The 72089-nt window shown below is 43.5% G+C and overlaps 1 non-coding gene across 1 annotated transcript; it reads right to left on the bottom strand.

Moving 5' to 3' along the window:
• Nucleotides 1-55110: 55110 nt before the first annotated feature.
• On the bottom strand, nt 55111-55242 carry Gm25564. The gene has a single exon (XR_003950354.1). It is a non-coding gene; the product is annotated as a small nucleolar RNA SNORA17 (small nucleolar RNA).
• Nucleotides 55243-72089: the final 16847 nt, after the last annotated feature.

The following is a 72089-nucleotide window of genomic DNA, read 5'->3' as shown; positions in this document are numbered from 1 at the left end:
AAGTAGACTTCTATCACACCTGTCACTGCCTTCAGTGGCAACTCTCTCTACCACACAAGGGCTGCCTCCTTCTTCCATCTTTTCCACCTCTCCATCACATATTCACTCATCAAAGTGGCACCACAAACTGAGTGTGTTGTGGTTCCATCTACTGTGTCTTCCCTTGTGCTGTCTGGGCCCTGCTGCACACCAAGCTGGGAAGAATGGAGCAGAGCCGGATTACATAATCTGTGTTCTCCCTTGGGGTGTCTGGACCCTGTGTATACCAGGCAGGAAAGTATGAAGCTAAGTCTGGAACAGGTGGGTCAGCAGGATCCTGGTCCAGAAGTGAATGCTGGTGGGGGTGGGGTGGCCAGGGGAGACCTTCTCTGAAGAGTTCAGTGTTACAGCTCTTTTAGAAAATAGTTCTCTTAGATGACAGTCAACAAAACAGCTTGTGTTCTTTATTGGGGATGAACACGGACTATATAAACCTTGGAAAGTGGGAAGGGGTTCTTCTTAGGGTGAAGTTTCTTTGGCTGAGGTTTAAGATACTGGGGATACATAATTTTCCTGGACAGGCATTCCAAGAAGCTGAACCTGTAATTTTGCCAAGGTTTACCTGACATTCTTCAGGTAGAGGGTATGGGTGTGGGTCTCCCCACATAAGGTAGAGAAGAGGAAGTCCTGCTGGGACAGGGAGCCCTCCATTTTAAAAGAGAGCTTAGTGGAGCTATCTGGGCATGGTAGACTTCAACCTACCATAGAAGTGGTTCCCAACAGTGTGTTCCACTTTACTTGTTGCTCCAGCAGCTTTACATTCAAATAGTCACTGCAATGAGACCTTTGTTTGGTTCAAGGTTTCTGGTGTCTGAAGCACCATAAATACTGGACGATCACCAAGAGTAGTCTCGGATATCCTGTTGTTTCCCAGAGTCAGGGTGGTCATGCAGCTAGGCAGAGAATCTGTGGGCAGGATCCTTGAGAACTCCAGGTAACTGCACACCTCCCTGTCCTCCATGCCAGCCACCCTCAGCTCACCAGGAATGACTGATGTGCTTGTTGCCTGCAGGCAGCGAGGCTACCTTCACTCTTCTCCCAGTAGGGCAAGCAGCAGGGCTGCAGCAACTGGGGTTCCATGCTGTAGGCCAGCCAGTGGGCAAATGATGGCCCTATTCTAGTAATTGATTTTTTATATTTATGACTGCCTCTCTTTGTATCCTTTCATTGCTTTGAACTGTGTGCTGTCTTATAAGTCCTGATCTGCAAACCTCTTGATACCTGGGGGAGCTCAACCTTGAACCCTTGAACCCGTGCAATGGCTGCAGAGCTCAGTGGTGAGTGCAGAGCGCAGGCAGATGAGAACTGAATTAATCTGGAGGAGCTGGGGACAAGCAGAGTGTTAACTTGAGAGGTAAGTTTCCGGGGGCAGAATCCAATGATGTGATGTCGAAATGAGATGCCAGAAGAGGAGCAGAAGAGTCAAGAGTGGAACTGGGCGTCTCACTTGAGATAGTGAGGCTATGTGAGATAGTCATTGTCTTTCTTTCTTTCTTTCTTTTTTTTTTTTTTTTTTTTAGGTATTTTCCTCGTTTACATTTCCAATGCTATCCCAAAAGTCCCCCATACCCACCCCCCCAATCCCCTACCCACCCACTCCCCCTTTTTGGCCCTGGCGTTCCCCTGTACTGGGGCATATAAAGTTTGCAAGTCCAATGTGCCTCTCTTTGCAGTGATGGCCAACTAGGCCATCTTTTGACACATATGCAGCTAAAGACAAGAGCTCCCGGTACTGGTTAGTTCATATTGTTGTTCCACCTATAGGGTTGCAGTTCCCTTTAGCTCCTTGGGTACTTTCTCCAGCTCCTCCATTGGGGGCCGTGTGACCCATCCAATAGCTGACTGTGATCCTCCACTTCTGTGTTTGCTAGGCCCCGGCATAGTCTCACAAGAGACAGCTATATCTGGGTCCTTTCAGCAAAATCTTGCTAGTGTATGCAATGGTGTCAGCATTTGGATGCTGATTATGGGATGGATCCCTGCATATGGCAATCACTAGGTGGTCTATCCTTTCGTCACAGCTCCAAATTTTGTCTCTGTAACTCCTTCCATGGGTGTTTTGTTCCCATTTCTAAGAAAGGGTAAAGTGTCCACACTTTGGTCTTTGTTCTTCTTGAATTTCATGCGTTTGGCAAGTTGTATCTTATAACTATCCTTGTGCCTGGAACAGCAGCAATGGAGGTACATGGAAATGCATGGAGATGCATGGTGACTTATTCCAGGTCTGTCTACCCAGAGATCCCAGAGTGAGTTCTAGAGGTTCTGTGTTCACATCTCTTCAGCACAGTTTGGTTAATACTGGAGCCCAATACCTCCAAGTTAGGAAATATGAGTAAAAGAACAACTTCGGGTAAGAAGATTCAATGTGCTTGATAGTGTGTATTTGTGAATTCGGATTGTATGTGAAGAATCAGGCAGTCATGTTCATGTGTATTATGGGAAATATGACACTTTTAGGTGTACATTTATTACCATTATAGATGTGCTCATTTGGCCAGAATTTATTCTTCCCTCCCTCTTTATCCTTTCCTCCTACTGCCTCCCTCCTTCCCACTTCATTTGTCCTGTTTTGATATGGTTTCTTTCTGTGCAGTCTGAACTAGCGTCTATATGTCAATTCTCCTGCCTCAGCCTTTCAAGTCTTAGAATTACAAGTGAACGACCATGTTTGGCTAGTTGGTTAGGATCTCTAATATTTTATTTTCCTGATTTGTTAAATAAGTGACCTTGGTACATTACAAACTTCCTTTCTTTGTACCACAGTTAGAAAAGATATGAGAAGAGAAAAATAAAACTTATTTTTCTCAAGCATAATTGAGGTGCTTGATTGAAATAATATTTGAATTTCTACCATGGCAAAAAAAAAAAAGTGAAACTGAACTTTAAATCCTACCTTTTGAGCAAATGGAGGATATTTCTTCTTGACATTTCAGAAGGGTATTTACACCCGATGCCATTACACAGTGCAATTATGTAATTACACATTCTAACTCCGTGATCACATATGTTATGCTAATTATATAATTAGACTTAATTATAGCAATTGTGCAAATACATAGTATCTGAATCGAAATGAATGGATTAAGAAACTAGGGCAGATATGAGAATGATAAAGTTTGCAAGACAGCTCTCAACCCCTTGCGCCCATCTCTTAGACTTTCACTGACACACAAGCATCAGCCACTTCCTTTGTATCCTGAGAGTCAAACTAAAGATTTTGCTAAAATCTGCTAAAGGAAAAACATGAAAGAGGGAAAGAGAGAGGAGAAGGAAGCAAGTTAGAGAGTGAGCTAGCTTTGAGTAGAACAGGCACAGCCCCAGCTTGTCCCTATTCTTATTCCCTTATGCTCTGACAGGCATCAAGATGGTATCACGTTGGAGTCTCTGGGCTTCAGCTAAGTCATTGCCAGCTTTCACATTCCCTGAATAGGGCAATTCACTGTAATTGCCACTCTCTCGAACTTCCTCAGGACTGAAGATCTTTACATAACATCTCAAAACATCGGAATGTTCATTTTCTGTGGCTTCGACGGGTTCTGATCCTGGGAAAATATGAATTTGTTAATAGTTATTGTTTTAATTGGTGATTTAATGACATTTGCTATTTCTGAGTTCAAAGGTCTGACCATAGAAAATGTCTCTGGCTTTTTATTCCCTCTCTGGAGTGAGCTGTGATTCCCCTGCAAGCTCGGGCCTGCAGAAGGGGGCAGATTTACCTAGAGGGCCTATTCCAGAAACCTCTGCAAAGCTGAGAGGTAGAAATGCCATTTCTTAAAAATGGCATTTTAATTGCATGTACTGCTGAAGATTTGCTGAAGTTGGCTGGTTTAATTTCCCCAGGGAGTCCGTTTCCACCCTTCCAGGAAGGCAGCAGCCGTCTCTGGGCTGACAGGGTACACCTTTTCTTTCCCTTTGGGGTGTAGTGGTAACCTTGTGCCAGCAGTTGCTGCATAGTAAACGAGCAAAGCAAATGCCCCCTGTTTTATCCTTCCTCATTAGTGTTCCGGAATATCTCACCAGCATCTCAGCTTCTCATTTTCCTAAGTGGAACAGAGTGGAAACCGAGCTGTATCCTCTCTCTGCAGGAGGGCTGCCAGCACCTTGCCTTGAGCCTGGCTTTTGAGTGCTTGAAAGCAGGAGCCTGAGTCCTAGGCTTGCTGCTGCCATTACTGGGTGGGTGAGGTCTGTACACATCCAGGGGTTTCCTTCCTCCCAGTGGGTGGACACCACACAGTCACATGCTGGTTGGTGATGTATGGAGTACTTACCGGAAGTTGAAGGCTGGACTGTATTTCAATTTCTGCAAGTGTAGACAACACTGCTGGGAATTCTGGGTCTGGGTACTAGCGTCATTTGATTATTGGAATGTACCAACTCTGGAACAATACATATTTAGAAACATATTTATTAAAGTCTTTAAAAATATTGACTCCTAGGAGAAGACAAAGATGAGGACAATGTGTCAGTGGAGTTTGCAGCAGGAGGCTGACACTCTGCTGCATCTAGGGAGGGTCCAGGAGGGGGACAGTTCGATGGAAAGTCCTTGGAGTCATTGAATCAAAATTTCCAACCAGTAGGGAGTGATGCTTAAAGAAGAGTTTGAATCAAAGCAGAGCTTTGTTGGCTGTCAGGAGGCCAGACTGGAACAAACATAGGTAGGAAACCACAGACCAGAGAGTGGCAGGCAGAACAGGCAGGCCATAGGTGTTTGCTGCTTAAGTGTAAACATAACTCATTGGGGTCTTGCCACAACAGATGGGAATCTAGCTCCCGAAGAGATGCCACACTCCTTTCTCAACATCTAAAATAGCATTGTTTCCCATATTGGGATTTTCTCCCAATGAAAATGTATATATTATTTACTACAGACTTGAGCTGTACACATCTGTGTGAGTTCTGCAGGTTGCAAAGACTCATGTGCTAAATAAAGGCTTGCTCCCTAGGGTGGCACCTTTTGGAGGTGGAGCCTTGTGGGGAGTCTTTGGTCACTGGGGTGTGGCCTGAAAGGGAACAATGGGAGCAGTCTCTCTTAGTCCTTTGTCCTTCCTGGCCATGCTTCTGGCTAGCCATAGCCCAAAGCACCAGCCTGAGCCTATCCGGGACCAGAACCCCTGAAGCTGAGAGCCAGAGCCACGCTTTCCTGAGCACATTCATAATCTCACGTGCTTCTTTTAGTGACTGGAAGCCGCTTCTACAGCACCATCTGCTTTCCCTGGGTTTCTCCCTTGCTTGGATGAGTTTTTAAAAAATACTTACAGTGTGTGTGTAAAGGTCCAGTGATGTTTCATGGGGGTCTCTCACAATACTTTGCCTTTTCTCCTCTTCTTCCTCTAACATTTCTCTTTTCCTTCTTCTTCTAACATTACTTTATTCTCTGACAGCTTTGCTCTGCTGGGGATCTAATGCATTTATCTCTATATCCTTGTATGTGTCTGGCTTAACCTTCTTCTGTATAATGTACCCTTTGAGCAGGCATAAGTCACCTGAGCACATTGAACAAATACTATCTACGTCTTTAATAACTACCCATTCTCTGTCTGTCTGTCTGTCTGTCTGTCTGTCTGTCTGTCTATGCTCGCATAAAGCACTACTGTAAAGAATGCCTGCATATCTATCATGTAGGGGCAGGATCTTGCTTCCTTTGGTGTCTGTGCTCCATCTATACCACTGCAGCTACCCCAGAACAGCATCACAGTTGGGTGTGTGTCAGCCACATGCTTTTTAATGATGTTTTTATCATTTGTGCCTTTTAAAATAATGCAATGGCTTATGCTGCTCCTCTTGTAATTCCTAGGTTGGAATCCCACTTTTTGTCATAATATTCCTTCTTTAAGGAAAAGGCCATAGATGCCAAAACAAATGGAAACCCAGGGTCAATGAAAAAGGACTGATTTATCAAATGGGGTGTTTTCCTTCTTTGATTGAATAACCTGTCACTCTATCCCACAGATATCATTATTTTAATAAACTGAGATTTATGATATTCATAATGTGTTTATTGGATTCATATAAAATTATTGAAAAGTGATATTGCATAACTCATCTCTTCCCTTAAAATATAAATATTCAGCGTCCTTCCATGAGGAGGCATGCTCTCCGAGAGGGCTGTGAACATCATCGCTTCATATTCCACACAATATACCACCAAGGCCTTGAGAAACGTCTTTAATAAAGGCCGCAGCAGATTCCAGAGACTGAATTACGAGTTTTAATAAACACATTTCAAATATTTGCATATTAAACTTGTTTGGAAGTTATTGATTTGTTTGCCTTCTGCTCTTACGGAAACTGTTTTGATAGTGTGGTAATTGGCCAGCAGGTTCTACTCAAGATTACAGTAGTTTCCAGAGGAAGGGAAAAGAGACTGACATCACAGCAGGGCTCTGAGTAGCTCCCAGGCTATCTAAGCCAGAGAGGCTCACCCTTGACCTCTCTCCAGTCACCCTCTCCTTGTCACTTCAGTTGACACTGATGGCTTTGGTCCTCTTCAGTGGTACTCCCCTATGGGTATCCTGTTAACATGTCCTCCAGTGTTCACTCCTTCTCCATCCTACCAGGTGCCACATTGCCTTAGGCACTAAACACAGTGTGGCTGCTTATACTGAGTCCTGACTTAAAAATGGTATATTTTTACTCTCACCAAATCTAGGCTTTTAAAGAAATTACTTTATAGTATTGAAATCACAAATAAAAACCTCACACAGCTAGATTAGTCCCTAAAGCTCTCTATATTATAGCTATGTGCTAGAATGCAAAGAAATGCAGCATTTAGCCACAGGCTTGAGTGTGTCTTTTGATATGCTTAGTTTGCTACACTCTCTAGACCAATTGATCATTCTTGACTCTCTGGACATACTTGAAACTTGAGTTTGATCTCTTGAAACAACTCAAGTTGACCTCTGGCCTCCATACATACGTGCATACATGTGCTCATGCATGAATGCACATATGTATACTCATATACATGTACATACAAATACTTTTCACAACTCACAATACAGGATTCAGGAGGTGCTCAGAGTTATGGCCCATGACTTCATTGTTAATAATTGGTTCCAAGAGAGAAGAAATGATCCCATGGGATCAATTCTATTAATTGTGGGTAAAAAAACCCGCAGATAAAGTTGAATTATGGTTGTTTTTATTAAAATGAGGATAATTTAAACCTAACTGTGAAGAAGCAATTTGAGACTCAGACTATGGACTCTAACACTTCCAAGGGGCCAGGAGAAGTAGCCTGGCCCAAATCTAGGAGTTGAAGGCCAGGAGCTTGTGGAGGCTGGCTCATCTTCTGATTGTCTACCTGCCAACAAGGCAGTCTAGCTTTGCTCTCAGATCTTAGTCACTCTGATGATGTCTAAATCATGTGAAACCATACTCAGCATTCAGAACACTCTGAGAACCCTTTTGTGACTCACTGGAGGCAGATGTACCTTGGAGGCAGGTGTGCACTGGAGTCAGGTGTGTACTGGAGACAGGTGTGCACTGGAGGCAGGTGTGCACTAGAGACAGGTGTGTATTCAAGTTAGAAGTGATTTGAAGGCCGGTGTGTATTGGAGGCATGAGTGATTTGGAGGCAGGTGTGTACTGCATGTGCACTGGAAGCAGGTAAATACTGGAAATAGGTGTGACATAGAGACTAGAGGTCACTGGAGGCAGGTATGCACTTTAATAGAGTTACAAACCTAAACCAAATCTGCTGATTGGGCTTTAGGTTGAAAGAGAGTTTGGAGACCATTTTCTTTCCTTTGTTATCCTGGCTATATCACATGTGGCCTCAGGCATGTCTATAGGAAGTGGCCTTCAGCCTGAAAGTGCTTAAGCAATCACCCATTTGCTATATATATTGATAGCAGACTGTCTGTCTCTACCACGTTTCTAGTCGTATAATTCTTTTCAGTTACATTCAGAGTTATATTTTCTACCCACCATGTTGAACCTCGTGTCTGCATCTCCACTGACCAGATGCCTGCTTCAGGACACAGAATAGACATGTGTGTCAGTCTCCCTCATGAATGAAACTGAATTTTTACATTGATTTGTTTTTTATTTCAAGGATGATTTTTTTACTGTCTGACTGATCTGTAACTGGGTTGGTAGCCTTTATTTTACTGCTTTATTTTATTGTTCTTTATGTGTCCCTGGACATTTTTGTAAGCACTAGAGGTCTGCAGGGGAAGGAACACAGTGGGTCGCCTGCTCTTTGAGACAGCGTGGGGGACATTTAGTGAGTTAAAAATATTTAAACTGGCCCTTTTTCATAAGCATCTGTATCGTTTCCTTACATTGGGACAAAACATTAAGCAATAATATCAATAACCATAATAACTATCAATGAACAATAATTCTTACTTAGTCACAATAGTGCTTGTCTTAGGGTTTTTATTGCTGTGATGAAAACCATGACCAAAGCAACTTAGGGAGGAAAGGGTTTATTTGGCTTACACTTCAACATCACTCTTCATCATCAATGAATGTTGGGACAGGAACTCCAGGTATAAACCTGGAGGCAGGAGCTAATGCAGAAACCATGGAGAGGTGCTGTTTATTGGCTTGCTCCCATAGCTTGCTTAGCCTGTGTTCTTATAGAACCAAGGATCACAGCTCAGGATGAGACCACCCATAATGGGCTGGGCACTTCCCCATCAATCACTAAATAAGAAAATGCTCTATAGGCTTGTCTATAGCATAGTCTTACAAAGGCATTTTCTTAACTGAGGTTCCCTCCTCTCAATGACTACACATTGTATCAAGTTGACATAAAACTGTCTAAAGCAGTATGTATGACAAAATATCGAGGCAGGTGTATACTAGGTGTGCACTGGAAGCAGGTACATACTGGAAGTAGCTGTGCCCTGGAGGCAGGTATGCACTGGAGGCAGGTGTGCACTGAAGGCAGGTGTGCACTGGAGGCAGGTGTGTACTAGAGGCAGGTGTGTACTGGAGGCAGGTGTGCACTGGAGGCAGGTGTGCACTAAGGCAAGTGTGCACTGGAGGCATGTGTGCACTGGAGGCAGGTGTGTACTGGAGGCAGGTGTGCACTGGAGGCAGGTGTGCACTAAGGCAAGTGTACACTGGAGGCAGGTGTGCACTGAAGGCAGGTGTGCACTGGAGGCAGGTGTGTACTAGAGGCAGGTGTGTACTGGAGGCAGGTGTGCACTGGAGGCAGGTGTGCACTAAGGCAAGTGTGCACTGGAGGCAGGTGTGCACTGGAGGCAGGTGTGTACTGGAGGCAGGTGTGCACTGGAGGCAGGTGTGTACTGGAGGCAGGTGTGCACTGGAGGCAAGTGTGCACTGGAGGCAAGTGTGCACTGGAGGCAGGTGTGTACTGGAGGCAGGTGTGCAGCCTCCAACGTCCAGCACAGTATGACTGTGGCATCATACATTAACACACAGCAGAGATTTTATATATGAATATGTGAAATCAGTAGATGTATAATATTGCATACATAGAATACAGTACCTATACACACTCATGTATACTTTCAATACACATGCTATTAAAGATATAAAATCATGAACTATGTAGTACCTAAACTATATTAGTGTATAGCATTAGTGTAGGTCATACATCAACATGCTATTGATGTCATTGTAGACAACACCGAAAGCGATGCATAAATATTGATGAGAAGGAAAAGCAGTGTGCTCAGTGGTGAATGCCAACAGGGCCTTGCCAAGAGAGTTTGTCAGAATGTCCTTTCTTCCCCCATACCTTCTCAGGGTCCTATGGGGTTTCTAATTGCCACGGGAGACTCTGAAGCACAAAGTTTTACAATCTTCCATCCAGGCAGAAGCTCTTCAGGGTTCTAGCAAGGAGTAGAGGAGAAGGCTGAGCTGCATGCTAGGGCCTCATCCTTGAGCACCAGCACAGCCCTGCATGGGCATTTCTAACGCCTGCCTCTTCGGATGACCATCACCCACTGTTTGCTTTTCCTGTGTGGTCTGTCCCATACACATTGGCTGGCTTCCTGTAAAAGCAACTACATCATTTCGTTTTGAATCCCCACTGCTAGCCCTTCCCTATCACCAGTGCCTGCCTCCCTTCTCAGCATCATTACGTACCTGTTAGACCCAAACCCCAGCACAGACTAAACAGCTCTTCCCCTGTTATCCTGGTCCAAGTGCCCAGAGCTGGAGCTCTGCACATTTTCTTTGGACTACTCTATACATGAATTATTTTTCTTTTGGCTAGCTAAGATCTGCTGAAATAGTACAAATCAGATGTCAAGAATATCTTAAACAGCAGCAGCTAATGAAAACCAAAGCAAATAAATAAAACTGCAGACAACGGCAATGTGCCCGGGGTTACCTTGAAAGAAAGCAGTGGTTTCCACTAGACAAAACACTCACCTTCAAAGCATGAACAATGAGACCATTTTGGGAAAGGAAAACATCTGTTCTGATTGAGTTTGAAGCATAGGAGAGATCCTAGGTGACATGACCTGGTGTGGGAACAGAGGTGAGCATGTGACTGTCACACATACGTGTGTGTGCATGTATGTGTACATGTGTGTGTGCATATGCGTGCACATGAGTGCATATGGGGAACAGATGGAGGAAGGAAAGTGGAGACTGAAATAAGCCTACTTGATGTCTGATTCTAAAATAATATGTGAACCCACCAAGTATTTAGTTTAAATGAACTTTTTTTTTTAAATAATTCTTGCTTGGTTTTGTTATTCAGAAAAAATTATTATAAAGAAAATCAGGAAAGCAGAGAACTCAAGAAGATTAAGCACAGAATGAGGTATATTTTTAAAACCATAGTGTGTAGTTGGCTTCCGTGGCTTACAACTGTAATCTCAGCCCTTGGGAGGCTGAGGCAGAAAGAATTCTAAAATTTTGAGGCCAGCCTGAGTTACATAGGGAATTCCAGGTCAAGCCTGGGCTACAGAGTTAGACCTTATCTAAAAGTACATAGATAATGTGTTTCATCTATAGTGACATATTTAAATATATTTTATAATATGTTTAATAATAATATATTTTATTTATGCATTTAAAGTTTCTACAATGCACTGATGGTGGATTCAGGTGTGTGTGTGTGTGTGTGTGTATGTATGTTTATGAGAGAGAGAATACATGTGTATGAGAGAGAATTAAGAGGGAGTGAGAGTGTGCAAAGCTACAGCAAACTTTTTTTGACTTCTTTGAAACTGAAAATGGGGTGCAGATATTAAAATGCTTGTTTTGTCAACAAAAGGACCTTAGCTCAACCTCTAAAACTCATAATTAGAAAAATAAATCAAAACCAAGGCAGGCCTTGTGGAATACATCTGCAGTTTTAGCACCGGTGAGGTGGAGACAGGCAGTTCCCTGGAGTTCCCAGGCTAGTCACTTGGAGGGGTCAGGCCAGTGAGAGAGCCTGCCTTAAAAATCCAAGATGGATAGCTTCTCAGGAAGGACACCCAAGGTTGGCCTCTGGCCTCCACATGCATGCTCCCCTGCAGTTCCCTCCCCATACAAGCTGACAGCACAAATGGCTTTGCTGTCCTTGGGTTGAGCCCCACATGTGACTATTCATGACCCTGATATCTACCTGCTTCCTTTACCTCTATAGAAAAGCCAACCTTTGCACCTGTGCCAACCAGCCTGAACATAGGCTGACTGCAAGGACAGGCAAGGATCCTGTCATCAAGATCTGGAGAGGCAGGGCGCACTGTCTCATTGCAGGCTGATAGGTGCATTACGACAGAGCTGATAAATAAAAAGCAGAAAGTTAGTAATAGCAGCTAAGGTCTGTGCAGTGTCTAAGTTAAAACAAAACAAAAACTTTCACCTTTTGTTCAGGTTAAAAAGTCCTCTTGACCCCTGAGCTCGGGGCCTTCTCAGCATATGTATTATTTTTGGGGTGGGGACAGTACAAGTCAATCCATAGCAGTTGTATTATATGCTTCTGGCCACAGAGCTGGTTAAGGACACTTATTCATTCAACAGTCCTCAAATATTTAGCTAAATCTTTAACTTCCTTCATTGTTTTGGGAAGCGATGGATCCAGTGACCTGCCCTGCAAGTACTCTGATCTTATCTTTCAGTGACACTCCACGTGTAGCAAAGATCACCGACATACCTTTCAGGCTTCATGCTCCCTGAACTTGCATACGTAAGGCAGTGGGGCTCCATTGCAATTCTACCAGCTAAGAAAAACAGGAAAGAAAGGTTGAATCCAGCTACTCATTAAAGTAATGAAAATCATTCCAGTGGGGTTGGCATTCCTCACTCACAACACTGGCAACTGTGGCCAGAATCATCTCCTGTGGAGCACTAGGACCCATTTTCTGTCGGACAGGCACTCGAGAGGTACAGATCTGCTGGCGAACAATACGCTTATCAGAAGTGTTAGTGATGTGTGTGCCGAGTTATGACTAAGGTGATATCCCAGGGAAGTAAGGAAAACTTAAAGGGAAGTCGCCGTCTCATTCTGTATACAATATTTGAAATTGGGGGTTTGGGAGGTATCCAGCAACATGGAACTGATTAAATAAATGTAGGCCACCTCCGTGCTGAAACACTATCTAATCACTGAAAAATTTATGGACGAACATTTATTGATATGTTTGTTCACAAAGCCACATGTTCAGCAAAGGTAGAATGGAGTATAAATTACTATTTACGGTATAGTCTTGCTTTGGTAAGAACATATTATGTGTGAATCCAAAAGGACACACACTAACATGCCAACATAGGTCATATCTGGGGTGGTGTATATTTAACTTTGCTTGGCTTGCCTTTATATTTTTCTATAATGTGAATGTACCCTTTTTTTTTTTTTAAATAATGTGAAAAGAATCATAAGTATAAGATTTCCTCTCACTCCAGGTCTGAACACCCAGGAACAAAAAAGATTGATGTTTGCCTTCATATAACTTGACAACTAACGTTTGTATCCTATTTGCTGATTTTATGATGGAGGTATCCTAAAATGCCGTTTTCTTAATATTCCTTGATTCTGCAAAGACTTAGAATATGGAGCTTGTGGCCTGACTCCTGGGTGGCCCAGTGATGTAGATGTTTAGTGATAGCCCTGGGAGGTCCCAGAGTGAAAGCGTTGTACCCAATTAATTTTTTATTCCTCTAAGAAAATGCTACTTAGGTTGACAGGCATATTTCCTCAGTGGAGGGAGAATGCGAGATAAGAGCGTGCTGGGAAGTGGCTTGGGAATAGCGGAACCTTGTAAATCTGATTTCCCTGAATAGCCCATGAAAGCATTAAACAAACAGAGTGCTGTGTCCTGGAGCTTTGCCTGAATTAAAGAGCGTAAGAAGTATCGACTTTACACAACTCAATAGAACTATTATTTGTGATTGAATGCCAGATTAAATGGCTGGAGAGCGGCCACAAGCAAGGCTGTGAATACATGAGAATCGGAGTTTTTTCTAATCACTGTTCCATTCAGCTTCAGCAAATGCCTCGATGTCCCTTCCACACAGTGACACATGTCCTTAGGTGCAACTGACCTGCTGGTCTCTCTCCTCTCTCTCTCACATAGAGGGTATCCACCATTCTCAGGCTTCATTTGAAAGGTAAGGTGGCTGAGTCTAAATGGTCCAGATAGTTTGGAGCATTAAAAAGCATGCCTAGATCCATGGCTCTCCCCTCCCTGTTAGCCAGGCTATAAGAATCAGAACCAACTAATGGTAGAAATAAGTCAGAGTCCATAGGAGGGACACTTTTCTCTTTATAATACCAGGAAAAGCATTGTGTTCAGAAGAGAAATACGTACAGAAGACACTGCTCAACACTCCTTAGGCTGTCTTAGAAGCTCAGATCTTTATCTACTCCACTGTGCTGACCACATGGGATGTCACATCATATAAATAAGTTACACTATAGAATGCTTTACAGTTTGCAAAGTATATTTGATGCATGCTTTCTAATTCAGCGCTAACAACAACTCTTGCTTTATCACCCTTTACCGAAATGTCCCACTTAACTCTTTGGAGAATTGGGAGATAAAAGCGTGATAGTGAAAACTGTTAATTTGACAGGATCTAGAATCACCTAGAAGACAGGTCTTGGGGGACATCTATGAGGGAGTTTCTAGTGGGAGTTAGTTTAAGTAGGAGGACCCACCTGAAAGTTGGGTGGGTCCATTCTATGGACTAGGGTTGCAGGCTCTATAGAAAGGGGAGACTGAACTAATTACGAGCATTCCTCTGTCTCTCTGGTTCCTGACTGAGGATGTGAGCCAAACAGTATCCTCAGGTTCCTGCTGTCCTGCCTTCCCAGTCATGATGGACTGAACCCTTGAGCTGTGAACCTTATATTGCTCCTTTTGGGTTTTTTACAACAAGCAAAACAACCAATTCCTATAGTATTAGATATATTTCAAAGAATTAGTTCTCAGATTTCCAACTCTTAGCAACTCATAACTCTATGTCTTAAAAGTGTCAGCCTTCACTTTATAGTCTGGGAGATGTGACAAGTGGCTAAAAATGGTCAAGCTTTAGGATTGTCCTCAAGGCCTCCAAAATCTACATTATAAGTATTCTAAGTGGTCAGGAGCCCCATATGAATTCTGAAGGCAAGCAAGAAGGTAGGGGATTTAGGAAGTCAGGTTTTATTCTAAGCCAGTCCAGATATTTTATTGTTATTTATTTTTGAGATTGTATTTTGATTACAACATTTCTCCCTTCCCTTCCCTTCCCTTCCCTTCCCTTCCCTTCCCTTCCCTTCCCTTCCCTTCCCTTCCCTTCCCTTCCCTTCCCTTCCCTTCCCTTCCCTTCCCTTCCCTTCCCTTCCCTTCCCTTCCCTTTCCTTTCCTTTCCTTTCCTTTCCTTTCTCCAAACTGTTCCATGCATCACACCCACGCTCTTTTCAAATTCATGGCCTCTGTTTTCATTGTAACTCCTAACAGCAATCTGTAAATATTTGTCCTTACATCCACAGATACATGTAGTCTTTACCCCTTATCAAGGAAACTTCTCTTTTCAACAGATAGAGATTGTTACAAAAAACCCCACAACCAATCAATATGCTGAGTTGTGAAGCCCAGTTGAAATGGATATAGCTACAAGATGCTATGTACCTAAGGCTCAGGGAACATTGGAAATGAGAGAATAAAAGGTTGGAAGGGCCAGAGGACCAGACTTTGCTGTGATATTCTGTCTGCTAGTAACATTCGAAACTGCACCTATAAAGTTTCACTAACATGACTGCCAAACATGGGCTGAACAAGGACAGTCCCCTCCCTGAGGACTAACTTTCACCGTGTCCAAAGGTGCCACACACACTTCCAAAAGAGAGAGGCTAATAACAGTCCTACCCAGCTATGACATCTGTGGACCCAATCAACTACCAGCACAGCACAGGTGCAGTAGTGGCACACATACCTTGGAAGAAACCAACCACTCTCTAATTAGACTTAAGATCCACTCAACAAGAGGGAGACTGTATCTAGTGCTGGAAACCTAGCTAACATCTCAGTGCTAGTGAAGTCCTGTTTGTTGGAGGGAAATCTACAGACACTTTGTTTTCAAAAGAATTTCTTATTGATAAGTGCTCCTACATTATTTATTCAGCTTCTAAACCTTCCTGGGAACTAGGTTTATTTATTGCTTCAGTTGAGGTGAAAGAAAATTAAAGTGACAATGGCTTTGGAGAACTTGGGAAGGAGTGATCAGATGTCTTAGAGCCCTCTGGAAAGTGAGTGGAGGGTAGACAGCCCATTGTACACCATCACCTCTTGGGGTCTCCTGGTAGGTACTGAGAAGTCTGGGTGATAAGATGGACTTTGCGGGGGGGGGGTTCTACATATTAAGTTTCTGTCAGTGATAGCCATTTATTGATGTGTGTGTGCACAATACATCAGAGATGGAAAGGTTGTAGTAAATGCCATGTTAGGATCATAAAATGCCACTAGGAATTTTGTCAGCATGTGTGACTGGCACTCTAGGTTTTGCTGGGACTAATGGACCTTTAACAAAATTTCCAGAACTCACAGTGAGAAAAAATATTGTTGCCTAGAAAAAACATTGGAGAATAATGTTCCTGAGCCAAATCTCAAGCTCAGGAGCTCAAGGCATCTGTAACCCACAAAGAAGGCCCGAGAGCCAGATCTACATTCTGTTAATCATCCGGTAAGTTATAAACTTTGTGAACCAAGGTATAATTTAGAATTGGCTGAGACTTCCCAGAAAAGATTTCCTTTCTCCAGAAGATAAATGTCCAATTGATTTGCAATCCAAATATAATTATCTACTTGGAAGTTAACCATTCCTGTGTAGAGTACATCCTTATTGACAAAACACGTTTTGTTTTCATGTAATGCTCAGTAGTGTGTGTGTGTGTGAGTGTGTATGTATGTGTGTGTGTATGTGTGTGAGTGTGTATGTATGTGTGTGTGTATGTGTGTGTGTATATATGTGTGTTTAGAATAAATAATTTTTTATTTATATTGGCCATGATTTACTTTGAAGGAAGTTCAAAAAAATTAACAAGATGTATATGCATTGAATTTATAATATCAAAATAAAATGATATCAATAAGAGACACTAACAGTCCTACTCTCTGAGGACACTGCAGAGATCAGGGACTCTGGCAGGTAGAAAGGCGTGGAGGGACACAGTTCTGCCCTGTGGCAGTTGCCCTTACACAGAGCTATGGAATCATGTTATTTTGTGAATTTTCCATCTGCCATGAACTCTCTCATGGCAGGCATGTTTAGGCAGCTAAATGTTCTCCCAAGGAGTCAGTACATGAATGTTATCTTCTCTCATCTTCCTCCCAGAGTAGGTTTTCAGCAAGTGCATCTCCCTAGCAGCACTCCTTGCAGGGCTCGAGTGTTCATCCTTTGTTGAGCACTTTCAGCTCTGAGGGAATTTCATTTCTTGTGCAGAACTCTTCTGCACAGTGTCACGAGGCCTAGACCATGATCTGTAGTTTGTCTTCAGAAAGGAATGGCTTCTGAGCCTTTAGTACATTGCCACTCCAGTCTCTACCTTTCTCTCCTTGACTAGGGCTTCTTGAGGAAACTGTGATAATGTCTGGTATACATTGAGCAAAATGCATTTGTCAGAAATCTTATCAATATGATTCAGTCTGGGCTAAGGTCAGATCCCTGTTATAGCCTCCCACCTGTAGGCAGGTTTAATGAGCCTCTATTCTTCATTTCTCTGTTTGGGTTGTGTTTGGGGGCACAGGTGGAAAATTCCTGAATAGAACAGCAATGACTTGTGCTGTAAGATCGAGAATTGACAAATGGGACCTCATAAAATTGCAAAGCTTCTGTAAGGCAAAAGACACTGTTAATAAGACAAAAATGCCACCAACAGACTGGGAAAGGATCTTTACCAATCCTAAATCAGATAGGGAACTAATATCCAATATATATAAAGAACTCAAGAAGCTGGACTCCAGAAAATCAAATAACCCCATTAAAAATGGGACTCAGAGCTAAACAAAGAATTCTCAACTGAGGAATATCAAATGGCTGAGAAGCACCTGAAAAAATGTTCAGCATCCGTAATCATCAGGGAAATGCAAATCAAAACAACCCTGAGATTCCATCTCACACCAGTCAGATTGGCTAAGATCAAAAATTCAGGTGACAGCAGATGCTGGCGAGTAGGTGGAGAAAGAGGAACACTCCTCCATTGTTGGTGGGATTGCAAGCTTGTACAACCACTCTGGAAATCAGTCTGGTGGTTCCTCAGAAAATTGGACATAGGACTACTGGAGGATCCTGCAATACCTCTCCTGGGTATATATCCAGAAGATGTTCCAACTGGTAATAAGAACACATACTCCACTATGTTCATAGCAGCCTTATTTATAATAGCCAGAAGCTGGAAAGAACCCAGATGTCCCTCAACAGAGGAATGGATACAGAAAATGTGGTACATTTACACATGGAGTACTACTCAGCTATTAAAAACAATGAATTTATGAAATTCCTAGGCAAGTGGATGGATCTGGAAGGTATCATCCTGAGTGAGGTAACCCAATTACAAAAGAACTCACATGATATATACTCACTGATAAGTGGATATTAGCCCAGAAACTTAGAATACCCAAGATACAATTTGCAAAACACATGAAACTCAAGAAGAATGAAGACCAAAGTATGGACACTTCACCCCTTCTTAGAATTGGGAACAAAACACCCATGGAAGGAGTTATAGAGACAAAGTTTGGAGCTGAGACGAAAGGATGCACTATCCAGAGACTGCACCACCCAGGGATCCATCCCATAATCAGCCTCCAAACTCAGACACTATTGTATACGCCAGCAAGATTTTGCTGAAAGGACCCTGATAGAGCTGTCTCTTGTGAGGCTATGCCAGTGCCTGGCAAACACAGAAGTGGATGCTCACAGTTAGCTATTGGATAGAACACAGGGCCTCCAATGGAGGAGCTAGAGAAAGTACCCAAGGAGCTGAAAGGGTCTGCAACCCTATAGGTGGAAGAACAATATGAACTAATCAGTACCCCCAGAGCTCGTGTCTCTAGCTTTATATGTAGTAGAAGATGGCCTTGTCAGCCATAATTCGGAAGAGAGGCCCCTTGGTCTTGCAAACTTTATATGCCTCAGTACAGGGGAACACCAGGGCCAAGAAGTGTAAGTGGGTGGGTAGGGGAGCGGGATCGGGGAGGGTATAGGGGACTTTTGGGATATCATTTGAAATGTAAATGAAGAAAATACCTAATAAAAAATTAGAAAAAGAATAGACTTGATAGTGTGCTGACTCAAACCTACCTGAAATCTGTCTTGCTAACTTTTTTACCCTTAGAAGCCATGAAGTTCACCATGCTGGTGCAAGCCTTGCTGTCCTTAACGACTACTGCCTCTTGATTGTTTTGGGGTCATCCCTCTTTCTCAAGGGGAAGCATGCAGGCTTGTTCATGTCCTGGAGGGCCACTTGTCAGGGTTCTCATTCCTGTTGCTCTAAGTTGGTCTTGTGACCTCTCTAGGTTGTTAGGAGCTTTGGAGTCTGACCTACTTGTGAACCAGAGCAGAGAGGGAGGACTGACTTGGGACTATCTGATGATTCTGCCATCCCATCATGAGTCTGTGATAGAGATGGAGTCAGCTGGTGTAGTGACATTGTATAGTTACACAAATATATATATCCGGCCACAGTGCCCATGTCACATTTCCACAGATGAAGGAGGAGGAGATTGGCGAAGGTCAAGCAGCCAGAAGGCAACGAGTTTGCTCAAGTCTGTGATGCCCCCAATATTACTGCTTGGGATTCACATTTCAATAATGTTTACTGTGAAAATAAACTCCCCTCCAGGCCCAGAAGACCATGGAGGTAAAATGGAGTTCAATCATGAGCTGTTGCCATGGAGAGCAAATTGCCTCAAAATACTTTCATTCACTTTCCTACAAAAGGGAGATTTTCACCATTACAAAAGCTAAAACTGTTTTAAAGATCTATGAGATCTCACGAAGTTTAAAATCCTTTGCCATGCTTTGAATGCCCATAGCATACACCCTAGCACATGGTGAGGGTTTAATAAGCATTGAGTTCCTCTTGTCACTGTGTGATTTATGATATACTGACATAAAGCATATAAAAATCCATGTTAGCCGTGCTGCCCCGAGGCGGTGAGCATCACGCCAGATCTTGCGCAGTGCTCCCAGTCCACACAGCATGCTGTCAGATAGTGTGAGTGCTCTCTGCCATCACCCCATATCCTCCTCTGTCTCACTTAACCCCTCTGTGAGCACTCACCTCATGTGAAGCTCCGGCAATCAAGGTGAAGGATGGCATGGGTTGCCAGGGTGGGGGTGGGGGGACAATCAGTTCATCTCCTTTGCCAGCCCATTCCATCTGCTTTTCTGTACTGGTCCAGTTTTTATGGAAGTCTTTTGCAGGAATAATGGACCCCATAGCATTCATTCATTCATTCATCCATCCATCCATCCATCCATTCATTTATTCATTCATTGTATATTCATGCTCTTTGAATCTTAAGATCTATTTTTGTTGACAAGGAAAAATGCATTCCTGTGAGTGAAGCACATAACTGGGTGAAGTGTGTTTTCTTTGTTGTTTCGGCACTCTGGTTTAAAAGCTCTCTGTTTGCAGCAGGGCTTTCTTCTTGTTAGGGCAAACAGAGTAAATGATAGTGTCGATTAAAGCCCAGCAGCAGATCCAGTGTGTCTGTGGATAGGAAGGTCCTGGATGCTGAGCTAGCTGAGAGAGTAGACTGTCTAACCAGGGACGGGCTCTCCAGGATTCCCACACTGGCCTTCATTTGTCATGCTCAGTGTCCTAGATTTGACACTGTTGCTGAGGTCATTGGGGAAGGAGAGGGGTCACAGACAAGACAACCCTTCTGGCCCCACCCCATGTCTCTGTATAATATCAGAGACTTAGTTTATTTTGGTGGATTATATTTATTCAATTCTGTCTATTTGGTGTGAGTGGAAATTGTAAGCTTTCTCCCCAGACATTTTTCTTTTGCTTTAAACAAATTTGTATACAAAGCATTGGCTTTATTATGGAATATTCAAAACTTGTTTTCTTTGGTCTTCTTTTCTTCCCCTCCTCTGTCCTCCTGCCTCCGTCCTCCTGTCCCTCTTTGTCCCAGCAGTGCCCTCTTAGCTGTGCAGTCATTGTGCTTTATTTTGCTTTTCCTACAAACTCAGAATTTCTTCATAAAGCACTGTTTTAGGCAATGTGACTCACTGCTGTTGGGGTGGGAATCAGCCACTGAGAATCTGATTTTGGTTTTAGTCTCTGCCAGAGGAATGCATAGATATAAACGAGACAACTTTCTTGGGAGCTATGGATTCCCGTTAATCATTCTGCTAAATCCTCAAGGATATAACGGTCATCACAGAAAGATGGGCAGCTATCTTCCACTTCAGAGGAAGCAAGTATCTAAAGCAAACTTCAATGATGACACGTGTTGGAAGATAATCACACCCATGCATTGGTCAAGCGCACACATTTTTGTTTAACCTTCACACGAGTCTTCAGATATGGGTAAGTGATACCTCTTGGAAAAATGAGGGCCTAAAGAGATAGGGATGTATGTCTTAGCCTGTTTAGGCTACTGTACCCAAGTATTACAGTCTAGGTGGCTTATAAATAGCTGAAATCTATTTCCTTTAATTCTGGAGGTTGGAGGTCTAGGGTCACAGTTCAAGCAATGTCAGAGTCTGGCAGAGACCGTCTTCCAGGTGTGGGTGGCCAACTTCTTACATCCTCACATGAAGGAAGGAGAGGTCTCCCTGATACAGGCACCAGTTCCATTCAGAGGGCTTTGCCTTCATGACCTAGCCACCCCACAATGCTTCACCCTGTCATGGTAACACTGGGAGTTTTCAATAAGAAAACTTTGAGGGGACCCAAGAAGCCAGCCCTAGCTCAAAGCCACGGTTGGAAGTCTGCTGCTGTCTTGGCTTTCACATCTAATCTCCACTAAGCTGTGGTCGCCTGGAGTGTTTTCAGTGCTGAGGAGATTCTAATGCTCTCTTCCCTAGAGAATACTACAAATAACTCACGTGCATTTGAAAAGACACATGGCATGAGAGGAGTCCCCAGCAGACTTTAAGGCATTTTCTAGTCCTGAGATAAACAGCATGAAGACAGTGGTTACGGATATCTACATGGTTTTCTGATTATTGCCATTAATGTAACTTGTGTTCGTTAGTAAGCTGATAATAGACTTGTTATCTGTGTTATATAACTCCAACTAGAAGAGGAAATGACCTTACACTAGAATGTGATTGTATTCTCATTGCTGTGACAAAATGCCTGATAGATGTCACTTAAGGGAGGTTTTTTGTTTCTTTGTTTGTTTTGTTTTTTGTTTTTCTTTCTGGCTTACAGTTTGAGGTGGAGTCCATCATGGCCACATGGCACCCACAGCCACGAAGCAGTGAGATGAACGCTGGTGCTCAACTCCATTTCTCCTTTCTGCTTAGCTGAGGACTCAATGCCATGGTGTCACCTATATTTAGGGTGGGTCTTCCTACTTTAGTCTAGAGACTCCTTTAGACACAGTCAGAGGTTTGTCTCTTAGTTACTCTAGTTCTGTGAAGGTAACAACAACTATTAAATATCACAATGATTATTTAAACAACCATTCAAATTACACACACCCCCCCCCCCCACACACACACCCTACCACCACTGCCACCACCACTATTACCAGCACCACCACAGACCTATCAGCTAAGCTGCATTGTAGGGGAGTGTGGAGGTTTGAATAGGAATGGCCCCCTCAGACTCATGTGTGTGAATGCTTGGCCCATAGGGAGTGGCATTATTAGGAAGTGTGGTCTTGTTGGAGTAGCTATGGCATTGTTGGAGGAAAAGTATCACTGTGCAGGCAGCAGGCTTTGAAGTTTCCTATGCTCAAGCTATACTCAATGTGACATGTAAGGTTAAGCGTGTCCCATGTCCACAGGGCTTGGGCCACTGAAGTATTGACTGTACTTACCCCACGTGGGCACTGGGTGGGTGCTGGGCTATGGGTAGCTGTAGCATACCAATCTCGGGTGGAAGAGTACAGTCTGAGGTTCTGGGAACAATTGGACTTGGCTTGGGGGGGTTCCCTGGGCCTGAAGCGAGGCTGGGATCATCTTGTTCTCAGGCTCTTGGGCACCCAGGCACCACTGGATTGCAGAGGAAGAGCTGAGAATGGAGTTGGGGTCCTTGGGCTGGACCTAGCTGGGGCTGACAGGGTAGGGGGGAGTTCTGGCTGGGTCCCTTGGGGAGGAGAGTGTCCTTGGCTTGTTTGGCAGGTGGCTTGGCTTGGCTTGGTGGAGGCCATGGCTGGGAGTGCAGAGAGGCCTTCTGAGGGAGATTAGATGGCCAGCTCTTTAGGCAAAGGTCTGTTCCATTGCTCCCCACAATCGATCTCGAAGAAAAGAGGCAGTCGATGGTTTTAAGACATTTATTGTCATGGTGGAAAGTAGATGAGTAAAACTGTACCCCACTTTCTCAGGGAGGGCCTGAGGTAAATACCTTTTGCAGGGAGGAGTGTTTGGGAAGGGGAGTTTATTGGCTAAGCCTCCAGGCCTTTAGGTATCTCATTAAAATGGAGATCTGTCTTGAGGCTGTGACCTGTGGTTACATCCTCTACCTGTGGAGGGGCTTGGGGTGTTGCCCTTACGTGGTGACTGAAGGACACAAAACTATGGAGGGCTGTGGCCTTTGTGCCAGGAGCCTAGTGTCCAAGAGTGTGGCAAAATGCCTTCCAACCCTTCATGGTCACTGGGGTTCCAAGCTTGTGCTTGACCAGATATCAGGCCACCTTTCAGGGTCCTACAGTGACACACAGTCTCCATCTGCTTCCTGTAGATCAAGGTGTAGAACTCTCAGCTCCTTCTCCAGCACCATGTCTGCCTGCATGCTCCCGTCTTTTCTGCCATGACAATAATGGACCAAACCTCTGAAACTATAACCTAGCCCCAATTAAATGTTTTCCTTTATAAGAGTTGTGGTGGTCATAGCAACTCTCCACAGCAATAAAACTCAAATGAAGACAAGGAGTGTGGTGGTTTGAATATGCCTGGCTCATGGGAAATGGTACTATTATGAGGTATGGTCCTGTAGTAGTAGGTGTGGCCTGGTTGGAGGGGTTGTGTTACTATGGGGATAGGCTTTGAGGCCCCAATGCTCAAGGTCCACCTAGTGCAGCAGGGAGCCTTCTCCTGTCTGCAGAAGACCATCTCCTCCTGGTTGCCTTCAGATCAAGATGTAGAACTTTTGGTTCCTCCAGCAACCATGTCTACCTACATGCTGCTCTGCCACCCACCATGATTATAATGGTCTGAACACCTGAAACCAAAAGCCAGCCCTCAATTAAATGTTGTCCTTTATAAGAGTTGCCTTGGTCATGGTGTCTTTTCACAGCCTAAATAAGATAGGGCGGTTGTACCCACTTTACAGATGAGGAAGTCAGTCCAGGCTCAGTAGTTGCTCTAACTCAGCTTACACAGTTAGTTCCAGGAGTTGGTGTCTAAAACTACACCTGCCTGAATCAAACTCTTTGGCATTCTGCCTGTTCCTTCTTTGTCTCTGACTCTCACTTAGCATATGATTCCCATGTCAAAGCCTGGGTTTTTTACTTTTCTTTCAGTGTTTTGAATTTTCTGATGATGTGGGCAATTCACTTAGTCCTTTCCATCAACTTCCTCATCAGAAAATGTGACTATCCCTGCTTCTCAGGTTGTCACTTGAAATAAATGAAGTTATACCCAATCTGATGTAACTTAGCGCAGAGGGGACAATGGGCCCTGAATTAATCTTAGCCATTATCTTATAAGCAAAGCTACACGCTCATGGAGTCATTCATTTTATTGCTTGTGAAATATGTTTACCATGTGTTCTGTGCACATATGGGCCTATCTAGGTATTTTAGCATGTGTGTGCATGTGAAGTCATGTACATGCTTCCATTGCTGATTTCAGACATGTAGACCTGAATTTCTCTCAACATACTAACTATTATGAAAATGCTCTTACCAATATGGGGACAGTGTTATGCTATCCTGGCTATTCTCTGAGTTATTTAATTTCTGGATGAGGGGAGGACAGCTTTGTTCCTCCCCTGTGGTCAGTTAAGAAGGCCCAGACCTAGATCCTGGTTGACCATGGGTAATTATATCTCCATCTTATAGCTCCAAGACAGTGGAGGAAGGACAGAGGGCCTTGATGATACAAATGACAGAGACAGGAAAAACTACTCTTCGACCATTGTATGTGAATCTTTGCTTGTTTTGGCACTAATGTGAGAGCCATGTATGATCTCAGAGAGTCCCATGCTTACACAGGGCACAGAGACATAGGAAGGCCAGGTCTAGAACACTCAGCAGACAGAGCGGCAGCGGAATCTGCTTGCCACCCATGCAGAGAATTCCTGCTGTTAACATGGGCTAGAGCAGCCAGTGAAGTACATTCTATTTATGGGATTTGCACTTTTTCCAGAGACTGTAAGGTAATTACATCTTTGTGAAAGAGGAGGCAGCTTGGAAGTAGCCTGAGCTATAAAGAAAGACATAGTCTGGTGGGTCTGCACTGCGCCACCTTGAACTGAACAGAAAGGAATCAGTGGGATTTGTGCTGAGGTTTGAGGGTCTCCTGTTGTCATGGTGACACGGCAGGGAATCATTCATCAGCGAGACTCCAAGCTTGAAAGGGTCTAGGTAAAGGTTGGAGTAGTCTATTATGCAGACAGGCACCAGGGGCTGGCCTGCTGAGAGAACAGGGCAATGTCTTAATATGCAACATTACAGGCCCAGGTTGGGTACCATCTCAAGTCTCAGATGCTGGGAAGTCAGTGAGAGGCCTATCAGGACATTCACAAGAGTCAGGAGGGTTGAGCTGCAGCCATGACAACACCCTCGAAGGAAGAAGCCATGAGCTCAAGGGAGGCCAACTGACAAGCAGAAAGAGATTTTAGTTTCTATCTAACATATTTGCAGACAGGAATATATTTTGGGACATGGAAATGCCCATTTCTTCTTCATGTGTGTACCTCCAAAGTGATGCTTTTTGTAGAAGTCATTTTCAGCTGTTGGAACTAAGTGAACAGAAGATCTCTGAGCTTCTGGGTGTTATGAAGTCACAGGTGCTGGGTGGTGCTGATGCTGAGGTCTCTCTCTGGGATGGATTTTATGAAAAGCCAGTGTCAGAGAGGAAATGGGCAGCTTCAGGAGGAGCTGACCTTGGTGTATGCTGGAACACTGTGGCCGATATGCACTCTGTGACTGCCAACCCATGCATTGGCTAACTGCTTAGCTTCTAAATAGCTCGAGCCTTCCCTATAGACTGTAGCTTCTGAATGTGAGGGGGATGGCACCATGAGGAATTTTTTACTGAAGAGGGTTTTAGGGAGGTGGAAGAAAGCTCATTTTATGTTATTTTATTGGAAATCGAAGAAGGCTCATTTTGAGGTTTCTGTGGTGTAAGATACTTAACATTCTGAAATAGGCAAATTAACATGAACCTGTGTCAGCACACTGATGGTCTTAGTTGTATATGATAAAAGAAGAGCCCTGGCTTTTCTTAGTAATAAGGCTCATGCCAATGACCCTTAGTACTTGGGAGATGAGAGGGAGGTCTCTGGAAGAGTGATGCAAGTTCAAAGCCAGCATGCACCATCTAGCAAGTTACAGGTCAGTGTGGGCTACAGAGTGAGACTCTGCTCTTCAATAGGAAGTGATTATATGAACACATCTGCAAGGTCAGCTCCGGCTGTAAGTGAAGAGTATTGTTTACAGAGCACAGAGCACAGCTGGCTTTCCATGTGTCTGGTGTTTTACGCTGAGTTCTTGCACACTACAGGAGGAGAACATTTCTGCTACTGCTTTATAGGTTCTGTGTTGTGGACTGGTCACTGGTTCTCCTTCTCTTTTGCCTGTTTACATCTTGGAATCTTGAGCCCCTAATATGATGGTATCTGGAGAAGAATTTGTGAGGGTGAGATCCTGAGAGAGAATTAGTGGCCTTACAAGAGGACTAAGACGTCAGAGTTCTTGCATTATCTGCCCCCCCCCATGCCATCTCTCCTCTCTGTGTGCTCCCTCCCACTCTGTCCCTTCTTGCTATCACACAGCCCAAGTTGATGAAGACGTGTGCAGGCCAAGGATTGCAAGATTGAAAGGTCTTTCTGATGGCCTAAGTTAGTAATTGTTAAGATTTGGAGTCAAAAATCCTTCCGCTAGCTTCTGTGTTTGAACACAGCTCATAGCAGGAGATGCGCTGCTGAAAGTGAGTCAGAGGCTGTGTTATTTCCTCCGTGGTTCCAGCTAACAATGGAGGACTGTACATCTAAAGAAATTGCCTCTGTGAGGTGTCAATGGCACTCATTGAGAGGTGTTGACAATATCCATTCCACAGAGGTAGAGCATCACAGGAAGAGATGTCACGGGAACTACTAGTGCCATCTGTGCCTCAGGAGAGAATGTGATGTTTCAGTGTGGCCTCCCTTCCAGAGCACTATTGGTTCCCAGGCAAAAAAAAAAAAAAAAAAAAAAAAAAGGCAACCATTGCCTTTATTCATAAGAATAAATAAAACCTTCTTTATGAAACCAGGGGACCAATGCCATCCAGGCCTTAAAGGCAGATTTTCTCCAGTGGCTCCGACAGTCTCCTTCCTAGGAATAAATATTTTATGTTTGGTTTCAGTTTAAAAAAAAAATCTGTCCTAACATTTCTGGGCAGCCCTAAGCTCCTTTAAAATTCAAACTGTGAGCAAGCAAATAAAATGTGCAGATGAACATACTTCACTGTGGAAGGTATGTAACATGAGCAAGGGGTGATGGGAATTCCAGGCACTGACAGCAGCAGGCTGTATAAAAATGCTGCAAACTATGCCAGTAAACTCTGGGAGGGAGGGAACTACATCAGTGTGCAATGCATGAAGAATGTTGTCTTTACCCCAAGGGAGTTATTTTTCCTCAGTCTTGCCTTCTCTTCCTCTGTCTTTTACTGTAGAATCATGTAGGGATATCATATTGTCCATTATCGCTAAAGCGTCATCCTCCTGACTCAACACTTTTTTTTTCTTTTTGCATACCGGTTTACAGTTTTCAGAGATGATTTCCACAGACAAGCTCACTTGAAGCTCATCATCTCAAGAACTGGAAGAACACACACGGTGGCTATTGTTTCAGGACTAAGGGTTCAGGAAGTATGTATTAATTCAAGATTGTGTGGGCTGGGAGCATCCATCTGGAGTGAATGATGTGGCTGAATCACAATGCATACATCAGTCAACTCTAGACTGCATAGTGGCAGGGGACATAGCATAGACTGGGAACCCCATGGACAAGAGGAGGCTTGTGGTGTGGGCACGGGATTTGCGACTACATGACAGAAAGCTTCCATCTATGGTCTCCTTCAGCCTCTTTCCCTGACTCTCTCAGCACAGATGGTTGCCACTGTTGCCCCTGCCTACATTTAGGGCTGCTTTTTGGTGACAAGTCATGTGACAGACCAGGCTCTCCATTGTGCAGATGGCAGCAAGCGCATGTCTGAGGATCAGTAAGTTCCTGGAAGAATTAGAATGCCTTTACTCACCTCAGAAGGGGCTCTCGGGGGTGACCTCTCTGGTCCAGCTTTCATGTCTTTTTTTTTCCTCAGGGTTGCCCTGATTAAACCTTTCTCTGGAACTTTCCATGCTTTCTAACTAAATTAGAATGAATGAATAAAAATGAAGATTCTAATTAGCACTTCCTACATATTAAACAAATCATCCTCCCCTTACGTGAAGTCATTGGGAGGAAGCAGGAGTGGGAGGGTTGGTGAGCAGGGGGAGGGGGAGAGGATAGGGGGGTTTCGGAGGGGAAACCAGGAAAGGGGATAACATTTGAAATGTAAATAAAGAAAATATCTAGTAAAAAAAGAGAAATGTTCTTTTCCTGTCCAGCAATGGTGTTGCTGACCAGAACAGCATATCCACTAGGTGTTCCGTTCTGTGTCCCTCTGAGTGACAGCAGGGGCATTCGGCACTGTGGTTATGCTAACTGCAAAGGGGAAACGAGACTCACAGGCAACACTGTCTTACAGAAAAGTATGCATGGATGCATTTGTTCAATTACTTTCAATGACTACAGTGCCCTGAGTTTCCTTCCCAGACATGGAGGGGGTGGGGTCTGCTGACTGATTAGCAGCTGTGCCATTCAGTGAGCATTACAGCCAAACACAGCCTGACCTCCAGAGAGCTGGTGAGACACTAGGCTGAAATTCCCCTCTTAAAATTTTCATGAAATTCTCCCAGCGGAATCGCTGACTGGGGACATCAGAAGTGCTCCAGCCCAGCCATCGGAACCTCATTCCTTTCACTAACAGTACCTTCTCTCCCACCTCCACCCCCTGCCGAAGCCATATAATCACAGAGAATAGTTCCAAAGCCCACCTATTACAAAATTATCATTTTCCACCAAAGCAACACCATATTAAACACTTAATTATTCATCACTAATGCTTGCCATGCTGAAATATTGGCCTCCCTAATTTTGAGAACTCCAGGCCCAGCTTTTCTTCCTTGAAGGTTAGTGGCTGAGTCTCTGATTTCATTTCTCTTCCTAAGTACAGCACACCTACCTTATTCTGTGGCTCCCAGGACCCTCAGCCCTGTTGGCAAGTAAAACCCTCACCACTTAATCTACTGACCTGTGAGGAAGAAAAACTCACTTTAATTGCCATGGTGGGGAGAGCAATGTGTTGGAGGCAATGTGTTTTTCAAAGAGACATACCTCTTGATTTAAATGAACTGTATACTTTTATATAAATTGGCTGTCAGGCTTGGAATTATTCTGTGTAGGTCCCCATACTACACCTCTTTCCACTTCTGACACACCATGATTTTAGTTCTCTCCTGAGAGGCCTTCCTCATCTGTCTCATCTCCATGACAGTTGCTGAATACATGAAGGCTGCTGAGGCTGAGCTGAGCCACAGACCAGCAAGATTATTCCTCTGACTTTCAGGGAAGTGAGTGACTTCAGTGTGTCACTGACACAGAGCCTGGGAACCAAGGTCATCAACTGCTAATAGAGTAAGGGTGGGACCTTGGGGTCCCCTCCCTCATCTCTGCCAGAATTTAGAGCAGCTTAATCTTGGGTAAGTACCTACAGTTAGTGTGAGTTTATAAGTGTACTGACCATGTCATATCAGGACGTCAGTGTTTCACAGTTCCTCTCTATCCTGGAGCTCTTACATTCATCCTGCGCTTCTTTGAGCCTTGGATGGGAGGATATTGATGTAGATGATTCACCAACAGATGAGCACTTCACTCCAGACTTTGACCTATTATGAGTTTCTGAATTACCCATTATCCACTGCAAAAAGAAGCTTTCCTGATTAAAGTTGAGAGCAAAACAGATCCATGAGTAGAAACATAAAACACTTAGAAGACGGTCTAACAGAATAACCATTTAGAATGACAGCAATAGTGTGTCTTCCCTATGGGCAGGTGCTCTCCCCACTCATGGGCTTTTAGGCAGGTTTACAGTCCTGGATATGAAATCTCTCCTGTGAAGAAGGCCTCATATTGAACTAGAAAGTGGTTGATAGCCCCCATAAATGTCATGCCACCAATGTAATACTGGGTATATCTTTTGGATTCCTAACTTGATGGAAACTGGAATCACTTAGAAGACCGTCCTCCAGGCAAACCTATGAAGCATCATTTAGATTATGTCACCCTCTGGGCATGTCTGTGAGGGATTATCTTGATAAAGTTAATTGAGATGGGAAGCCCACCTTGATTGTGACCAGCACCTGGGGGCCCTATACTAGAAAAAGAAAAGAGAATGTGAGTGGAGCACCAGCATCATCTCTCTCTCTTCCTGACTACAGATGCAATGTGACCAGCTACCCTTAGTGTCTGATACCATGACTTCCCATTAGCACATGACGATAGACTTCTTTCTCATCTTCTTCTTTAGCAAAATCTATCTGTGCTTTGTCCCTTTTCCGAGGGTTTTTATTTTGGCCAATAGTGCTTTGGGAAGTAAATCTGATGCTCTTATTCCTAACTGGGCATCTGTGATTGGCACCCAGGAGACTCTGACTTTCAGAACAGAATGTAGGTGTTGAACTCTCACAGTCAGATATGGGTTGTGAACTGCTTGTGAATCTAGTGGAAACCTTTTGGCAGATGACTTACCCATGGCAGACCTTGAGCCAAGGCTCAGTACTCAATTATTTTATTTGGGAAGGGGTTGTGAGCAGCTCTGTGAGGGTTGGGAGATACAGTTCTAGAAGGAAAGTCAACAAAAGACACGCCGCTTACAGGTTGCTGCTGTGAAATGCAGGGCTGAAGTACTGTTGATATCTTATGAAAGAATTCCTAAGCCTGCCTTAGACTCGGTGCACTGAGGGGCATTCGCTTGGATGCTGATCCATGAACTGCACCCTCCTTAGTTCAGAGCTGCTTTTGAGATCTTTATTGCCTGCTATTTCTTTACTGTCTCTCAGGCTGTAAAGCTTGTAGGAAAAACATGAGAGTTGCTCCTCCTCTTTTTTAATTTATTCCTTTCTCATATAATACATCCCAATGGCAGTTTTCCTTCTTCCACTCTTCACAACCCCTCCTACATTTTTTTTTTCATGGATAATTGCTGTTTGCATTCACTTTTCCTCTCATGGATAGTTCTTCACATGATTTAACTTAGATGTTAATCTCTCTCTCCCTGTCCCTCTTCCCCTCTCTCTATCGTGTGTGTGTGTGTGTGTGTGTGTGTGTGTGTGTGTGTGTGTGTAGATAAGGTATAATGGATAAGAATGATGGTCAACTTGACAAGATGTAGACTCATCTAGAAGAAAAATCTCTGGGCATATCTGTGAGGTAGGTTCTAGACTAAGTTATCTAAGGTGAGAAGCTGACACCCTGACTGTGGGTGTCAGCATTCAGTGGACTAGGGTGCCAGGTGAATGTAAAGGAAAAAGGGAGTTGAGTACCAGCACCCATGTCCCACTGCTTCCTCACTGGATGCTATGTGACCAGCTGTCTCACTTTCCCAGTGCCACACTTCTGCACCTGGGTGGCTGTATCCCTTGAACTATACACCCCAGTAGGCCCTTTCTTAATGTCTAAAGGATCTAAAGGTTACTTTAGTTTTGTATTTTGTCATAGCAATAATAAAAGTGCTACTACACAAGGTGTATAACATGCAAATGATTAAGTGAAGCTTAGACGGCTCTCTATGGGACAGGGCAGTTTTCCCACTTTGTGTGTTAATCCAGGCACATCCTGTCTGTACACACTTTTCCTTTTATGGATAATTATTCATGTGATTTGCCTTAGATGCCACTCTCTCTGTCTATGTCTCTCTCGGTCTCGTTCTCTGTCTCTCTTATGTATATGTGTGGATAAGGTATAATGGTGAAGATTGGTGTTCAACTCAAACCCTGGAGAGGAAAGTTTACATTTGCCATATTCTTCCTGTGTTGTAGGCAGTTGCCACTTTATGGAATGACTTCAGGGAACCCTTATAACAATGATAGCAATCATGTGCTTGAACAAACAGTAGCTCAGAAAAACTCCAGTGCTCTCCCCAGGATGCAGAAGGCATGGTGGGGGAGGGGAAACATTGTCTGAGGTGGGACAGTGTTCTTTCTCATAGTCATAGATACTGCATGGAAAGGAGTGAGGCTGGCTTGCAGAAAATCCCTTCTAATATCATCTAAGTCAATCAACTGGACATCAAATCTGACTTTGGTTTCAATTTTGTGGCAGGTTGGATATCAAATGTCCATATTATGTAATTTCATGTTTGGAATGCTTATTTTTCTCCAAGTGTTATGTAGCCATTTATTATAGAAATTGTTTTCATTAGTGGCTGCAAGTGAATGACATTCACTTGTAAGTCATACTGCTGTATAACAGTCAAAGGTACCCCAGAGTCTCAGCACTGGGATTCCCACTAAGAACATCTGCAGAGTGCACAGGTAAGCATGCATGCATGCATGTGTGTGGCACAGAGGGCTCCATCCATCAGCTGACCATGGGGATTCAGTGGCAATAAGGTGGTGGTGGTATGTGATACTCCTTAGCACAATGTAATGATTCTTTCTGTCCTAATACATCTGTTACTTGTGGTCATGGTCTAGGAGGCATGCTTGAAGACTCCTAGAATCTTATTTAAGAATGAAATAAAGGGACGCACAGATTGCAGAGTAGCAAGACAATGTTCTTCAAAGTGATAGTACAGATCAAAAAGAAGTACACTGTCAAGACTGATAGTGAGCCAGGTGAACGTCCTTAACAGTTCTGATTGTTGGTTGGGGTTTTCTCTCACAGGTATCAAGAAAAAGAAGAGTTTATTTGCAGGACACAAAATGTGTGTGGTTGTCTACTTTGATTGACAGATTAAGTTATGTACTCATTATTCATCTGCTCATATCCCTTTTCATAACATACCTGATTTTAATCATAAGGGATGGCTGATTAGGCGTAAAAATAAGATGGTAAACAGGGGATCCCCTCTAAAAGTCCACCTGGGGTCACAGTTTGGCCTCATTGACCACACACTCAGAATCAGCTTAGACTAAATTGCCATACCCAGACACAAGTGGAGCAGATAGAAAAGAATCTACATTCGTCCATTGATGCAGGGGTTGAGGGGAGGAGAAGCTTACAACCTTGTTCAGAGAGGTGTGTGCATGCAAGCCAGGGTCCCAGGCTACCAAATGCTCGGCTCTAACCAGAGCGCGTGCGTGCGTGCGTGCGCGTGTGTGCGCGTGCGCAGGGAGGCACATTTGCAGGAACTGCACCTTTTCCTTGTGCTTTTTCTTTTTCTCCCACGTCTGACCTGTGTGTTATGACTACGAGGACAGTATAACTTTTACCAGCTGCTGAAACGATACTGTTTAAGCTCAGTTCAAGGCCTAGGATGTAGCTCAGTGTCAGAGAACTGCCCTATCATGTGTGAGGCCATGGCTCTAATCCCTAGTGCCATAAAAATGAAGAAGATACACAAAACCTTCCATTTATCTCTTCCTAGCCTTTTGGCTCAATCAAGTTTACAAACCAACTTAACATAAATGGTGTGTGTGTGTTGGATTTTTTTTTTTTTTTGAGCGGACTATGCACTTAGGAAGGACATGTCTACACGACTTGAAATCAGACTTTAGACTTTAAGTCAGCATACGTGCTTCACCCTTGAACCTGCTCAGGAAATCACCAAGGAAGCCAGGATCTGCAAGGGAATGGACGCCATTCCTGCAATTAGCCACTCCATGTCTATGAGGTTCAGCTTCTTTCTCCAAGTTACTAGATTAGTTCACTTGTCATTCCAATTATTAAAGATACACTTCTATGCTTAGAAGTTAATTATAAAAACTGAATTCTTCATTTTAAAGTTATCTGATTCTTTAGTTGGCGGTAATACTTATCAAACTTTTCATTGCAGGTATGACTTTAAAATTGCATCTAATTTTAGCTTCATTTAATTAGGCGTACTGGCTATTTCTTTCTGAGGTTTAGAGCCCTGTTTGTTTTTCTCTCCATGACCTTCACCTGTAGAACTTCTTGTGTGTCTAGCTGCCTGCCAGGCATCTTGTGGTTGTTAGTACAGGTTCTATTAAAAAACAGCAACATTTGACATCCCAGAGGCAAGTCTCCTTCTGTATAAAGAAATTGTTATTTTACATATTGATGAGAGATGGCTAAATCCAAGGTTGCAACAGAAGCAGAGTTGATAATGACAAACCCAGCAGAGACACGCAGGCCTGGAAGGTGAGGAAGATGAACAAGAACCCTTAAGTGGGACATTTTAAACATGCAATTCAGTGCAATTTAATCTTTGCTAATCCTAGTCCATGATTAAATTGAGGGGCATTCACGTGTCTCTCATTCTGTCTCCCATTAATCCATTAGTGTATCTTGTTGTTTTAACATGCGCCTTACCATCACAAATATCTTCTCTCTTTGGATGCTTTCTGGGGTAGTTTGAATGAGAAATGTCTACTGTAGGCTCAGATGTTTGAACACTTGATCCCCAGTCGATGACAGTGCTTGGGAAGGTGACACTAGAGGAAGTATGTCACCAGTGGAGGGCTTTGAGAGTTCATAGCCTGACCTTCCAGTTCTTCTTCCCAGTTCTCTCTCTGCTTCATGTTTGTGGTTGAACGTGTGAGCTCCCAGCTTCTTATCCTGGCCTCTTGCTGCCACGCCTCCCTTGCCATTATGAACTCCCCTCTTGAGTCTCAAGCTCAAATAAACTCTGTCATTTATAAGTTGCCTTGGTCATAACACTTTATTACAGCAACAGACGACTGGTTAATATATCCCTGTGATCCTGGGCACCTCCGTTTTGCTCGATTCATTCTTCCTAGTCTACAATTATTACCATCTATGTGGCTCCCACCTAACAATTAGTTGTTACTTTTCATAACAATGATGTCATCAAATATGCCCACAATTTCCATTGAAAATGATTTACAGCATCTAAAGAAAATGTTCTCTGTTAGAGACAAGTGATACTTATATTGAGAATGAAATGAGAGACACGTTTATTTAATATCCATGCTAGTTCCAAACACTATCATAGAATTAAATTGATCCTTTGCCATATAATCTTACTGAAAATTTGATAGAATTATTTTCTTTCACCTATAGATACTGAGGGTCAGAATCTTGCTTAAGGCCATATGCTTTGGGCAAGTTCAAATTAGATTTTTGAGATTTTAGCTTTGAACTTGATGCCTTTTTCCCACTATAGACACATTCTATGAGCTTTTCTTACAGCGTGTGGAAAGAATGACAGGCAATTTAAAGGAAAAAAATCGATCAATCCAGACAAATAGAAATAACAATCTCCTTCAAATTGCTGTCATAATTGCTTTAGAAGAGAAACTCACAGGATAAAAACGGGTGGGAGAAACTTGGTCTAGTGGGCACAGCCAAGTACTAAGACGTTTTTGTGTTTTTGAGAGGCACTCTTGTGAAATGGATGCCAAGATTGAATTCTATCATGGGTGTATTCGGGCATGCATGTGTGCATGTGTGCACATGGTGCCCAGGAGACAATCTCAGGTGTTATTTATCAGGAGTGATCTGCCTTGTTTTTGAGACAAGGTCTCTCAGTGGCTGGGGTCTCTCCAATTAAGCTAGCCAAAGAGTTCCAGGGATCTGCCTGCCTCTGCCTCCATAGATACAATATTATAAGTATTTGATAACATGCCTGCCTTTTTACACAAGTTCTGGTAATTGAATTCTGGTTCTCATGATTGAATAGCAGACATTTTACTGACTAGCCATGCCCTTATGTCCCCAAATTCACCTATACCTTGCTACTGTGAGAGGAAGGCCAGCGTCCTCTCAGAAGTCACATGCTAAAGCTCTGATTTCCAATGGAATGAAACTTGAAGGTAAGACCCAGTTAGATAAGGTCAGGAGGAGACCCTTCAAGATGGGCTTCTATCAGAAGAGAAGAGACCAGAGACACTGCTTGCCACCCATCACACACATGGTGAAAGTCACTTCCAACCTCTTGTGGAAAACAAACATCTGGTGCTGGAGTTCTCCAGTCTGGTGGTTTGCTTTGATAACCTGATATAGCCAACACTTGCAGCCTGCATAGATCTCTGCACTGTGCCTCTCTTGTCTGATTGATAGGTTAACAATTACTATGGAAACAGTGATCAATACAGGGGAGTGGCCATAAGATAAGCAAAACAAAACTCATATATTTTAATGAGATAACACAATGAGGTCACGTCTCTGATGGACAGGATTAACAGAGTGACAGCACCACCTTAAGTCACCAAGTCACCAGATGTGCCATCAGACACTGCTGTGGAAAGCCTTGCTCCTTTAAAAATATTAAACATAGTTTTCCTGGACAAAAGAAAGAGAAAGCAATAACAAGATAAAGAGGCTTACCTTTTTTATCACCATCAACACCACCAGAATCATCACTATCATTATCATAGTCGACATCACCACCACCATCATCATTATCATAGTCGACATCACCACCACCATCATCATTATCATAGTCGACATCACCACCACCATCATCATTATCATAGTCGACATCACCACCACCATCATCATTATCATAGTCGACATCACCACCACCATCATCATTATCATAGTCGACATCACCACCACCATCATCATTATCATAGTCGACATCACCACCACCATCATCATTATCATAGTCGACATCACCACCACCATCATCATTATCATAGTCGACATCACCACCACCATCATCATTATCATAGTCGACATCACCACCACCATCATCATTGTCATCATCACCATCACTACCATCATTATCACTGTCATAATCACCACTACCACTATTCTCCTCCTCCTCACCATCATTATCACCATCATTATCACCGTTGTCATATCATTGTCATCATCCTCATCATCAGGCCAGGCTGGAAACTCACTACTTCTTCTCTTGTCTTCTTTTAACTACAGGGAAATGGGCCTTTGACTTCATGCATGGCTTATGTGGGATGGGGTTGGGAATGAATTGGTTTAAAATGCATTTGCAGCCAGGTAGCATGGGTTAAAAGGCTGCATTCTTACAGCAGATACCAGTTGTATTTCTCAGATGAAGATTCCATTTCAGTATTACTTTCTTCATGAAACAGAAATAAAGTGTCACAGGGTAGGTGCCAATTCTGCCCGGTCCAGAACGTTGAACTCATGAATTCAGCTCTGCAGGGTTTTCCTTTAAATCGATTTGGACACCCTTCCCCACCCCTGAAACAAACAAACAAACAAACAAACAAACATATTCCCAATGTGTTCTGATGGCATGTGAAACTGCTTAAGAATGAGATTTTCCTCTAATTTCTTCATTCCCAGATTGGAACTGAAAAGAAAAGTTCCCATTTGCCAGGCATCTCCCTGGAAGGTGAATACTGTACCATGCATGCCTCTTGCGTTTGAGTTTCCTGACAGGCCATAGTAAGCACTGCCACTTCCCCCGTAAGCAGGAATCACTGGCTAAAGGCCCCTGGCTGGGGTCTGCATTCCCAGCACTTGGTCCTGCATACTCTGAAAATCAAATAGTGTGAGACTCTCAGATGATCTGGATCATTTACAGTGAAATGGAACTGCACCCATAAGGTGAAGAAGAAGAAGGAGGAGGAGGAAAAGAAGAAAAAGAAGAGAAGGAGGGAGAAGAGGTAGAGAAGAAAGAAAGAAATTCTTTCTTTCCTAGGGAAAATTGTCAGTACATTTTATTTTTAACAAAGAAGAAAGGAGCTGTTAAAGCAGCAGAGGAATTGTGAGAAGTCTGCCACCTTGTAACCTGTCTCCTGCCCTATGTGCTCACAAGACCATCCTCAGCCTGGAAAGGTGTTGGGGAGCCCTTTGGAGAAATGGCCAGATGATAGGACTGGCAGAACTAATTGCAGCCTGATGTCCTTCCAGTAAGAGATGCTGCACACATGCTGGGGACGGAGCATGATGGCCAGGCAGGCTTAGGCTTCCCTGACATCCTTACGCCACACTTTGCTGCACATCTCAGGCACAGGGAGGAACAATTTGAACGAGGCTGTAAAAGATGTGGGTAGATATCACTGTACAGCCATCATTTCAGCAGAGGAATCATAGTTTAGATACTCATGCATGGAGGGGAGTCTACTCTGTAGAGCCTTGGAGAAATGCTGTCAAATCTCCAGCTGGGGCCCAAGTCCCTGGAAAAAACTAGTGGTCCCTGTATTCACACAGAAGCTGGAGGCTATGCAGATAATAGCTACAAGCCACTCTGTTCCTTGGGATTGAGGCTAAGTCAATCTGAATAACCGTTCTGACTATATATGCCGTTGCAGCAAAGTGTTCCCAGACGTGACAAAAGAGAAAAGGAACTTCTAATTACAGGCAGCAGTCTAATCTGGGATTCACCCCAACAAGTAGACTTATCTGAAGAAGTGCTTGTGAGAGTTTGAATTTTTGAGTTACTGCGGTCAGTTTGGAGAAGTGGTTAAATGTCAAAGTAGCCATTGTGTAGTACATCAATATCAAGTCACTATTTAGAAATGGCAGCTTCAACAGCCTGCGCTCATTCTTCCAAACAGACTGCTTCATCAACAGCATCACCTGATCTGAGGATGAGGGCAAAGGTCTTCTGCTCATCACGGGTGCTGGGACATTATACCCCAAGACAGAACTTCCCAAGGAGGATACTGGAAGCCCAGGAAGTTCCCAAAGGAGGCTGTTGGGAGTCCAGGGGTTGGGAACAATAGGACACAAATTGCTTCACTGAGATAGCCCAGCTGCTTAGACTACTGTCAGGTAAATGGCAGGTACACAAAGAAAATTTGTTGACTAAGCCAATGGAAATAGTTTTATTTGAGTAGCATTCAGTGTTTGCCGCAACAGAGTGCAATTGTCCCAGCAGAATGTACATTTTATAGGCGCTAGAAAGATTTGGTGTATTGCCAGAATTAGGAAATTAATCAAGGTCCCTCTTCCCCAAGAGCTCAGAAAGCAATTTTTACACTTTTCAGGGACTCGGTGGTCAAATCAGCTGGGCAGGAATTTGCAGAATCTTTCTGGAATTCAAGCAGCTTTTTTGAGTCCTTTGCTTCTAATTTCCCCAAAGTACACAAAGCAGCAGGTGCTTAGTGCTGATAAACACTCACTGAGTGAAGCCAGTGGATTAGTTTACAGTAAATGACAACAGAGCTAGATGTGGAAAGGAGTCTGTAGGTTTCTAATCCTGGACTTGAGCAGCCAGTAGTGTGTCCGCAGATTTGGAGCCTCCTCCCCAAGAGGAGGAGGCTCTAAACACCTCCCACAGATACTGTTTTCACCTTCAGAAAGTTAAACATTAAGACTAAGGTGCCCTGCTAGATGGGCCCAGAAACTGCACAGGTTTCCTCCCTGGAAAACAACCAGAAAGGGGTAGTTTCAGATTTCTGAAGGAAGGCAGCTGTGCTCTGTAGGTGCCATTGTTGAAAGTTGACATGCACGTGGTCATGGATGATGGCGTCCATTGGCATCTGGGCCACTGGTCTGCATGATTCCATTGCACACAGGAAATAGGGAACATGTTCAGCCCCGAGGAGCTTTGCGGAGCTCCCTCAAAGCATACACATGCTCCATATTAAGAAAAGGAAGTTTTGTTATTATCTGAGTAGAGTTAATTTATAAAAAGCAGCTGGAGTATCGGCTTGGAGTTGTAAGTACATATTTAATTAGAGCATTGTGTGTTTAGGGATGTAGAGATCACAAACCCGGGAAGGGTTTCTTCATTTCTACACAGAAAATAGCACAGTCAGTTGTTGCCAGCACATAATAAATGATATTTAAAAAAGATATTAGGACATATTACCATTTAGTTATTGATAGCTGAAGATAGAAAAAGTTCTTTTCATTTCTATTTTTGAGGAAAGAGATTTATGTAAGCCTCCAAATGACCTGGACCACAGTCTCCTTCCTCATGCCAAGTTCACCAATTAGAAGCATTGGCTTGGAAGTTGAGACCCAAACAAACCCCATCTGGACGTAGCAGGGGCACTCTCTTCCTGCCCTGAATCCTTCCAGAAGTCCAACAGCAGCAGCCACCAGAATCAAATGTCAATGATGTCATTCCTGGGCATAAGCAGGAGGCCTTGCAAGTTTCCAGAGAGCTACACACTAAGCCCAGAGCTCTGAGCCTCCTCAAGCACAACGGTTCCTGTGAAACACTAGAAATTCTGCCAAGCTCCCCATACTAATGCATACACCATTACCAGACACAGGTTGAAGACATAGATGATAAAGACTTCCTTAAAGTCTAGTTATCATCACAGATAACTCTTGAAGTAGAATGCCATCTACATGGCTTAAAGAGCACAACAGGCAGAAATGAAAGATAGGCTATGTCCGCAGACCCATTCATTGGATTCTCACAGTCTTTAATGCCAGTGCCCTGCCCACAGAGACCTTTGTCTTCATCTAGAGCTGTGACCCTGGGGAAACTCAGACTGAGGAATAAGGAGGCAGCTCACAATGTGTCCTCCCAGGTCCTTTGGTTTTAAAAGTAGTCTCACCCCTGCACAACCAGGTCTGATGTCACCTATGTTTTGAGGGAAATACAGATCCGTCTGTATTAGAAGGTTTTCTTGTTTTCCATACAGACTACGAATAAGAACAGATGCAAATGGAAGTCAAAGCTTCTCTGCTGGCTCCCTCGGTGTTCCTAAGCTTCACAAGTGTGAGCAGTTCTCATAGTCTACAAGGCCTGACCCCGCTTCTGAAGCAGTACTGGGTACCAATGTGCATTCAGGGATGTGGGGGCTCCATCTCCTTAAACTGTGTAACAAAACTGTTGGTAATGAGGTACAGGCCTTTTCCTGGATGCTTAAGAAAAGTGTATCCTTAGAAAAATATTCCACAGACAAAGTGATTTGCCTAGTTTTGCACTTAGAAAACTGACTGTTCTCTGCAAACAGTCTAAGCTGCATCTGCAGGAGAGAGGCAGCCCCATGACCTCAGAGTCTACACACACAGAACTACCTGTGTTTACCATGGTCACTTTCTTATTCATCCTGGGGCCCAAGAAAAGGGCAACCCCCAAATCTCTGGTCTTCACAAGGAAGTTGTACGTTTAAGACTATGATCCAGGAAACTCCATGTGGATTTGTAGCTAAAAATCCTGTAGCACTCCACTGCTGGAAAACAACCTAGTGCTCCAAAGAGACGTAGGTATGGACGGACACGGACATTGTCCAGGGAACTTCTGGACTGTTCGCCTTCCCTCTGTTTTCCTTTCCATGTGGTCCCTCAAAAGTCAGGTTTGTGTATGTGTCTGAGTGTGTGTGTGTGTGTGTGTGTGTGTGAGAGAGAGAGAGAGAGAGAGAGAGAGAGAGACAGAGAGACAGAGAGAGACAGAGAGAGACAGAGAGAGACAGAGACAGAGATAGAGAGACAGAGAGACTGTGTTTGAGATTCTTTTAAATATTCTTGTCTGTCTACTAGCCTTCCTCTGTGTTCTGGAGCCTGCCCTTTAACATACATCGAAGTAATCTAATGTATGGGTCACTGGCTGGACATGTTCCATGAACAAGAGCAGGAATCTCAGATTTTAACATCTGCCATTTTGCTATAAGTCCCTCTCCATAATAATCAGAATTAAAAAATTCTTTGTAGAAAGATTCACAGATGCCTGTAGCCTTCAGCCACTGAAGACGATAGCTAGGTTACTGAGTATTCAATACTTCCAGTCATGATGTGCAAAGGGCCATTGTTTTTTGAATATCTGCAAGACAATTTTGAGTAGTATTAACTCAGCGGGGGGGGGGTGGGGTGGGGTGGGGTGGGGGAGTCGTTTTAATTTACATTGCAATTTCACAGTGAATATAGTAGAACCAGCTAGAAACAATGAAAGACTAGAATCCTCCTGCAACTGTTGGATGTGGTTTTTATCATTATCATTTAGTCTGCAAGAGAATGAATGGACAGCCCCTAGTGTCCTTGTCTGTTTAAAATAGTTGTATTTCAACCTTGCTAATGTTGTGACCCTTTAATATAGTTCCTCATGTTGTGGTGACTGCCCCCAGACATAAAAATTATCTTTATTTTTGCTGCTTTATAACTGTAATTTTGCTACTGTTATGATTCATAATGTGAATATCTGTATTTTCTGATGGTCTTAGGTGACTCCTGTGAAAGGGTCATTTGACACCCCCTCCCCGCCAAAAAAGGATCTCAACCCATAAATTCAGTTTCAGTTTTTTTTTTGAAATTTTTATTAGATATTTTCTTTATTTCAAATGTTATCCCCTTACCTGGTTTCACCTCTGAAAATCCCCATCCTACCCCCTTGCTCTGCTTCTATGAAGTTCCCCTACCCACCCACTCTCGTTTCCCTGTCCTGTCCTGGCATTCCCCTACACTGGGGCATCACAGGCCTTCACAGAACCAAGGGCCTCTCCTCCCATTGATGTCTGACAAGGCCATCCTCTGCTACAAATGTGGCTGGAACCATGTCGACCCATAAATTGAGAACTAATAGTTTCAAAGAAGAAAGACTGGAAAATGAAAGTCATCACTGTTTCTAATTAACATGTGCTGTGGACCTACTATGAGCAAGTTTCTGTACTAGGTTGATGGAGAAGGAAGGGCGCTGAGGGAAGGAGGGAAGAAAGCAAAAAGTGGCAGGAGAGAGAGTTTGGGTGCAGTGTTTAAGAGGAAGTCCTGGTCTTTCAGAGGATTTGAGTCCTGTTTCCAGACCCCACAGCAGACAGTTCATAACAACCGGTATCCCCAGCTCCAGGGTAGCCTCCAAAGGCACCCACATCCGCAGCCACATAATTAAAGAATAAAGATCCATCTGAAAATAAGAAAAGGAAGGTTTTACATTTAATCACATTAAAGTTCTCATTACATTTATTTATCTCTATTATTCACATGCATGTTTATGTGTGTTGGTGTGCATGTGACTTGTTTATGAGGACAGGGCAGGGTAGGGCATGCTAAAACTTCATGAATATGTTGGATTTTTGTTCAAAATTATGAGGACCTTAGGAAAAAGAGGAAAGATAGAAACCTAAAGTATGTGCTCAGACTATACCTTCACACCCCTCCGACCGGAGTGGGGCACACGCACCACACTGAAAGCTGTGGCTAAGAATCAGGTGCCAACATGATAACATCTCCACTTTGAGTCTCATGAAGTTAGTTGAATCCTCAAGTCAAACCATTCAGGTCTTTCTGCTTCTGGAGCAACTGATAAGACTGGAGAAAACATGACAGAAAATACAGACACTGGGGACAAGGCTATTGATGGCTTTGACTTGACAGGTTCATGTAGAGGGTTACACCTGACTACAGATCTTATTTTCTTTTTCTCCTAATGTGGGATTTGTTTGGCAGTCCATGCTGAATCTGGGCAATCATCTAACTTTAGTCCTTCAGATATTAAATCATAGACTTATGAATTCAAAATTCTATATTCTCATAGCTCATACAGTGTGTTTACCAAGTAGAACTAAAAGCCAGGCCCATAAACAAACAAACAAACAAACAAACAAACAAACAAACAAAAATAAGCAACCCTCTCAATTTTAAGTGATTTTATATAAACAACTTTATATAATAAGGTATTTCACAGTGATTAATCTTTATTAAAACACTTGAATTAATAGCTGCTACTTGAATACCTCGGTTTAAGAAAAAACTGTATATTTTATAGATCAAATACACATAAATGTATATTTGAATTTATTTAAAGATAAACATTAGTCTCTTAAAAAAAACAAATAATGAAGGGCAGGAAAAATGCTCAGTTCGTAAGGTGCTTACTGCACAAGCTGAGGGTCTGAGTTTGGATCCCTAGCACCCACATAAAATGCAGGTATAGTGCTGTAGAACTCTAATCCCAGTGCTGTGCAGGGAGACACAGGAGGGTCCTTGGGACTGGCAAGTCTATACAAACTGGTGAGTTCTAGACTCAGGTGCAGAGCAGCAGAGGAAGAAACTAATTTTGATCTTTGTTCTCCACATGCAAGTACAGGTACACTTGCTCATACACATGCTTATACTATGCACACACACACACACACACACACACCTGCACTATGCACACACATACACATACCTGGACTTTGCACACACACACTGACACACCCCTGCACTACACACACACACACACATACACATACACACACACACACACTCACACACAAATATACCTGCACTATGCACACACATATACATACCTGGACTCTGAACACACACACTGACACACCCCTGCACTACACACACACACACATTATGAATAAACACACAAACATACATATACCCACACTAGATAAACACATACACACACATTCTTGTACTATGCACACACACATGCAAATACAGCCTGCACTATGCACACACACACACACACACACACACACACACACACACTATGAATAAACACACAAACATACATATACCCACACTAGATAAACACATACACACACATTCTTGTACTATGCACACACACATGCAAATACAGCCTGCACTATGCACACACACACACACCCCACACTGACATACCCACACCTGCATTATATATAATCACACAGACCACATATGCCTGGATTCTGCATACACACACTCACAGACACATTCCTGCACCACACACACACACACACACACACACTATGCATAAATATGCAAACATACATATACCCTCACTAGATACACACATACACGTTCTTGCACTGCGCACACACATGTGTGGTGGAGGAAGGAAGATGGGAAGAAATTTCTCAGCCTCTTAGATTTACTTGATCCTTACAGCACATCAGATCTAACTGGAGAGCACGTGCTCACAGCACACATGTGAGATTTACTGAGCAGAACGAAATTCTTGGCCTTAAATCAGGAAATGTTTTCAAATTTTAAATGCCATAAAACATTTCATACCCAGTTAGTCAAAACAACCAATTTTTAACATGATTAATTATTACCAAACATTAATTGAATCAACAACACCTTATCTGAATATTTGAGTTGAAGAAAAATTGTTATGTATATGTATAGAAAATATATACATATATCTGAGCTTATTTCACTATAAACATTATTGTCTTAAATAAGCCAAGAAGCTATAGTACAATTTTCCTTGTTTAAAGCTGTGTTTTTATTTATATTACATGTCTCTGTGTGCATATATTCCTTGTATGTGTCTGGTGCCCTCAGAAGAGGGTGTTGGACCCCACAGAACTGGATTTACAGACAAGTTATGAAGTTATGAGCTGCCCTATAGATGCCAGGAGTCAAAGGCAGGTCCTTTGGAAGAGCACCCAGTGCCATAACCACTGAGCTATCTCCAGTGTACATAGGAGGGAAGCAGTGCTTGTATAGATTATCGACCTACAGAGTGTTACAGGGGTGAACAACACAGATTCCAAAGCACTATGCAGCCTTGCCTTACAGATGTTACCATTCACCGTCAACACACATTCAGAATGTCTGCCCGTCCCACGTCCTGTGACGTCACACACATCTGCAACTCCATCAAGTGGCCACACACATGCAACCAGAGTTCGCCCCGAACTGTGAGGCCTCTGCTCTGCTTAATTAGCTAAAATTCATGTATGTGATTCCCAGCACCCTTTCTTATCACTAACCATGCTGAATAAATAGTTTCTCTTCAAGTTAAAAAGGTAAGACTGTTTAAATGTGGGGAAAAAAAAAACCTCTTTAAAATGGAATTAAAAGCTATCTGACACAAAAATGCTACTTCCCTCCACACTGCCCAATATTTTGTGTCTCCAAAACCTACAGTTCTCTTTATGCAATTGGCAAATGCATAAATTGCTTCAATTCCTGTGGATTAACCAGGATCCCCATTTCCTGCTTTCCTGTGCCCTGTTTCTCTTTTCTTCTTTCTCTTCTTCCTCCTCCTCATTTTCCTCTTCTTCCTCTTCTTCTTCCCCTTCCTCCTCCTCCTCTTCTTCTTCAACACTATGCAACAGACAAAGGTTTATGTAACAGAAGGGAAACACTTTTTATGGAAAAAAATTTTAAACCGGGGAATGAAAATGTTGCTGGGTGGAAAGACTTTACCAAAGATAGTTTATACCTGAGACCTTAAAAATTAATTGTTCATTATGGAGAGCAAGTAGTGGGGTAAGAATGAGAGGGAGAAAGGGAGGAGGGAGAGAGGGAGAGAGAAGAAAAACAGGAAGAGACAGAAACAGAAGCAATGTATGTTGATCAGAGAGCCTGCATTCAGACTTCTGCTCCAGTAGATCCTCTAGGCCACAAATCTCCACAGTTGGTACAGTTGTACCTTTGCCTGTAGAACAATTACATCCTGCTGTCAGTTTGAGAAGCTGAGACTAGCTGGTTGCAACTGGGTTGAGCTGGCTTTCCTCTTGACTACTTTCCAGCTGCCTTAGTTTGTTTCGGGTGAAGGGATTACGGACACCTGCAGGACTACTATGACTGTCCTTTGTACAGGGTCACTGTGGAGTCGGCCACGCACAAATGCTCCCCACTGAACCAGGAAATCGAGTCTCCAGGATGAATTTGGACAAGGAGTTGAAAGGAGACTGATTAGAAGATGAGATTACTTGAAAAAAAAAAAAAAGGAATGCTACAAAGGCTGGCTGCTAAGCCCACTTCATCTGAAACTGTCATTCAGTTTCATTCATGTGTCTGCCCCACCCCCACCCTGCCCCTAAACCCGTCCATTGGCTTGGACTAGAAAGGAAAAGCTGAGATCAGAGATCTGCTGTTTTAGGATGCACAGCCTTGCCCATTATGGTAGTGTATCAGGAGGATTTGCCCATAAGCCTCTCAATAGAATGAAAGCTATCCACACGGAGAGAGAAACAAGAGGGCAGGCATTTACAGCATTAATTTTTGAGATGAAAATCATGTCAAAATTGGGCAGAAATCACAGGGAATTTTCTTTGACCATCAACTCTGCTGATCAGTATTCATTTCTGAGAGGCCGCACGGCTCGTGTACCCAGCAGCACATGGGACATCCCCGCCCTAGTTGCAGGCTCTGGGATTCAGGACATTTGTCTGAAAAGATGGCTGAGACTGGATGATATTAGGAGAGTTACAAGAGTCCAACTGCAAGCATTAGAAACATTTTTCAGTTGACCTTTTCATTTTGATTTTCCTTAGCTGTATTTAAGAAAAATCTCTATGCCTCTACACTTCATAAAAATGAATAAGAATTGAGGACACATTTCCAGTTTGGCCACAATGGTGGGTCTCATACCGAATTTGGCAAACTAAAACTGCAAAGTTGTTTAGAAAGGTTCTCAAGGAATTCTAGAAACTATGATTAAGGAAGTAAGTGAAAACGCCATTAAAATTATTTCATACGTAGGGAATCTCAATGAAAATGTAGAGACTACAATACCCACTGGATGTTTTCGAAGGAACAGATACAGCACTGTACGGGAAACTTGATCGACAGTCTCAGAGACTGAGTGTGGACTGGTCATTGGGCCGGAGAGCACCAATAAGATACAGAAACAGACCAATCCGAACAAGAACAAAAGGTGAAAGAAAATGAGGGCCAGCATGTAGGATGGCACAAGATCCTGTGTAATGGGAACCCAGAGGCAGACAGGAGTGAAGAAGGGGATGGCAACGACTGACAATGGCTGAAACCACCCCACTGCACCATCGCCATGCACTGCTGAGCGCCAGCAGAGGGGAACAGAAAATGGACGTGTAGTGTATACCCGTGCAGCAAAGATGGGAACCAACCCCCCCCCCCCCCCACACACACACACATAAACGTGTGAACAGCAAACAAAATGTAGTGGTTAAGGATAGTGAGTGGAGTTTTAACATGGTTCGGATCCCAAGACTATAACACGGTGTGAAAGCAGACACGCAAGAAACAGTACCCAGTGCGTGAGTTTACTTCTATGCTTTAAATAAAGCAGGTCTGTAGCCATTGGGAGAAAACTGAAGACTGCCGGGCCTGATGGGATAGGAAATGAGTACAAAGCATTTTCAGAAAATATCACCGAGTAGCACAGGGTCAATGGGTAATATTATAATGTGTAGAATAGTTAAAAGTTAAGGTGACTAAATATGGGTAGAAATCATTATTACAGAAAGGCTTCAAGTGGGACCCTAAGAATGACAACTGCCTGCAAATGAACAAGGTACAGGACTCTTCTCACTTCCCACAGCATCTCTTTAAGAAAGTCACTTGACCTTTGCGCACCTCAGGTCCCCAAGCTGTCAGTGAAGCACAGCTCCAGTCACTGGGCTTTTTTAGTAGAAACCGCCAAATTTCTCATTTTCTGTTAGATATTCACTCATTCAGCAAGAGCTACAAATTATCACTCACAGATTATAAACTGGAGGGACCATCATGAGATCAGTGACAGCTTCCTGGGGGATACCAGAGGTGTGTAAACACCCACAGAAAATAGTGCACACACACACACACACACACACACACACTTACACACATGTATCCTGTGAAATGAGCTGTTGTTGGAAAACTATAATTGATAGTACCACCCTAGCAGTACTTCCACTGGACCCAGGAACATCCAGACCATGATGTAAGGAGGCACCACTCATACCTTTCACCCTAAGACCCTAAGGATGGCAAATACCCATAAGAAACAGTGTCCGGGAGTGTGAAATCAGTTGTTCTCATTAGCCTGACTTTTAATGTTTTTAAGGTGAGATTTCATTAATCTTAACATTTAATCGGGCTAAAATGGCTCTAGGTGAGAACCTGCTTCAACAAAATGATCTGAGATAGGATTTTATTGTAAATGCCTTATTATCTCATTTATTGTTTTTTAATTGATTAATATTATTTTTGGCAGTTTCACACATGTATGTAATGTATTATGATTATTCTTTCCCAACTCTCTATTATTTTCCTCTTATTATCGATTGCTTTTGACAGAGACTCCAAAGTAGTACTGTCTTGAGCTAGGCTGAAGCCCATGGAGTGATTGGCAGCCAGGGATGTCTTCGCTCTTAGCCATGCCCACTGCAGGTTTTAGCTGATCTGGAATGAAGAGACCAGGAGCTAGAGCACACCAGTGAATGCAGGATGTAGCTGCATCACAAAAGCAACAGGCTCCTGTTGTATGGCGCCAATGCACAAGGTCTGCACAAAACTGCCCCTTCACATTGGTAGCTCCTCCACGAGAACCTGATGGGGTGAGAAGCCCTTTAGCTGAGGGTAATGTGGACATGTGTCCCATTCTACTTTCCTTTTAGGACAAATTCTGTCACATAAGGTCACCTTGAAAGAGTCCTCACCTCCACAGTTTTTCACTTTGGCTTCATTCTGTCTCATTATCTCAGAGTTCTATACGTGACCCATAGAAGAAAAAGCAATTTTTAAGGTATTTTTTAATTTGTATTTGTGTGGGGGGGGTGTTTTGCTTACATATATGAATGTGTGCCACATGCATTCCCAGTCCCTGTGGAGGCCAGAAGAGGGCACTGGATCCCCACATTTGAAGTTACAGGTGGTGTTAGCCTTTATGTGGATGCTGGGAAACAAACTCAGGTCCTCTGGGAGAGCAGTAAGTGCTTTAGAGCCTTCATCCATCTCTCCAGCCCCAATCCACCTTACTTAGGTATTCTCAGTTTCCTGTATGGATAAATCCATACGTGGTCCTTTGCAATCAGCAGGCATGAGTTCACCTGAATACCTGGGATTTCCCAAGCACACTCACACACTTGCAGTTTGCTGTCCTGTAAGAGAGTGAGGGATGCAGGCACAGACTAAGTGAGCAGTACTGATGGAGTAACTGTAGAAGTAGATGAACTTCCCAAAGAAGGGAACCAGAAGAGCATGAGAGGAACTTTGGCTGAGTCATGAGAGAAAGCATCCCCAATCGATGGCTCTTGACCTGAGCTGACTGAAGAGCAAGGCTGTCCTTTTGGCTGAAAACAATGGATATACTGCAAGGAGAGAAAGGAAACAGAATGAGTTAACAGGTCAGATAGGAGAGAGCCCAGGACCCTAGCAGGGAACAGGGATGGTGAATGGGCACAGCTCCATATTGGAAGTGAGTGATCATGGCTAGGGACCAAAATGGACAAGCAGGCAGAGGCCTTGAGAGCCCCAGTGGCGGTCTCTTGAGGTTCCAGGTTTCCATGTGGCAGCAGTTGAGACTCCAGGTCAGACACGCCCATACTCAACTCCACCTAAGTAGTATGGCTTAGGAGTACAGACACAAACAGGTATGGTAAACCAGGAGACATGGAGACTAAACTGTGAGCTGCCCCCATAGCCTTTAGATTCAGCATGTTCAGAAGTCAGGACTGGTGTTCCAGCCCCATCCTTCTAGCACTATCTAGCTCTGAGACTTTTTCCCCTTCAATTTTAGACAATGTTTTGGGGATTGAACATTATTCGTATGACAAAAATCTTGTCTTAATGGAATTACTCATTTATTTAATAAATATTCACCATATTTCCATAATAAATTATTAAACTTTTATCACCATTGGCATGGTTAAGTGCCATGGATCTGAAGGTGTCAGAGCTGATACTAACCATTGTAAAATTCCTTACTGTGCCAGGGTCCTCTACTACTACAGAGATGCCCATGGAAATAAATTGTTTTATAAGACAAAATATCCATGGAAGGAGTTACAGAGAAAAAGTTCGGAGCTCAGATGGAAGAAAGGACCATCCAGAGACTGCCCCACCCGGGGATCCATCCCATATACAACCACCAAACTCAGACACCATTGCATACGCTGGCAAGATTTTGCTGACAAGACCCTGATATAGCTATCTCTTGTGAGGCTATGCCAGTGCCTGGCAAATACAGAAGTGGATACTCACAGTCATCTATTGGATGGAACACAGGGCCCCTAGTGAAGGAGCTAGAGAAAGTACCCAAGGAGCTAAAGGGGTCTGCAACCTTATAGGAGGAACAACGATATGAACTAACCAGTACCCCCAGAGCTGTGTCTCTAGCTGCATATGTAGCAGAGGATGGCCTAGTCTGCCATCAATGGGAGGAGAGGCCCTTGGTCTTTTGAAGATCATATGCTCCAGTACAGGGGAATGCCAGGGCCAGGAAGCGGGAGTGGGTGGGTTGGGGAGCAGGGCAGGGGGAGGGTATAGGGGACTTTTGGGATAGCATTTGAAACTTAAATGAAGAAAATATCTAATAAAAATAATAAAAAGAAAAAAAGACAAGGGACTAACATGTTAAACCTTCTGTCTAAAGCACAATTTGCTCATTGTAAAATTGCTAATAAATACAAAAATACGTAGAGTAGCACCACACCTCTGCCTCATCACACAGGGGCAAGCGCTGGTTGTAAACCATGTTATTTTGCTCCTATCTCTCCATGTCTTAAGGTTTATCTGGATGCTTTATTAGCTTTGCAACAGTATTCCTCGGTGTTATTAAAAAAACAAAACAGATTACGAGGGTAAGTGAGATAACTCATTGGCTGAAGGGGCTTGCTATGCAAACTTGCTGACCTGAGTTTGACCTCCAGAACCCATGGAAAGGTAGAGAGAGGGAGCCATTGCTACAAGATTATACTCCAGCCTCCACATGTAACATGGTGTCATTTCCCCACACTACCCCGACATAATATATAACAACAACAACAACAACAAACACATTATAAACATCCTTTTTGTTGAGTCAGAGACTTATGATGTAGCCTAAGCTAGCCTTAGACTTGTAACAATGCTCCTGCCTCAATTTATCCAGTATGGGCTTTCAGGCATGTGTCAACATGCTTGGCTTTCTAAGCATTTTATCTTCCAAATATAAACCAAACCAAACGGCCAAAGGTCTTCAGATTTTTTTCATTTTCTTTTCTTTTGCCATTTAAGTAACAGGTGCTTAGTTTTGAAGCTGTTTTTCTCCATGTGACAATGAGCGACATTTTTGTGTCCACACCACACTTCTATGTGTTATCACACAGTAATCCCATTAGGTAAGATTAGGACCACTTTGAACTCTACAGTAAGGGATCTATAATTAAAGGGTGTTAGGGAGGCTGGCATTGTGTAAGCATTAGCTATGCAGAGGGCACTCTGATATGTGTCCCATGCCCCCCTCCACCCGGAATTCACATGAGAAAGTCACCATCAAAGTGGTTTCATCTCACAGATGAAGTAACTGGGGCTCGCACTCAGAGGAGACTTGTCTGGTTGCACACCATGTGCAGGTTTGAGCTTGTTTGAAGCTGCAGACTTAAACCTGACTCTTACACAATGCCAGTTACTCCACTGGGTTATGTCCTGAGAAGTCAGATTGCTACCCCTCACATTCCCCCATGTGGCTCTATCACAGGTCACTAGGTTATCTGGTTAGGGGAGTGAAAAGAGGCCCTGCAGCAGGGCTTTGTATTGATTTCACTCTGGGGTCATGAAAGGGTTAGTGCCTCTAAGTACAGAGTTAGCAATGTGCCTCTAAGCTGTCTCGTTTAAATTCTACAGTTGTACACTGGACATGATGCCCCTTCTGTCACCGTTCCAGGTTACCCCCAACTCCTAGTGATGTGGAGATTCAGACCCAAGAGCATCTACTTCTTAATGGCTCTTGGCAGGGACAGCTTCCAGCCAGGGGAAGAAGAAAGAAAAGGCAGGAGCAGGCACAGAAAGTACCTTCAACTGGAAGAAAAGATGAAGATCTAGGGCTGAATATTTGTAATGGATTATGGAATAATGGAATGGGAATGGTGTAAGTGGCTGGGTATAGCTTCATCCCTTCCTCAGGGCCATTGATATCACTTTCTCTGCTCTTGAGGGTCTCAAAGGAGAACTAGTATGGTAGTTGCTACCATAGTGATGCCCCAGGCTAGGCATGGAATTCATTAGCATTTGGCTGCCAGAGACTTTGTGGACTCAAGAGGAAATATGGATGGAGATTCAGGAAGCTCATGTTAGGCTTAGAGGTTTGGAAGACTGCTCACTAAACAACAAATCCTTCAACGATATCAATGTGAGACATATGGATAACATTTTTCTAAATTGCATATACGTTTTCAACATCAGAATAAGAAAGGCCTCTGGCTTGCACGCTTTGTTTTATTTGGGGTTTAAAAACAAACGTGCATCCTGCAGCAGCCTCCGGGTGGTGATTCAAACAAATAAATATCCTTGATGACCAAATCAGGAGCAGATTCCCACCACACACAAAACTCTTATCCCTCATTCTTTCTATTTAATACGCTGAAGTATCAATTTCCTCTCAAGAGGAAACAGCCTGGATCATCAGCTGCCTCTCTTGGTAATAGCATACACCTTCCAGGCATGTGCCCCAAGTGGGGCTGCTTTTAGAAAACACTCTGATGACCTTTTATGCAGCCATGACAGCGTACTTGTTGTTGTCAAGGATCTAAGTACAAGGCTGGATAGATATAATTTGGCAAGAATGCATGAGCAATAAAAGGAACTGAATTCACGAGGACAATCTGATCGTGTCACCTATGCTTGACTTGTGATCCATGGCTGAAGACTTGTGAGGTGTCCCAAGTGCCTCTCAAAGCAAAGCACACTTCTTGGCAGAACAGGAAAGAGAAGAGACGACCCCTGGGTGTCCACTTTGTCACAGTCTGGTTTTGGCATAAAAGTTTGGTATTTCCTGTATTAGTTACTTACTTCCTTTCTGGAATAAAAGCCCTGACAAAAGTGCTTCATGATGAAAGCCCTTATTTTGGCTCTCAGCTTTAAGGTGCAGTCCATCATTGCAGAGGAGGTGTGGTAGCAGGAGCTTGAGGCAGCTGGTCACACTGTATTCGCAGTCAGCAGCAGAGATAGATGAATGTCTGTGCTCAGCGCAGCCATCCTTTTTATTTTATTTTATTTTATTTTATTTTATTTTATTTTATTTTATTTTATTTTATTTTATTTTAAACAAACCCCTTTTTATTTTGGTTCTTCGTGAATTTTACATCATGCAACCCAATCCCACTCATCTTCCCCACCCCCAACCCCCATCCTTCATCCCTGCCCTCCACCATTGCAACTCCAACAGAAAAACAATCTCATTGTGGAAGCTGTAGTGTGTCAGACACTGTGTGTTTGATAGTACTCTCTTTAGTCCACACTTCTTTGCTTGCATTCATTGCAATGAATCATTGGTCTGGTATAAGGGCTCTGGCTTCTGCTATTCTATCAATACTGGAACCTCACTAGGACTCCTCTTAGATATCTTGTTGTTGTCTTGTGTCATGGAGATTCTGTAATTTTGGATCTGAAGGACCAGCCCCTTCATGCTACTCCAGCAGTTCATGGATAAAGTAGGTGATGGGGTGAGTCAATTCAAAGCCCTGGATTTGGGCCTGAGAGGTATGTGATCTGGTCAGCCCACCAACTCTCCCACTCATTCACTCACTCTCTCTCAGGGCTGGCTTATCAGCAACCCTTGCAATCATGTCCAGGTCTACCCTGCTGCCCAGGTGAGGTGCAGGGTCCCCTCTGTATTGCAGCTACTGAGGGACAGGGCCAGTTCTTCTACTCTCATGAGCCTTGGGCCAGCTCTCCTGCCTGCCGTAGGTGGCAAGAGTCAGGGCTGGAGGAAGGCAATTGTCCTTTGCCCAAGCTGCCAGACCAGGGATGGCTTTTGGTGGTAATAGACCCCTGCTGCTACAGGAGCCAAATGTGGCCCTTGATGGTAGCACAGGCCAGGACCCCGCCATGTTCCTAGGTGGCAACACCAGCTACTCACATCAGGTTGTTCCTCACTATTCTTGAGTCTCCATTCTGCTCTCTCCATTGTGTCCACATCCTCCTGTTTCTCTTTCTCTTCCATTTCTCCACCATTTACTCGTTCTTCTTCTCTTAGTGGCCCAGGGTCTTTGAGTATCTGAGGTCATCTCAGGAGTGGTCTCAGGAGTGCTATCTCTACACATTATGGTGCCAGGCAGGGATAGTTTTGGGCATGGTCTACTCCCCTAGGCATTCACAGTGCCAGACTGCTGGTCATCTCAGGCTAGTCTCCCTGTTCAATCCCTGTGGTGATAGTCTGGCGGTTATCTTTGGTGTGTTCCTTGCCTGGTCCACCCAAGTGGCCCTGTGTGAGGTCCTGTGCTCATTCCAGCATGAAGCCTGTGGTCTCAGTTGTTGTTTTTCTAGTCTCCAGCTTGCTCTCTACCCTCAGGGCCTGCATGACCACCTGACTGGTGGTCATCTCAGGTTAGATACCTGTCTGGGTTCCCTGGTGCTGGACTGATGGCTGTCTCAGGCTTGCTTTTTTTCAGGAAATGTTAGACTATGAATCATTCAGATGCCCATCGGTCAGAACACTGAGCACAGACATAACCCCTCACCTCTCTACCACCTAGAGAAGCACTTGTAACACAGCAGCCACACCTGCAATGCCTTTTGGGGGAGAACACTCCATCCTTTTTATTCAGCCCAGGATAGGACCTTAGCCTATGGAATGGTACCACCCACATTCCCATAAGAACACCATTAGACTGTGAGGGCTTCACCCTCAAGACTTAATTACCTTCTTAGAACTGACTTCTTGCAACACTTCTTAGAACTGACTCACTAGGGACAGGTTTTGATACACGGAGGAGGAGGAGAGATGCCAACATTAAGATCACAACAGATGGGAACATGGGGAAAAAGGTCAGTGAAATTCTGTTTCCTCTAAATGATGCAGATGAAGACCTGGGCTGAATGAGCATCCTGTGGCTAAGTGAAGCAACTCTGGGATAGCAGAGAAGATCTTTCGGTTTTTAGGCTTAGGTATGATGTCTGACCCTCTGTTATTTCTGTTATCACCTCAAAATAAGGGCATCATATTCCCCATTTCTGATCAAGCTCAATCTCCAGTAAGTGAAGTATGAAGACAGAAAGCCATCCTCTTTACTTGTGGGGAAGTGGAGTTCTGTTCTCAATGGCATTCTTTGATGAGTCTATTATGTAAGATTAGAGACATCAGCTGCAGAAAGATCAGTGCTCAGGAATCGATGGTGGTTTAAAGAACATTGTCCCATCCCTTCAGCTAAAGGAAGAGATGCAGTTTACCAATTCCATCATTTAACCTGGAGCTGGGCTTATCTTCTTTCATTATAGCGGACACAGAAAAGCTACCCATAACCCAGTAACCATTACCAGACACTGGCAAAGGAGTCCCTACCCCAATAAATAATCTGGGTCTTTCTCTGCATGCAGAAAAAAGACACCCAGAAACCATCTTCCCTGTTTTCACTTATGGCTCACATGAAAGAAGTCAGAGCCAACTCATTATAGCAGTCTGAAGTCCTAAAAGTTTAAATATAGTGGGTTGTTATGAAAAGATGGTGCCTTCAGGTCTAAAGACTCCAATCAGAATTCCCGTCTCGTAAAAAGTTAGGATAAAGCCATCAAAGGCAGGACATGTGTTAGATTGCTTAACATACAGGAGACCCATCTCTCATCTCAAACCCAAGTATGTCCTCTACCCACTACATTGACAGCTGGCACATGTGTCCAGTCGCTGAGACTCACTGCTGCTCTGTAGAATTCAGGGTAGATGTTCCTTGTAGCCTCCCTCTAAGAAGTAATTCATCCTACCTTCATGTCCACACTGCTGTCTGAATCCCTCATCTCCAATGCCCCCATCACATGGGGCTGCCCACACTCTTTATACTGGCGTGTGTGTGTGTGTGTGTGTGTGTGTGTGTGTGTGTGTGTGTGTGTGTGTGCACAGAATCCCCTTTCATCCTTTAGTGGCTGAAAAGCACACTAACACCATTTAGACCCAGAAAATTTGTGGGATTGGATCATTCTCATATCAGTTAGGCAGTAAGGGCCTTTGAAAAGCCACAGGGAAGTGTTATTTTAAAATCTCACGTAAAAGCATGCAAAAATAAATAGGTATATATATATATATATGCATACATATATATACATTTATATGTATATAACCATTCACTATATATATATATATATATATATATATATATATATATATATATATATATGCTGCTTAGTGGCACATGAAGTTGTGCCACACAGTGAGATGATACTCCTTTCAAGAGCTTTAGACTCTCTAGTAAATAATGAGAATAGAAAGCCTCCCTTAGAGTTGATGGTAAGGGTGGGTTCATGAGACCCCCCCTCACCCACTCAAAAGTTAATATGGCTATTGTCATTGTCCTTGGTTGCTTTTAAAATTGAAGGTGAGACCCTATTGTTGAGAAGACATTACACACTTTAGAAATATGACCTGGAGAGATTGAGCTGCAAATGACTTGGAAGTTGCCTCCCTGAGGACTGGCTCTCAGTATTTGAAGGTGCTACACAAGTTGCCAAGGTAGAAAGCAATTAACAGCTCTTCCTAGACTATGAACAACAAAAATGACTGGCCCAGCAAGATATCCCCAGTGGTACAATAGTGACACTTTTATCTTAGGGGTAACCAATAGTCTAGTTTGACTCAAGTCTTACTCAATGAGAGGGAATTTATACCTGGTACTATGTACCTAGCCACATGCCAGTGAATGGAGTGGTCATAGACCCTAGAGAAGAACCTATTACTGTCAGTTTTACTAAACCAAAATAAATTTTAACTGTATTCTAAAGACTTATAATTATACCTACAGATACATTTAGTTCTCATCCCCCATAAAAAAGGTTAATTTTGCAGCAGGAAGGGCTATTTACCACAATTGGTCAAAATGCAGAGAATAAGTGAACATGGAGTATCCAGGCCCAACAGATACATCTACAGTGCAACCCTGTACTAAGGTTGAGAGGACATCATGGAAGGGGAGGTGGAGGACAACAACTGGAGATCAAGATGCCTTCTGCTTGATAGTGATAATCTCTCTCTCTCTCTGTGTGTGTGTGTGTGTGTGTGTGTGTGTGTCTATGGGCCAGGGAAGCTGTACCCATAAAATCCTAAGAGTATGGTCACCTAAATAAGACCTGTACAATGACAACTCCAAATGACTTGGAATTTACACTCCAATGTGGATGGGGAAAATTTCACAACACCCCACCCCTAGATGAAAAGCTACAGGCCAGCTATCAGTGGCTACCAAGAGAGAGAGAGAGAGAATCCATTTTCTCCGTGGAAGAGCCCTTCTTTACTGTTTGACACCACAGTTACTGTGTGCCTGGTGAACAGTGTTTGCAGAGACGATATGGGTTAGAGCAGAGATACAAAATTGAATGGAGATTTCTACCCAGTGCTGTAGTCAGGAAATGGAAGTCATATATGAAAAGACAGAGGTCCAGTCCCACTTTATGCTGCTGTCACTGTATACACAGAAGACTTGAACTGTTGGCTACCCAACTGTAGGAATGAATAAGGCCCCAGATATAAAATCAGAGTGCAAAACAAGATTGTGCCCACTTTACAACATAAAACCAAAATTAAAAAATGTAGAGTAGGCTTTAAATTATAAAATATTACAAATATTTAGATAAGAATTTAGAAACAAACAAACAAACAAACTTTCTCTATGTCAATAAAGCAGTTCAATGTCAAAGTTAAATGGATGACAATACTGGGGTGTATTGTCACACATGAGGCAAGCACTAAAGCTATGACAATAGATGAATTGTTTAAGCCTAAATGGAATACGAGCCATAATACGGAGGAGCTTCAAACACAGTTGAAAAATTAAAAAGAGAAAAAAAGATCAAAGAGAAAACAATCCCATGAGATTCCCCTGCAAGGAAAAGTATTACTATGGTACACTCAATCTTCAATGGACCAATGATCACATTAAAAGCAAGTAGACAGCAGACATCAGGCCCCTGGCACGAAGGAGGGCAGAAGTGAGCAGACAGCACCAAAGTGGCAGACACAGCAGAGGGAAGAGTGAGAGAAGGCCAGTTATGCATGGACTCCTAAAGTGGAAACTTCTAGTTTCTTTGGAAAGTTAGTTATGTCAACTGATGTTTTGCGGAGGCACACAGGCGAAAGGATGTCTTGCTGAAGCAGACACAGATGAAAGGATGTTTTGATATAGTAAACATGTGAAAGGACCCATGATGAAGGAGTATAAATATGACCCCACAGACAGTGGGAGATGAGCACTGAACCTTGGTTTGGTTTGCTCAGCCTCGCTATTCTTTGCCTTAATTAGTGTTGTTGACTAGTGGCAATGCCACCATTGAGAGAAATTCGCTCAAGAACTGCTCATGAGGTTCCTGAGGCAGCTTACCACTTCACTGACCTTGCCTCAGGCTGGTTAGCGAGCCTTGCTGTTTCTCTAGGATTGAACCACAGCTGCTGGTTCATGTGTGGTGTCTGCCTGCTTAGAGGCCTGGCCTGCAGCTGCTGATTTGTATTTGGTGTTTGCTTCAGGACTGAACTGTGGCCAAACATCAAGCTTGCCCCAAAGAACTATTGCTGAACAGGTCCACTTCTCCAATGTCCTAATAACTTTTCTCTTCCACTACCTTTGTTGGGTGGTGGGCTAGAGGAGAGGTTGAACCCTTATTAAAAGTAGGTTGCAAATACATTTATGTCTACGGTCACCACTGGAGGCCAGCCCTGCATGGTCTCCAGTTGCCTTGAATTGAAATTAGAAAGCAAGTATCTGTCATGGGGGAGAAAGGTTCAACAAAGGGCCAGAGTCCCAGTGGGCACCCTGGATGTTATAGAAAACATTTAAGGTAACAGATATGGAGAAAGGAACAAACTTTTGGGGCCTGAGAAATGCAGCAGGATGTTAGAGAAAGAGAAAAACTATCTCCTGGCTCTTTGTGCTATAATTGGAGTTCAGAGTAACTCACAGAGAGTCACAGGAAGTAAACATAAGCCTTTTATTCTGAAAAAGGCAAAACCACCAGGCTGTGTCTAGGCCAGTGAGCTCAGTCATGGCTGCAGAGGAATGTGAGGTGATCTGAGAGAGGGTCCTGGAACATGCATTACTGAAAAGGAAATTAGATGCTGGGTAGGACAGACCACAGTGGCACTGTTCAGACAGGTTTAGGAGGCGTGGCTTTCCTGGAGATATCACTGGAGGTGGGCTTTGAGCGTTTAAAGACCTTCACCATCCCTGATTGCCCTCTCTGCTTCATGCTCTCAGTTTAATATATAAGCTCCCGGTTTGTTGCTCTAAGCCACCATGGTTATCTGCTGCTGTGCCTGCTGTCCCACTGTGATGCACTCTAACCCTTCAGAACTTCAAGCCCAAATAAACCCTTCCTAGTTGCTTCTGTTGTGATGTTTAATCAATAAGTAACCAAGACATGAGGTGAAAAGGCCAGATGAAGATCCATCATACATCACCACACCCAGCACTTCTCCCTTCTCACACAAGAGCCTGATAATGTTTGCCACACCCATACTCCTAAAATGTCCCCCCACCCAACAAAACTATGTAGTAGCAGCAGCAAGTGGCCAGTATATAGGACTCTGAGTTGAAGCTGTGTTATGTAAAAACACACCAGACCCAGGTTCTGGAAGTTCAGCAGGGCTTCTGAGACTAGATGAAAGGGACACCCTAAAGGACAGGGTGGGAGGGGTATGCAAATGCATAGCAAGAGAGAGAGAGAAACTGACAGAAGCTGGATGGACTAATTCTCATAGTGGGAAGATATCAGAGGTCAGGTCCATCAGGTCTTCCCAGCTGCATGAGAGTTGATATTTTCAAGGACAGCTACTGTCATGATAAGTAAAGGTGAGGGTTTAGGGCACTGGGCTCCTAGAGGTGCTGAGACGGTACTTAACTGACTTTCCAGCACTATCTGCTCTGTCATATGATCCTCTATTGCAAGAAGTGTGGAGCATAGAGTGGCAAGAAGTCATTGGGAGTGACCTCATAGCCACCTCTGAATACTCACAGGACGTGTCATCTCTCTCTGGGGACCATGGCTGCTGACCTACTGAACACAGCATGGGGAGGAAGCCACTTCATAATGAGGTCACAAGAGACCTTGACCTCCTCTTGCTGGAAGATGCAGTCTTCTGAGTTTGTAACAACCTCGCCCATAGGAGAATGTACACGTGTGAACTCTGAGTGCCTCTGCTCCACAGTTGAGAAACTGATCAGTGAGGGCCTTGAAGACCAGCAGGCCTTGAGGTGCAGAAGCCATGGTGCTGAGCTGGAAAACATCACTTTCTTAGTCTCCAGGAACACCAGGCCTGTCCAGCCTGAAGGAGAGCACTGAGCAGAGGTTCAGCCAAGGATATCTAGACCTCTGAGCCACCAAAGCTGTGGGACACAATCACATATTTTTTTTTTCTTAACCTGCTTTGTTTAGGGTGACTTACTGCCCACCAACAGGTGACCAGCACACACAGACACCTCATTCAGCTATCTTGAGATGTTGAATGCATTGATGTTTTGTGAACATGCGAGAGGATCAAAAGTTATTAATCCTACCAGTCTGTTATAGGAAATGGACTCTGCTAACTTGAACATAATTACAGGCAACAAATGACAAAGGCATTTAGGGGAATCTTTGTTCATTTCCAGTGGGAGTCATTAAAAAATTAATCAGGCATGATTATAAATCTCTGCACTCTCCTCTGAATCTCCCTCGCTCCCTCTCCCTCCCTCCGCCCCTCTCTCCTCTTTCTCTCTAACTTTCTCCTCCTATCACCATTTCTCCCTTCCTCCTTTGTTCTCTTCCTTCCTCCCCTTCTCCCTTCCTTCCTTCCTCTCTCTCTGTTACTCTGACCCGGATCCCAGCACAGAGTAGCCCCCTTCTATCCCCGGAGGTTCTGGAACCTGTTTCCTGTGTCTGGACCTGCTTCTATTTCTGGAACCACATCCCCTCTCCCCCTGCATCCTAGCCAGTGATGTGAAGTGGAGTCGTTTTTCTCGGGTAAGGTTACCAAAGCTCTGGCTGCTTTGCCCTGAGCCTTTGAGACACCATTCCACTTCAGCTTGCTGTGTGATGGATGGATCGGTAGAAGTTTCTAGGCCCACTTTTCCCGGAACAGACTGAGGCCTGAAATTTCCAAGGATTCTAGTTCTTTGCTCTGCACCTTGATGGTGGCCCTTCCCCAGTGTTTTCTCTTCCACTCAGAGACCAAAAAGGAACGACTGTAGATCTTATTCCCACTTCCAGGAGCGCTCTTCACAGCAAAGCCAGCAGGGGAGGGCTGCTGCCGGAGCCAATATCAGCTGTGCCAATATCAGCTGTGCCAATATCAGCTGTGCCAATATCAGCTGTGCTGGAACCTAGGACTCAGTTGCTAAGACCAGGTAGCTTACTAGTGAGGGTCATAAAACCACATACCTAGGGGTTAAATTGACTATATGACCCATAAAGGACCATTTTATTTGGAGAGGGGGAGAATCAGGCACTACTATTCATGTTTCTTAATTTCTTTACATGCATTTATATCAGCGAATAAATAGCCCAATGCTTATTAAACGCAGTGTGGCTTTAAGCAAACCAATCAATCCTGTTCTGCCTTGAACATGGTCTGAACCTTTTGGTTCTCGGACATGTGATTTTCAAGAATAAATGGGTGTCCCAAGTCCTTGGCCACCTGCAGCTGGTTCTAAGTTTCAAGACAAACCAGACACCTTACTCCAACCAGTCCAACATGATCATGAAAGTCAAGTCCCAGGAAGCTTTCTCAAAGACGACAGAGCTGCAAGAAGTGGGAAAGGAACCAAACTGGGGGTAGACTGCACCACTGCAACAGGCAGCAGGCCTGAGAGGGTGGGACTGGGTTACTCCCCGCACTCTACCAGCAGACAGAAAATGCTGTCCTAAAGCAGCACTATACAGCATTGGAGCCAGGGAAGGGGAGGGTGTGGGAGGGTGTGGGAGGCCTTGTGGCCTGTGGTTGAAGGAGGGGGTAAGGAGGGAGGTGACAGTACCAGGAAAAGCAAAGCAAAAGAAACAAGCTAACAAAAGCAGCTGTGTAAGGGGAGGAAAAATATAGGTCACCCTGGTCACCCCATAAATGACACAATTTTATGCACAGCAGTGAAGGTGCTCTGAGAATCAAGATCTACTTGGCTTTGGCTCAGTTCAACAGGGGCTTAAAGAAACTTGTGATTACAAGCAGATCTCACCAAGAAAGGAATTATTTTAGTCATCTTGGCTCAAATAAAGTTAACAGTTAAAATAATTAGCAAGCAGCTCAAATGAGCTGTGAAATCAATTCTCTTTATACACGTGTAAAGGTGTTTTTCTTGGTGCCTCTTGGAAAGCCTCCATCTCTCTTACTTTATTTTATAGTTTACCCCTTCATAAAGAGGATGGGATCCTACTTCACCCTCTGTAAAATATAAAGTCAGGCACAGTGGCAGAGGTTTGTAAGCCTAGTATCTAGGAGCTGGAGGCAGGAAGGCCAGAAGTTCAAGGCCAGCCTCAGCTACCTAGGGATTTTGAGGACAGCCTGGGCTACAAGGAAATTCTGTTTCACGTGAGACAAAGGGTAAGAAAAAAAAGGAATGCAATGAAACAAAATATAAATAATATATAAATCTACAAAACTATTATAAAACAGACTATAGATAAACCCACTGTAAATCAATAAACAGTTGCTTTACAGGCATTTAAAATAGTTCTCACAATTTCATATAAGTGTGCTGTACAATGTGCTTTGAACATAGATGTATATGTCCATATGTCTATATTCTGACAATGCACACACACACATATATAAAATGTGCTTTCATCATATCCCCCACTGTGCTCTCTTACCTGTCTCCCACTAGTCCCCCTTTTCTTATTAATATTCTTCCACTTCCTATTTGTAGACATCCTATGTATTCATTGCGTCCTATGTATTTAATTAGAGTTGCTTAGATACACATTTGTTGTTTTCTAAATTTACTTTTTATATATGTGTATGTGGTTGTGTCTGTGTGGATTTATGTGTACCACGTGCATGCAGTGCCCAAAAGCGGTCCAGAAGATGGCATCAGATGCACTGAGCTGGAGCTATAGGCAGTTGTAAATCATCCTGAGGTCCTGGAAGAGCAGTGAGCCCTCTTGATCCCTGAGCCACCTCTCCAGTGCCTTGGAGACAACTCTTACTCTACTTCTCCACAGTGGCCCTTCCAAACCAAATTCATACCTAAATGGACCAGATAACTCACATAAATATCACACGGACTAAATATTAATTAAGGAGGAGTTCTCCTGTGAAATAAAATAATTTCATAAAATGTTTTCTTAGAAGTATTTTGTAAGGCTTGGTGTACTCCCCCACCCCCACCCCCCAGTCAATGAGCAGCTAGATGATAATTTTATCTTGTTGGTTATTTAAGGAGAATTAAAATGTGTTATATTATTTAATTCTGTGAAACAGCGTCCCACTTCTGCTGCAGGGCATAAAAGTCTCTGCAAATGGCTGCAGTTTGTAGCCAGTAGCTCCTTGTAAGTTTTTATCTTAAAGCCTAAGACTTAGACAGATGGTGTGGCATAAAACTGTTAGGATCATTATTTATTTCAGAATATTCTGGTTTTCAAAAACTTTGAGACAGTGGCTCTCCATTTTAAGGATGCCCTGGGGCAGATGAAGAACAACATGTAAGACTTAATTTCAAACAAAAACTTTTGGTGGAGGACTTTCTAGAAATAATTACAAATGCAAGTTACTCAGGCAGTAAGATTTGCAAGTATTTGTAATAAGTAGCTAAAGAAACTACTGAGACAAGAAGCTAATATTCCTTCACAAATTCTTGCTTCTTAGTATACATTAGGGTCATGGCTCCCAACACACCAAATATCAATTTGTCTTCAGCTACTGAATTTAGAAGCCCACAGAGTGTCTGTTGCATTAGATTTCTCTTACTGTATCTGGATTTAGAATCTCAGTGATTGCTAGTGCCATATTTAAAATCATCTTGGCTCTCTTTTTTCATTAAGGAATACTTTGACCACACATAGCCTTCAGCAGTCTGCAGGCCAACCACCAGTCTGGCCAGTTGTGTAGACAATCCTTGGCTCTTATAGGATCTTAAAATACAAATAGGAAGAAAAAATGAAGCAGAGAGCAAATATGGCTCACAACGCTTAAAATATTTACTCTGTAGTACTTTACAGAAAGCTTTGCTGGCCACTGCTCCGTAGAACAAAGTTCACATTCTTGTCTGAGCATCTGAGAACCAACTCCAAGGGCTCAGCACGGTTTTCTACTTAATCCTTATCTCTTGGTTTCAGGCAAGTTTTCCCATGTTCAGATCAGTATTGCTGCAGGATAGGAGAACACAGCATTTAACCACTAATGAGACACGCCCTCAGAGTCACAGAGCTACAGTCTTACTGTTTGTCAGTCAACTTTTATACACAGGGGCAGGAGGGGCTTAATCTGTTCTATAAGGGCTGGGATTTCTACTCCGGACACCACAGAAGAAGGCAGCAGGACATCGTACCACACCAATAATTAACTTACTCAATTCAGTGTCTGCTTGATTAAAGAGAAACTTGTAAAAATCCCTCCCTCATTTCTCCACTCTTCCCCCACACAGCAGTTTAATGTGATTCCAGAGCCTCTTCAGATCCAGGAAAGAGAAAACTAAATAGAGAAAAAAAAATCAATTATTGATGATTGCAATTAGCAAGACAGTGGAGAAGCCCAGAACACTCCCTCATCCCTCATTGATTCTGAGCAGGGACACACACACACACACACACACACACACACACACACACACACAAACTGGTTTCTTTCACAAGGAATGCAGGAGATAGTTGAGCCCCCTCCCTCTGGGGGAATGCAAAGAATAGTCACTTTCAAAATCAGCAGGAAACCTCCAGGCACCCCCTTACCAGAGCCCCTGCCCCCAGCCCCTGGCACAGTTCTATTTAAGTTGGTGTGAATCTCCACTCTTAGATTCTCCCTAAAAGGCAGAGTGACAACCCATTCAACTTTTGTGGGATGCCTCTCAAAATATTGGTTTGTGTTTCCCTTGTGCCAGAGCTGCAGTGAGACCCAGAATATTATAGATACCTAGAGGCTGCAGAGGATACATTTAGTGACTGGAAGCCCACAGTCACTATAGCCCCTGCCCTGGCTCAGTACAGGGTGAATGGGAAGAAGAGGTCTACTGTGGGAAGCCACATGTGCCGTTGCAGGGTAGCGCTGGCTACTGCTGGCCACCAAGCATACATAGGCAGTAAAAAATGAGGTTTTGAGAATTAACCAAAATTAACCAATCAGATGAGAGACAAGTTAACCAATCAAATGAGAGAGAAGTTAACTAATCAGATGTGAGACATGCAAATGAGGTGGTAAGCATAACCCATGCATAACCAATCCGGGTGTGAGACACGCCTTTCCTAGGCCTATATAAGCAGCACCAGTTCTGGGCTTGGGGTCTCTTCGCCTCTGCAATCAAGCTCTCCCAATAAACGTGTGCTGAAGGATCCTGTTGCAGCATCGTTCTTGCTGGCGAGTCGGGCGAAACCTGGGAAAAGAAACATCTTCAGGCTCGAGCGAAGACCCCCTGCTACAGGGAAGATTCAGAACTGCATCATGGGGAAGGAGCAGTTAATAAAGTGTTCCCGTAAAACAGACTGCTGAGAATGATCCGGCGTGGATTCAGAACTCTTCAGCTGGGGAACGGTGGTACCGGTAAGTCTCCCAAATTGATCTCTGGGTTAAAGGGGGATATGTTTTTTAAGAAAAAGGAAAAGAAAAGGGAGGAAAAATAAAAGGAATCAGTGATAAAGAAGGAAATAGTGAAGGAAAGGAAAAGGGAAAGGAAAGGAAAGGAAGGGAAAGAAAGGAAAGGAAAGAAAGAAAGGAAAGGAAAGAAAGGAAGGAGAGAAGGGAAAGAGAGAAGAGAAGGAAAGAAAGGATTGAGACGATAAGGTTCCCAGCTTTGGGACAAGTTATGGTTCATGAGTTATGCTTTTTTTTCCCCATTGATCCTTTGTGGGTAGGTCTGATAGTTTTGTTCTTGTTTTTTCTGATATATGGACTCTGTTACTGTTTGAAACTGTGTGTAGAGGCAGTCAAGACAGGTCAGAAAATCTTTACAGAGCAACAAGAAAGTATGTCTCTCTTTTGAGACTAGGCCGGGGCCTAGCAAACACAGAAGTGGATGCTCACAGTCAACTATTGGATGGATCACAGGGCTCCCAATGGAGGAGCTAGAGAAAGTATCCAAGGAGCTAAAGAGATCTGCAACCCTGTAGGTGCAACATTATGAACTAACCAGTACCCCAGAGCTCTTGTCTCTAGCTGCATATGTATCAAAAGATGGCCTAGTCGGCCATCACTGGAAAGAGAGGCCCATTGGACAGGCAAACTTTATATGCCCCAGTACAGGGGAACGCCAGGGCCAAAAAATGGGAATGGGTGGGTAGTGGAGTGGGGAGGGGGTGTGGGGGACTTTTGGGATAGCATTGGAAATGTAACTGAGGAAAATATGTAATAAAAAATATTAAAAGAAAAAAGAAAAAAGAAAAAAGAAAAAGAAAGGAGACACAGTGTTATCAGGTGGACAGAAAGGACAAAATAAAAGAGCTGAGGTGGAGGAGGAAGGCGAATTAGCTTCTGTGCCCCCTCCCTATGCCTTCTCGGCAGCCACCTATAGGCGGACCCACTGTTCGGAGGTTTGGAGAGAGGTTAGATTCTCCTTGCTGGGATGTCCTATTTTCACCGACCAAGCAGGGCAGAGATATCATGAGCCTCTAGATTTCAAAGTAATCAGGAATTTGGCTGAGTCCATGTGAACGTACGGCTTAACTGCCTCCTATACTGTGGCTCAAGTAGAGGGCTTGAATAGACACTGCATGAAGCCATCCGATTGGGCAGTCTTGGTGAAAGCATGCCTTTCACCTGGGCAGTATTTAGATTGGAAAGCCTTCCTTATTGAATTTGCAAATGAACAGGCAGCGGCTAACACTGCTGCAGGAAATCCAGCATGGGATAGGGATATGCTGCTTGGTCAAGGTCGCTTTGCACAACAACAGACAGGATATCCAGTGCAGGTGTTTGAGCAGGTGAATCAGATTGCCATAGGGCATGGAAATCATTGCCCACCGGTGTTGATGGTGCTGACGTGGGCAAGAAGGTCTGTTTCCTCAGGATCACCGACAACAGCTGTGGGTCCCAGAACGGCTGACCAGAGCAATTCAAAACAAGCAGAGCGATGAGGACGTGGATGTTCCTGTGGCTGGGGGTGCTCCCGCTAGTGAGAACTGAAGAGCTCTGTGTTCCTAAAACCATGCCATTGACACATTCAGGTGTTTCCTCAATTCTTTACATCTAATGCCAGATTTTAAGCCTTAATGGAACTCGAATAGAACCCATCATTGTTGGCAATTTTACCTCTTGGCTTACCTCTGCTTTTTCTTACTTTAAGGAATGGGTGGGAGTGATTTTGTTTGGTGCTGCCATATGCTGTGAACTGGTGTTCATGCTCTGGTTGGTATGCAAATTCAGAACCCAACAAAAACGTGACAAGGTGATTATAACTCAGGCACTTTTAACTATTGAAAACGGCACCTCCCCTGAAGTTTGGTTATCTATGCTTAAGGATTAGTTGGCATCTGAGTTCTCTTCTCTTGCACCCCATGGATTTATGGATCCATTGCACTGGAATGAGAGAGACTCAACGATCATTGATCAGCCCTTGCACATCGCTGAGGTTTCCTCATTGCATGCGATAGGGTGATCATGATTTCCCCACTAATTCATTTTTTGGCTGGCCTCTTTTGTAGAGTTCACCCTAGGTCATTTAGCAGTTACTGTCACACAGCACTGTGGTATCCAGAGACGGGCAACTTTCCTCATGCACAGACCAACCTAAGACACGGGGCCCGGTGGCAATAGGGTTACCCTATGCCGGGTAAGGCTGTGACATTAGAGGAACGACCTAAAACAGGAGCCACGGCGGATGGACATAATTGCACAGGCCTAGTCCAGCCTCATTTTATTAAAACAAAAAGGGGGAGATGTGGGAAGCCACATGTGCCTTTGCAGGGTGGCGCTGGCTACTGCTGGCCACCACGCATACATAGGCAGTAAAGTTTTTTTGCCAAGATGAGGTTTTGAGAATTAACCAAAATTAACCAATCAGGTGAGAGACAAGTTAACCAATCAGATGAGAGACAAGTTAACCAATCAGATGAGAGACAAGTTAACCAATCAAATGTGAGACATGCAAATGAGGTGGTAAGCATAACCCATGCATAACCAATCCGGGTGTGAGACATGCCTCTCCTAGGCCTATATAAGCAGCACCAGTTCTGGGCTTGGGGTCTCTTCACCTCTGCAATCAAGCTCTCCCAATAAACGTGTGCTGAAGGATCCTGTTGCAGCATCATTCTTGCTGGCAAGTTGGGTGCATGCAAGAGTCTACCATGTGACAAGTATTACACCTTCTGTAAGGCTGTGAAAGGACTTTATGCTGCTTAATATAGAATAGGGGTGTTTCCTGGAACATTAAAGGTTCTTTAAAGCCACTAAGTACTGAGAAGGTGGAATGGACCAGCAAGCACAATTTCCATATCACCTCTTACTTTTACCCAGTATATTAGTTGGGAAGCTACAGCCCCCACCTTTTCACTGAAAAGAGAAAGAACTAGACCACAAAGTCAATATTCCATTGCTCTGAGCTCTACATTGACAAGATGCAACATGCTCTACATACACCCAGGCAGGAAGGGTAGGGGGAGCTCTTTGGGCTGGAATGAAGGACTGAGAGGTTGACAGGACAGGCATACTGTGATGAGTTTGTGAGGTCAGTCTGTGAGGAGATGGAGGCTTTTCTGGAACATGCTTAATGAGTCAATGAAAAGGAAGACACAGACACATGATCCAAACAAGAGAAAAAGCTAGAAACTGACCTTCATGAACACTGGCAGTATGTATATATATATGTAACTACATGAGAAGATGTGCTATTTATTTTATGACAGAAAATTTAAAATCACCACAATAAAATTCTTAAGCAGCCCAGTTGAAAGTGTATGAATAGATTTAGAATCTCAACAAAGTTTTGAAGAAGTACCAAACAGAACTTTGGGTCAAGAAATTCATAAACCAAATTGAATGCTAGCTCAGTGGCATAGCTCAGCAGTATAGAGCAGAGTAGAACAGCCAAAATAGAGCAAGGGCCTGTGAAACAGTGTAAAGGGGTCAGTACTTTGATGAGAGGAGGCTAGTATGGAGAGAGAGAGAGAGAGAGAGAGAGAGAGAGAGAGAGAGAGAGAGAGAGAGAGAGAGACAGAGAGACAGAGAGACAGAGAGACAGAGAGAGAGAGACAGGGACAGAGAGAGACAGAGAGAGAGGGACAGAGAGAGAGGTAGAGAGAGAGGGGGAGAGACAGAGAGAGAGAGACAGAGACAGAGAGAGAGAGAGAGAGAGAGAGAGAGAGAGAGAGAGAGACATCAAAATGACCACTGGGAGAGGCTATGGCTAACTAGCTCCCACAGCTGTAAAAATGGATATTTAGATACAGAAGAATGAAGGAGTCCAAAATGAGAACACTGATAACAACCACCACGGGGAGATACATCAGACAAAGAAAGTTACAAAAATAGAGTGAAAAGCCACTTGCCACATGTAATAGAGCTTTCCTTAGTCACTCAACATATTTTTCCAGAAGAATAACTGCAGGTAAGAATAGAATGGCTGATAAATCCAAAATGCAGAAAGCAAAAGTCTACCAGTGCGTGGCGCTAAGCACAATGAAGCTCTCCTTCAGAATGGAGAGATGCTTTCTCTACTTTGCCAGCCAAACAAATTGTGAAACAGTTCACCAACAGACCTGTCTTCTGAGCCAGATATAATAGCTCATGTCTTTAATCCTATCACTCTAGAGGCTCAGGCAGGAGGATTGCTTTGAGTTATGATTGGGTTGGGTTACACAGTGAGTTCCCTGTTAGTATGTGTTACAGAGTGAGATATTAAAAAAAAAAATAGAAGAATGAAGAATTGTTAAAGTTGTTCCAGTTGAAATGAGAGGATGTTAAGAAGAGCGAAGTATGCTTATGGAACAGTACTGCAAGGTCAGGCTGAGTATATAGATTAGCATAAATCTATATATTGAATATATAGATTAGCATAAAACAATATTGCAATGGTGGGTATATAGTCAGTTTAATCAGCATAGAATTTTAAAAACAAATGAAGGTCTTATACATTGTTATACATGAGCTGTTAATGGCATTATTTTTAGTAATGGTTGAGATGCTGCAGGGATGGGCATGGACCTTGCTACATCCAAAGCTCCCTTGAAAGGACACATTTCAAGTGTCCTTCCTGGCTGCATGGCTATAAACAGTGAATCGTCTAGAAGGACCAAGCAGCAGTCTATCTAAGTATTTTAGCAAGGTCAAAGTGTGAGGTATGCTTTTATTGCTGCAAAGAAATGGAATTCTGTGTGAGGTTGAAACTACTTGAAGATACAGATATTTCAGTTAGAATGTCTGAGACTGCCGTGTCAGTTTCTTGTATTGTCATCTAACTCCAGGACATACTGATGACTTTTTTTAAAGTCATGATAGCTAGACTCTGAGTAAAATGAGACTAAAATTTCAAGAGAAGCTCACCTAAGACAACAGATGCCAACACCTATAATTATCTGCACAAAAGCACAGGGTTCTTTTTTCTTTTCTTTTTTACTTCAGAATGGTTTCTCCACACCTTCTCTCCTACGACCAAGCCTGACATTTGCTAAGCTGTTTCTTGTTTGTAGGTTTTGTTGATTTCTTTCTATTTACACAGGAAAACAAGATCATCCTGTCCAAACAGTACAAAAAAAAAACAAAACAAAAAAACAAACAAGCAAAACAAATGTCCTCTTTCCAAGAGGACTCTCAATTCTGCATCTTTAATGCACAGATCTTCACAGCTCGCGTGCTGGCCCCCAGATGAGAGGCAGCGGGGACTATTACTCAGGGAGCTGTGCAGTGAGAAAGGGCATTAAGAAGCATGGTCCCTTCTAGTCAGATGGTTTTGTGATATGACTAGGGGGATAAATCAGACACTGAACAGGGGCAATGGCTCTTACTGTCCTCCAGGCCACAGCACCTGAGCTAGACTCCTCTTCCTATGATGAAGTACAGCAGTAGCTGGGAGTGCTAAGAATTGTTATGAATAGGTTTCATGTGTGTATTCTGTGTGCACACATGTGTGTGTTGTATAGGTGTGTGTGCATGCGCACGTGAAGGTCTGAGGTCATTGTTGGATGACTTCCTCTGTCAAGATCCATTCTTGTTTCTCTCTCTCTCTCTCTCTTCTTCCTTTCTTTCTTCCTTCCTCTCTTTCTTTCTTTTATAGACAGGGGTTCTCTCTGAATCTGGAGTTTACTGGTTCAGCTAGGTTGTTTGGATGGTGAGACCCAGAGGTCGTCCTG

Source organism: Mus musculus, chromosome 12 (assembly GCF_000001635.26).
Source record: "Mus musculus strain C57BL/6J chromosome 12, GRCm38.p6 C57BL/6J".
Taxonomy (NCBI): Eukaryota; Metazoa; Chordata; class Mammalia; order Rodentia; family Muridae; genus Mus; species Mus musculus.
This window is presented reverse-complemented; position numbering and strand designations above follow the sequence as displayed.